This window comes from Varroa jacobsoni, unplaced genomic scaffold, assembly GCF_002532875.2.
Source record: "Varroa jacobsoni isolate VJ856 unplaced genomic scaffold, vjacob_1.0 contig00206, whole genome shotgun sequence".
Taxonomy (NCBI): Eukaryota; Metazoa; Arthropoda; class Arachnida; order Mesostigmata; family Varroidae; genus Varroa; species Varroa jacobsoni.
Window position 1 is genome coordinate 83498 of NW_019214427.1, and position 72089 is coordinate 155586.

Below are 72089 nucleotides of genomic sequence, written 5' to 3' on the forward strand. Positions count from 1 at the left end.
CAATAAACACAGACAATAAACTGGCTTGCACAAACAACAGACAGTCAAGCTGAGAAATGCTATCAGCGTGCATATACAGAGCAAAATACGTAACAACGACGATAACGTGCGCCCGATACGAATACGACAGACTAACCGAAAGCGATGATTGCCGAGGCGAAATACGAACGTTACCACAGCTATCTGTTATACACTGTCGACTGGACGTATTTTGTGCAGGATGAAAACCCCCGCGACACGCGATAGTTGGAAGCGACGACTGGCGATATACTGAGCCCCATTGTAATAGGTTACCACCCATATGCATGTAGTGACTATATGCTGATGCAGAGTTACGTCACACAATAGAAGCCAATAGTGAGTCTCTTATAAGTCAGAGAAGAATTACTACAGATGCTAGGAAAGGCGACGCCCCGAATTGGCGGGACTGTGTAGGTACGTCATCTGTTTCGTACGAGAGTAAAGGGATCAAATCATACACAAAGCGGCGTCCCTACCTCAAAAAAGCCACCACGCGTACAACTATTGTCAACTATCAAACATAGTAATGCTGCATAATAGTAGAAAAAATAATATAATAGTATTATTGTTTATAGCGTTAGTACAACAAAGTTATGCACATGGTTGCAATGGTAAAGGAAGCAGATATAAAAGCGGGACGTCGAGACGGCGGGAGGCTAGCGAAATACGAGGTTTATACGCAAAGAAATTGGGGGAAGCGAGATAAAGCGGGAAGAAATCTATGAAAGCGTGCCTATTAATAGTATGATGAACACAGAATGCACGGGCACATTCGTACCCGCATGAAAAGTATCGGATAAACGTAATGCAGATATAGTACAATAACGAATACAACCATTGCAACCGACTCACCTCACTGTTTTTATACGATCCGGACATAGAACGACGCAACAAATACCAATAACGATCTTCGGCGGCAGGCATTTTTATTCGGACGCTGGCGAGCGACCACTAACTTTACTCAAACGATCCATCCGACCATGTGCCATCATCGATTGGTACCACACCAAACACGTATATAGTTATGGACAATTATATACGTATAGGTAAACACAACTGTGTTTTAGTATATATATACATGCGTATTCGAAAATCGCCATTATGAAACGTTGTTATTATTAGTATTATAAATAAGCATTATAACTAGGCTGTGTGTTTGTCCAATGTCTGCATGGGTGCCTACAAGACGTAAGCGGCGGTCGCCGCCTATCCGATAGAAGTTGCCTCGTTTGGGCTGGCTAGTCGACAAGTATATATATATATATATATATATATGCAATTCTAACACGCTGAAATATACAACAATAATTTTCTCCTTCCATCAGCTAGGTCAGCTAGTCGTAAGGCCGAATGGAGAACTTAATCAGGTTCTTAAGTTGCGTATACTACGACTGGTATCCTCATACGTATGTAGTTTTGTAAAGTGTACCTAAATGATCCGATCAAGGAAAACCGCTTAGCCTAAATAATATGATATGCTAGAACTGTATAAGAATCAACACAACGCTAGCCCATAATTAGAAGGTCATTTTCAACGTGTTCTATATCAGCTACTAGCACTTTCTCGATACGCATTCAGGAGCTAATTTTATTGGTGATAATAAGTTCAGAAGGTGAAGCTCTCGCTTTAATGCTCGCTTCCCCGTCTAATCGATCTTCAGTGCGACAATATTATGCGATACGATCTGTGTGCACTAGACCAAGCTACCGTTTGTGATCTGGAGAGTTGTGATGTACATAAGCTTCCGGTAACAACAAATAATTATATATAGTAATGATCGTAGTCATAATATGGCGACAAAAATGATAATATTAGAGAGACATTGGAAGTCCATTACAATAGATGGTGATACGTGCACTCACTATTGCCCATTGCCGTCGTCGGGTAGACACCGACCGCAGCATGTAAAACAAAGTATAGTACTACATACACGCACACAACTAGAAGGCTAACATACATTTTTAGCTAATAGTGACAGAGAACAGTATCGTATATCCAGCAAGAACCATAACCGACGTAAAATACCGTGTCGTCAGCTCTAGATGGGTCGCAAGTCGATCAGGATACAAACGCATACTAAAACGTAGATAAAACAAAATAATAAGGCCGAAAAACGTGCGTAAATTAGGTTACGAATCGAGCGCTAAAAAACGTAGATATCACACAAGGCGGACCTTCGATTTGGTTGTCGGATGGTTTTGTTGCAAGGCGTAAGGCGAATGCTGGGCCTATAATAAGCGGCGAGTCCAACTGAACTTGTATTTCTTATTGCAAAACGAGGCCGGGAAATCATATCAGGCTCGACCACTCTAAAAATTCTTCAAAAAGACATGCGTGTAAAACTTGCGTGATAACAGTAATAGGAACAATACGAAAATAGGACACGAACAGGTTGCCCGACATCCGAGCTAGGTATTGTGGAAAGAAGCGTCTAGGCATTATTGAAAATGAAGAAGAGTTGACTGGTCCTGCCATTTGCAAACAACATTATTATTACCTGAGCATTAGCAATTTCCGCGAACCACTAGTCCTACTGGTTGCGTGCACCACGACATTTGCCGCGTGCAGTTTCCTGCGGTTCCTGTCGTTAATAACATGAGCAATTTAAATTGCCTATGTACATGCGGTAGGAACTTGCAACACACACATATATAATCTGCGTTTTGCTAGGAAGAGAGGTTTTTTTTGTAACTTTTATAGTAGATAAAGCTTACTATGGAATTAGTCCTTGTGTAAATAGTCTTCTCAGGAACTGCGGTCTCCGATATTTGAAAAGTTTAAAATTTATTTAGCATTTTTTAAATATTTGGCTTTTTTTTCGTAATTATCATCGAGCCAGAGCACGAAGATATGGGCTATCTATCTTCATTTGAAGCAAAGATAATAAATGACACTTATATGGATAATTATCCGTTATGACGGCCAACATCTGTTATAAGCAATATAAATTTGTGTACATTTTCCGGCAGCTAAAACATATTGGTAGTAGTTTTACTATTAGTCTTCTTTGATTAATATGGCCAATGGTGCATGCTTTATGAAGAAACGCCATTCGAATATCATCTCGAAGAAGCTATTCAAACATTAAATTCTGTGAAAGCATTTCGGATGAACGATTGGTAAAGTGTTGCACGCTTCAGAGTAGAAGAACTTAAAATAACTCTACTATTACGTATTACTGAAGATAGATAGCTAACCATTAGCTAGATTTTACACTAGAAAACAATAAATATGACTCCACCAATAACAGCGATAAAAATAGCTTATAGGAAATTATAAAACGTCATTCGGAAGATCCGAAGGCAACGAAACTAAAGCTTAGATATACTCCGCTATCTCTAGCGCATATTTATAGATAAACAAGCGTATGTCGCTGCTGGCCATAGCTGGATAACAACGACCAGAAACCGAAGCCATAGATTTGTAATCAAGAAACGTAAATATCCTCGCTCATATTGTTTTGCTGCTTGTCAACTATCATATGAAGTACGCTTAATAAACCATCATACCCTATTTGAGGTGAGGAAGATCGAGAATAGGTAACAATTATATTACTACGTAACAGAACATTTGTCCAGCTCAAGAGTAAGGCATTGCTATAACATCTGCAGTGGCATTCATAAATCGTGTCTTTGTTTATTATCAGACAACACACACACACGGTGGGCTCGTTTCGAATGTCGGGCTGTTTATATTGGTCGACATAATACGAAGAGAGAGAAGCCCCCCGTTACGAGTCATTGGATTATCGTCGCCAATTATAGTCATGCACCCATAGCCCAACGAAGGAGCTTGTTGATGTTGTTGTAGGTCGTAAACGGCTATTTGTAAGCTACTAGTCACTCTATATTGGGATTCTGCATAAACTGACTTGATGAGGTTTCGTCGCCGACTTTTCGAGGATTTTCTGGACACGGTTGATGTTCGTCAGATTTGCGGGATCGCCGACTGAGTAGCCGTGTCTCGCCCAGTGGCATCTAGTAATGCACCGACCAGCTAAACCGTGTACGGAAGTGGCTCAGTTCATAGGCAATAATAGGGCAGTAATCTGACAGCTGATGGCCTCTACCGCCCTTAATAGAGAAGACAGCGGAGTAAAACACAGTCAAAGCGAAGGAGTCAGGCCGCATATTATCTATTCAGAAACACACAAAGAACTAGTATACATAGAACGATAAACGGAAACGTTATGCAGTCCGATACCGCGCAACGCCATCGGCGACCGTCTTAAGTTACTGGCTGGCTCAGTGTGGCATCTAAGTTGCAGCAGTGCGATGCGAAAACGTGAGCTTATAATAAGATGCTATAGGCAACGCCAAGCCGCATTCAGCGAAGCTGTATCTATTCAGTTCAATGTCTCATTTTACTGTTCTATTTGTATCGGCTATTCGCTAGTTTTATTGTCTGGTAAAGTATATGTGAGGTGAAGTTAACTTTACAATACGATCGACTACTATATTCTCATGTCGCATTCAGTTAGGCGTGCTTATTGGTAAACAGAACCTAGTGTGTCGTTTTGTAACTTTAACAAACTTTCGTTCCTCATGTTCCTCAATTCCGTCGTTCCAAACGATTCCTCAATGTTTGTTGGTTAGAAGACGTTGTGATAAACACATAGTCAGCATTAAAGTAGCTGGATGTGGCGCCATGTTTGTTAGAGCCGACTGAAGCGCCACCTTAATCGCAAAGGTTGCGATACGTTTTGTATGGGTCGATGGGTGAAGTATACGTAATGAGTATAAGTAATGAATTATATATAGCAGTAGCGCGTGTTAGCGAAAGGAAAGAACAGGAATCAACAGATCAACGCAGGACGACAAAATCATTGTAGTTGTAACAGACAGTAGCGCTATATATAATGCGTTGGTGTATATAGAACGATGGAAAATGTAAATAAAGAAGATGATCCCCACCCCGCAAAAAAATACCGCACCATATAGCCTCGTCGAATTATAATAGATGTAGCTAAATGTATTCGATAGGTACCTGCTCTGCGCGAGTATAACTCGCTGACGGTATGGCATTTATTAGCAAGGTCCAGCGACACTTGAAGGAAGCTAGGCGACTGCATATATAGATATACAAATAACGCATCTATCAATGTAGACTACAGTTACCCATTGCTAGGTCGATAATGTTTCTCAATCGAATGTAGATTGGCCGTGAGGAAAATAGAATTTTCAAATATAAGTATATACTGAAAAATAAGAAACACGATGCTTATAGACACGCGTTCCGTTACATAAACATTGTGAATGTACTGGAAAACGACAGCTTCTCAATGCATTCACTATATATTTCAATCTATGTCCCTCTAGCTATTCTTAGAAAAGGCGAACGTTGAAGAACGTCAGGTGCCAGTTACTTTCTATTATGGACAATCACTAAATTCAATTGGACAACTTAATTATTATTATTATGATGATTTCTATTATATGGCTGGGAAGGGCTAAGTTTCGTTTGATGTTAACTACAACACGAGGACACGTGACTTAGCGCGTGTACCAAGTAGTTATTTAAAATGCTAATGCTCTATTATATACGAAGTTCAGCAGCAGTTTTCGAAGTTATGAAGATTGTCATCATTATGGCTACGTTCTAACACTGTATTCGTTTCCAGTCGTCATTGTTCGAGATCAGTTTGCCCGAGACTCGAGATTAATTTATATTCAAACGCCAGCGTTCGGTCATACCAAGTAAGCATGGATCGATATATAGCGTTAACGGTTTTATATGCATCATTATTAAGCGAGGCGAGCTAAGATTAATTTGAAGTTTTTCCTACGAAAAGTCTAGCCATTTTAAAGCACATAAACTATTATAGTGTTTTGTGTTAGGATATCATTCGACTGTTGCACTGACAAATTCAAGCGGTTCGTAAATACCTGAATAAAGGAGAGGTGCAAAGCTGTGCTTACGGCAGGAAATTTGTTTCTAGGGATCGGAGTTTGTAGAGTCAATTTAAAGCAAGCCAACTTCTTCTACGAAGCGGGTTCGAAGAAGCCCAGTTCCTCGAAGTTTAGCTCAGGATAAATCAATCCTCGTCAACGTATCCAGCGCTATCGATCACATTGTGCGGAGTCATTTTCTACTAAACGGTCTGTTAAAAAAATCCTTTTGACTTGAGAATGGGGTCGCGTTACCAAGCTTTCGTCCGTTATATTACATATAAAATAAGCAATCTATCAATGAATACTTCGATTTTAGCTTGGGCAATTTAGAAGCCGAAGTTGAATCGATAGTATCTGACTCGCAAGCGCCCCGTTTATGCAATGTCCTCGTGGAACCTACAAGTTTACCTGCAGGTATACTAGTGAATATCCGTTACCCGCTACTATAATACAATGAAGCTGTTGTAAATGCAACATCGAATTCTCTTACTTTATACAAGGTAGGATTCGAGTGTCACCTCAGATAAAAGTGAAGAACCTCAGCAAACGAGCAGAGATTCGGTCTTCCCTTAGATATCCTACAGCTACATCGGATCACCTGATAGATATCAGATAGCCTGAGCGAATTTCATACCAATATTCAACATTACACTGTGTATGTGTATGTAATAGTAGGCAACAATTTTTTTTAGCCAATAAAAATACTTCGTTTGATATGGGTTTCATTGATTTTTGTTTTGACGTAGTCTCATGCGTGGCTTAAATTATATTACATTTACTTCGTAAGCTATAAATAATACACCTACATATTACATTCACATGTTAATATCAAGTATTCATTGATCAAATCGTTAAGTATCAACGGTTGAATTGTAGCGCGTTTACCTATAGCATTTTGATAGCAGCGTTCCATTGACGAAATTATAAATTATTCCGTTCCCTCGTATTGCTGTATTAAGTATACGATGGAATAATAACTAAACATTGACTTTCCACTCATAATACTAGCGCGCGCTTTTTCTATTCACAGTGTGTCTTTCATCCACGACACAGAACACCGTAATGATCTACGTCCGTACGTATACTTTTTCGCTAGCGTACGTATTATTTATAAGCGCATTTGCATAGTTTAGATTTATTGCACTGGTTTATTATCTGATGGCTACCGTAACCGTTGGCTAGAAAAACTCGATATCGTTTCGCGATACTAATTGAATACCTTTGATTTAGCATAAGCTCACGGTCGTGACGTAGTAAAAATGTACGTACACATTTAAGAAAATACCCCTTTGTCTTCTTGTAGTAGTAATCAACCTGGCGTCAAATATTCACTCGACTCTTTTTGTTCTCGTTATTTGCCCCCGACACCGTGAAGGTAGATAGTATTAGTTTAATGAAACACACATACCGCTTAGCCTGAACTTGCAACATCCTAACATTATAGCCTATATGCTAACAATTAGAATAGATACGATGGTAATTGGTGCCGCCGTGGATTGGATGGTGCCGCTTGTGAAAAATTGCCTGTACGGCAATTTTGCTGTAGCTACCGAACTTGCAACGGGCTTCACGTAGATTCGGACCGTCTGTAGTATAAATGGCAACGTAACAGATTGCAAAATCTGTCTTTATTCTGTAACATGCATTGCATGTTATTGTGACAGAAAGGGCAATAGTCAATCAAGTTATTAAGGGATTAAAGTTAAAAACAGTTTAGTTAGGTATGGGCAGAGATTCAGAACAAATCTGTCGCCAGCATTGCCTCCTTTTATCCCATTTCATATTATATTCAACTGGTAACCCAACAAAGTATTCGGAGCCGTCTCCTTATCGATACTGTTTTAGTTACAGTACAAAATTGACGCGGAACGCGTACACGTATATCTATGTTTGTCTCACTAACTTCCAATGATTAGCAGCCACTATCTAAGGCAGGCAAAAACAAACGTGTAGGAAGGACATCGTGTTAGATGCCGCGCAGTTTTGTCCCTTCATAGATTCATTTGCTTCATATTTAAAGATTAAGCTTTCCAGTTAGCAGGCCGTTCGTAGAAAGTTTGTAGCCGTAGCAAACAGGTAGCTCATTATCTAATAGTGTATTTTTTATTAAATATTCGCCTTTTCCAGTCGTCCGAGTCAGATTTGGGCCATCCATGTTCGATGTTGTCTATTACACTTGGTGTCCTGCTGAATATTTATATTCGGTATTACTAGCTGCCCCTCTATGCCCACCTGTCTGAATGCAACGGCAGCTGAATGGTTGCGTAACTGACTGAATCTCTCTTTCTAAGCAGACGCCACACAAACAGGCATCTTTATCGAGATGAATGTAGAGGAAGATAATGGGCGAGAGTCAGTGAAAAGTCCGCATGTTATTACAACTATGATTTGTGGAGATGTCGTATTCTGGCGTGGCGTCAAGGCTTTAGTTTGGACGGCTACGTAATTCAATGTTGTTTTACGTTATTCCATGTATCAGTACAGTTCAAGCCATTAGACTAGTTTTTCCTGCTCGACTGATTGCTTAGTGATTGATTTATTTTGAGGGAGAAGCTCCGTGAGCGATGTGTTGCGTTGTGGGCGTCTTCGGGAGTTCGGCAATCGGCGTTAAACAGGGCGATTCTTTCTTGGAGCTCGCAAATTGAACTCCTCCAGTTGGGTCGGCAGCAGAAGCCTGATTGCTGCCGCTGGGCGCAGTGCTGTCACGCCTTTGACTTCCCTGTAACATTAAAGATTAACAAAAAAAAAAAAAAGGTTAGAAAAGCAAAGAACAATACAATTTATCGGACTAAACGAGCTTATTCCTGAAATAGTGCTTTTTCATAAGTATATCCGATTTGCGAAGCATATACCACACGAGGTAATTGTACGAAATAACGGTTTGTATTTATTATATACAGTACTGAATGTCATCGCTAACTAGCAATGCAGCATGACCAGAAAAGAAGAGCACGGACGCATGCAGAGATATAGGCTAGATAAGGTCAAGCTAACCTGTAAAAGAAACGATATTGGCAATACGTTAACTATAGAAGGTTTGCCGGCGGCACAAAACCTTAATAGTGCTTTCTCGGGTTTTTATACACATTTGGCCTCGGATTTAGGTTTTTAATGTATTCAGCCTATCTTTAGAAAGGAGTAAAAATTTTCATTCTACCTTGTATTAATACGTTTCTGAAATAGGTGTATCTGTTGTTTTACAAGAACTACATATTTAAAAGGATTATGTGAGCGAGGGGTTTACATACAACAAATGTCAAACACAGCCCTGTTGAAAACCATAAGCTTCAGTACATTTTCAGTAATTTACCGGTACTTCCGTATTTTTTTACGAATACGTCAAGTTCTAGGGCTTGCCCTCTTTACTTGTGGTAATCATCTCGACATTTCTATACTAAAAATTCCAAAAATATAACGCAATTTTCAGATTTTATACGATCATACATCGCAGTACTTTCAATCCGTTGTAGCATTTACCAGATGCAGAACTATGCTCTTACGAACCTTCAATTCATTATTGTTTATAATTTGTGGAAATGCTCTAACGGCTCGGATCTCTTCATGCATAGCTATACGTCGAATGCCATCGTTAAATATCCCATTATATTCTACAATTTGCTAGACTTTCTCCAAGGTCATCCATTCTGATGTTTGAAGGATCCGACATAAATAATCTCATAAGCGTCCTGATCCCCATCCAGCGAGAGCCAAACAGCAAACGAAACACTTGCGGTTGCTTGGAAATGTTTGAATCTTGCTAACACCTGCCCGCGTAACTCTCATAGTCGTGTCTTTATCTTAATCCTAATTAAAATGTTGTCCTCTATTCTGTTTTCTAACTGGTTTCTCAGTCTCTAATTCTCAGAGAACGATTCGCCATATTTATTATTCTTCTAGGCCTACTTCCGTAAATCGATTGACACAGCAAAACGGTGCAACAGTTTCACGTGGTAACTGTCATTATTCTGTGATCATCTTAGTCGGCACTTCATTGAAATTTGTGACACCTTTGAGGTACTGGGTTTAGGATACAATTCCGTATCGTGACATAAAAATGGTGAAGAATTAGATAAGGTTTCGGTAGGGCTGCATAAAGTGGCACCCTTTCAGTGTGCCCTGTGGCATTTCAATTATTTAGCTAGGCTCTATGCTTCAAATTAATACGCACAGTCAGGCATATCGTGCAATATAGATCGTGTTATTCTGTGGCGATCTTTTTCAATAGAGTCAATTTAGTTTTCGATACTGGCAACCTATTGGTCCACGAGTTAAAGTCGACTAATTCACATCTCCGCTCTATCTGTTGCCGCGCGATTCAGTGAGCCTTCGTGGGTGGACTCTTCTACCTGTAATCAGTCAACCCGTACGGTCTTCCTCGCGGACGTGACCTCCGACATGATGGGCCGGCTACTATAGCTGTCCACAAAAGCGAGACTGTTAACTCTAACACCTGCAATGGCCATCGGGCTTTCTGCCCCTTCCCGGCAGCTGCGACAGCTTTGCCCACCTGCTGCTTTAGCCGCTCCTGCTACTATCAGACGAGCAGTGTTCGTTCGATTCGTGCATTTATCAGTCTTCTCATCTGTCCATTCTCGTTCTTCCTTCGTCTGATCTTTTACATTACTGCCATGAGCTGTATGCCTGTTCTGCAGCCTTCAACGTCGATTCTGGTCGTAGTAGGATTCTGTAGTGCGCCGAGATGTATCTATGGTAGACAGAAAAGAGGGCAATTACTTTGACGGAGAAACCTCAACAACAGTAACAGCGGAAGCCTTTTTTCATTCCCAATCTCATTCTGCTTGCTCGTTCGCTGCCTAAGTCGCTCGTTGCAACTACCTATGCTTGCCGTTCTTCCTGGCTGCCTGTCGTCCTGATAGCTGTCCTATCATTTGGCTCGTCGTAATAAAACCATCAAGGTTATTCAAATGCAGGTGATCGATGGCACTGAATAGAACATCACTGACTGGTCCGCAACGCAAGCAGGACAAGGAGCGCCCACTGCCGATACTCCTCACTTACCCTCGCCTTCTAAAGACACTCGGCATGCCCCCCGCGGGCCTGCCGTGCTGCCCCGGAAGGCCGTGGCGCGTAGAATTCTACTACACAAACCATAAGATGCCACCGTTTTCGACCTCCTGCGCCGAATAGTACTGTTAGTGATATAGTGGTGGGCACAGAGAGCGTCCCTGTAGGTCGCTAGGATACTACACCCGTTCAGAGTCACGCACATGCTTGTCGATGTACGCGCACGTGTACATGTATTTAGACAACCACAAAACAAAGTGAAGCGGAGTGAGTATTTGCATGCGTAGGAAGCGACGACCCAATCAAGAGGCCCACTGTAGTACAGCCAAAGTACGTACAAATTACGCGAAAATAGCCACGTGGCTGAATCTAGCAAGTTTATCGCACAGCGTTTTTGAAACATCATCTAGTAGAACCTCAACTGATATACCTTGATAAACGTCTCTCATTAAACACGCATGCACGAGATACATTTAATATCTATAAACAAGGAATGGGGAGATATTCTTTTCTACCCTACACTCTCATTTGCCATTGTTTGAAAAAATACATCGCTATTTTTATCGTAAAAAAAGGACAGAGAACCATTTCTAGACATTCTAAATACAGCGCCGAGGTAATCTTGTTGCTAAAACTGTGCCATTTTAGTTCAAGGTGCTGTCACATTAGTTATGATATTTCTGCACCAAGAAAGTGGGAAAACTTTGAAAACCCGGTCAGGATATCTCAAAAATCTGTATAAACTAACAGACGAATAAAAACACCAATAGTAGTAAAGAATATTATTATAATTGCTAGCAGTCTACTATGCATCTTGTTTGTAAGGTGTGTATATGTATATTTTTACTCTATTCCTCTATAGCCGACGCGTTCTGCACAGCCATGTCACTTCCGCCTTCACTACTTTTGCAGAAGCCGATAATTGCTTCTCGTTACCATCCTTCTGCAATGGCCGCATCAATACGTCGTTGTAGAGAGCGTGCAAATAATGTATGCTACGGGTAGAAATCACATAATTACTGGCCTGGCGCTGGCACGGAAACGTCGCCAGGACATTGTCCAGCCAATCTGTGATCAAGATATACAAAAGCGGGAAAAGTATAAACGATAATAAAATAGATAATAACGGTAGAACCGTCGTGGCCTTGGCTGAGGCTGGATGCTCCGATTTTGTATGGGTCAAGAAGCAGTATGTTGTTTTATGAAACGAATAGCCCTGTTGTCAGGACAGTATTTAGGACTTCGTTTGCGCTGCTGTAGACACGTATGATAGCCTTGTATAAAGAATGCTGATCCGGGAAACAATAGCCACCAAACTCTATCGGACGTGTCCAGGTAGCTGCAACAACTGAAGCCAGAGCAGCGGTGCAAAGCAAATGTAGCTTTTATTAGTGATTGTCGCTGGCTTTAGGCCTTACATCCAAATGGCAGACGTAGCATGAGCTATTGTTTTTGCAGTGAAAGCTAGACCTCGCTGATCTGAAGTTTCATCTTGTTGCACCCACACATATGTCTGTACGACACTACGATAGGCTTGTAGCTACTCGGCCACTTAGAGGTTTGATGGTACTGGTATACTGCTAGAAATTACGCTGCATAGAGATTTCTAAATAATAAATGGGAAGCTTGATCAGGTTTAAGTGGTAGTTACTTTACGGCGTACGTTAATGCCCGCACAGTAACTCTTCCCTATGGTCTATATGCTTCAGGTCCAAAGCTTCGAATTTGGGCTGGCAGCCGGTAGCCGTACGCCGGCTACATTACACCTGGGTCATACTCATGTCGAATTTGACCGTAGCCACACAAATGCTAAACTGTGATTGCGTACACGATCGAATTTTGACTTCAATAGACTATCGACTTGTTTCCTCATAAAGAAAAACAAACAAACGACTCTGTTAGGCTCACATGGTTAAACTTTACGGGTAGTAATAACTAGGTAGGCAGCAACCCCACATTTGAGGTGAGAGAATCCTTCATTTGGCTGCAACGCAGAACTCGAATTTACCTAAAAATTGAATATCGTAAATTCCCATTCTGACAGGCACGAACACAAAGTATCAATTGAACAGTCAAATAGAAAAGCTGTTGTCTCAGTAAAAAGAATCGCGACATCTTTTTCGGAGCTGATTATATAATTCAGTTAAAAAACCATTGAGCAATCATCTTTGCGTTGGTACGTCGCTGTGACATGGGCATATTACTAAGTCTATGTCTGTAAATGCTCTGGCGCCGCGTCAGGCGTATAGGCCTGTGGCTGTGTACTGCTGCGACTAACTAGATCATTCATTGTGTGTGACCTACGACAATGGTCGATAATGGACTGAGTCAAGAAGATCTCTGAACTCGTTCGATTCATTGTGTTAACTCAACTTACTATAATGTCTCATTATATAGTATTATTGAATAGCAGTTACGTCAACATGCGCGAGCTAACTGAAAGCGGCCTACTGAAGCTCGTGACTTTTAACGATTAAATTGACTGTAACCACTCTTCTTCCAGTTGCCGGACTTTATTTATAATTAACATGCCAAATCGACGTTTCAGCGCCCGGCATCAATATCGTTATCGATAAGTATGGCAACATGTTACCATCGACATTTCCGCTCAACCTTAGTACTGGAATATTCACTTGAAAAAATCTGATATAACAAATTATGGCTACCATTCTTCGATACAACTAATTTCTATGTTTGTTTTTAAAACTGCAACTTAATCATGGCGATTAACTTATCTAGTAAACAGCAATAGTTCTTGCCCATGAGTATTTTTCACATCGGAACACCATTAGGACGCACGTTGATGACCCAAATACATACGACACTGTCCTGGCACCTGTTTGCAGACCGCAAAGACGACACCTAGATGAACCTTAGAATCAAGATACCCGCAACAAGTAGGCGACTTCGAATTTTTTTGACAAATCGTAGAAAAAACGAAATTCAAACATTGGATAGACAAAATATTTGGCAAAATTGTGAACCAACGAACTGGGTCGTAATGAGCAATACGGCCCCCGTAAAGCGCTTGAGGCCTCGCGGAGCTCGAACGACGTGTGTTGATATGCTTTTCGCAGTTGGGAACTCAGAAGGCACAAATAATCTTGGTAGGTTCAGTTCTCAATCACCTCATTCCGTGGTTGGCCTATCGGGCGAATGGGATGTTATCGATGAGATTCCCTTTAGTAGAAGAAATCCGAAGGGTTTTGACGTCTCCGTCTTCACGAACTCGCCAACGTCTATGTATATCAAAGCTTTCCTCGATGGCCAAGCACTGGCAAAAGGCGCGGAAAGTGGCGTACGGAGATTCGTTGCTGAAATGAGGAAATATCAGGGCACGATACCGCCTCAGGAAGCAGCAGAATTTTGTGATTTATTTAACCGCTTTATCAATGCCGTCTTAATCAGGGTTGTGACGCCGCATGTCAGCGTGCAGGTTCGCTTCTCGAATGGGTACTGCCTCAATCTCGTCTCAGAAAGGATAACGAGGATGCACGTCGACTGCAGAATTGGCGTTCCAACCGAAGCAATCGTAACCCTCCGTAGGCCGAATCAGCCGGTAGAAACTCAGAAAATCGATTTGAAGCGGCAAGTTTCCATGAACGCTTTGACAACAGCGGACGGATGGCAACGGATCACTGTGTCAGATAAAAAAGATGCACCCCTTATATACATCGATGTTCAATGGTGTGGACCTCGCAAGGTAGCCAAGGAGAATGGAACAGACCCAAAAACGCACCGGTTAACAGACCCACGAGCAGCCCGTAATGATAAATCGGACGAAAAAACTGACTCAGATAGAGTCAGTTCGTGCGAAGACGGTCCTTCGCCAAAACAGCCACCGAAAGCACCTTCAAAGAACGGTCGGCCCTATAAAAAGCAATCTAAAGATGTAACAAGGGGTGGACTGCGATTGAAACGAGGGATAAACAAAAATAATATAAACCAGATTTAGGAGCAGACTACTGAGAGAATCGTGTCGAATAAGGATCAAGTAGAGGAGAGTGACTGGTAATGAGCACGGTAAAAAGTCGTAAATACAAGCAAAATTTAAAACAACATAGTTATGAACTTCATATAGTCCGTGCGTAAACTTATAATAAATAGATCTAGGGAGTCAATGTCTGCTCTAGCATAGGCGCTCTTACCAAACACAAAAATGCAGATCACCAACTATGCTACATAGCACTGCGGCATTTTCGAAATGGTCTTTTTTGCTTGAATTATGTTTGTCGCGTAGTCGAGTTTAACGCACGATCTAACGCAGGCCAAAGTCAGGCAAACTTATTCGTAGCCAGTTTCGATCGTGAGTTCTTAAGGGGATCGGGACTTCGGCAGGAGGTTACGAATTTCTATTCTGATAGATCTCTTAACCGGTTTTATTAAAAAAAAAGGCTGAGTAAATCGGCCAAAATGAATGCGATGAACCCTGCACACAGCATTTCTCTAGCGTAGCCTGTTCTAGACCTATTTATAATAAAAAGACAAAAGTAACACCGTGCTTGTTGTTGTTCAATCGATAAAACAGTCAGACGTAATATTTCCTGAACGACTAGATAATTCGGTAAATTTTTTCAAACCTTATGGCCAAGCCGGCTCACGGCTGGTCATTTGTTTTCTATTGACGATCTTATCATGCCATGGAGGACGTGCAGCCAAACGTGCATAGGATCACAGTAACTGAAATTTGCTGAACGATTTACTAGTACAAAGTATTGTCCGCAAAATGCCGCTGCTCTAAAATCCGTGCCTCGCTAGTTTGCTTTACAAAAGCCACGAAACAAAGATTGAAGAGGTGTTGCGTGTACGATAAGCAGTTCACATCCGACGACACTACTTGCCGATGCCTGTACGTTTCCTCTGAGTAAGTCACTTTCCCGATATGTCTTCATTGTCTTCTTTGCGTCATCTTTCACCTACCTGAACGCTATGCTGGCGAACTTTGTCAATAACGATGTCCATGTTGGGAATGGAACATCGAGGAATTGTCGCGATAGAAGATCGTCTCCTTTGATAGTGTGGGAACAACGGAGGGCCATCTAGTGCTTCCTCTTGGGCCATCTGAATAATTGTTGGCTCTTCCTCGACCTTACCTAAAAAATAAAAAAACTATTAGAGTGCACTCTTCCACCTTATTATTATCAAGATTATTATTATTAAGGTTATTAGACCAGCATCCTTAGTTCTCACAGAAAAAAGGGCATGTTTTTTGTCTGCTATGTAACCTTTATGGCTCATATTGTCTTTCAACAGAAATTATCTCCTCGGCCTTAATTCATTCCATAGTTCCATAAACCAAGGCATTATATATATAAGCGAGTAAGCCGGTTACGTTAAGAGCTGGACAAGAAGTGCCTGCAATTAAAGATATGGATCCATAAAATATTTTTAACCAAAAGCGGTCACACTGGATAATGAACTATGTCCTAATCACTTCTATCAGACGGGATAAACTTATACGGTAACCTTATATATAGTTTTTTATTAACATCGATTATATACGATCAAAAACTAGCTACACGAAACTCCTTCCGGGAAATATCACACGTATCACTATATTCGATTTAGCTCGTAAACGTTTTCTATAGATCTAAATATAATAGGTAGGCTTGAGAATAGGACGAGATAGGTACACGTGAAAATCAGACTCTGCAGGCCGGTGATATTGTTGCTATGGCCTAACTATTTTTGTGCTCGTAGATGGATGTGAAAAGTCGCCGGCCTTGACAAAGATAGCCATAACTCCGCCCACAGCAGTTCACTGAGATAGTCAAGGATAGGACACGAATTAGGTACTATATTCATTGTCTTGTGCATTTACGTTGCTATCGATCAAACGTTGCCACAATTTGCTGCTACATGGAGAAATGTTTGCTGCTTCTGCTCATACTGTACGGACACGGAAGCTGACCCTATGGTTTTGTCCGGCCACCATACGCGTAGACATCCATTTACACACTACATCGTAAGGTCTAGTGTCCGAAAGACAAACTAACTCCCTATCTTACTTAAGACTATTTAGTTTATTTCTTATATGTATCGTGGTGGGGCCCTCCGTCACAAAAACCATGTTATCACGAATGATATCATTAAACTGTGTTGGACATTTGTATTTTGAACTATGTCTGTTTTTCCTCCCAACACGTACTCGTATACATGAAACACTGACAATTTCAATCGAATTATCAATCAGCCGATCGATTAAGCAATGCACGCAACTTTGATGGATGCTTCGCTACCCTCTGGTCGCGCCGAGGTGTTATGTCTGACGTTACATGAATAGGTGACTCTCGGAATCAGCGCACTGTCAGTCATTATCTCAAAATAACGTTAGTCGATCGAAAACAACTATAATGTCCTGCCATATAGATTTTCATTTATCCGAGACCAATTCCAAATCGGATCCCTAACGGCGGCTCAGGATCCAAGTCATGCTTTACTCTCCACTTACTTACATTGCCCTAACCCTAACGCTCTAAATTTTAGCTAAATTTCTGGCTGTCAAGTCGGTCAACGTATAGTTGGCTAGCAGTTAACAATTTTTATTTATTTTTGGCCATAGTCGATGATTTACATACAAGACGGAATATCAAATTGGGGTGTAAACACCGACCGTTGAAAATCATATTGCATTATTGCCTAGGAAAAAACTGAGGAACGTGGACGTTCAAACATCCCTAACTCGCTAATTTAACAAAAAATAATAATGCGTTATTAAAAACAGATGTATGATCTTGTTTTTAACCTTAAACTATTTTTAAAAGTAGATACGGCCAATGGTACTATCGTCTTGGCGTAACTTGTTTTATTTCTATAACGCACTAGTCAGTGTGGCAAAAGCCAACACGGGATAGTAAAAAACAAACTGTTCCATAGATTTTTCTTTATATTTAAAGCTGGGCTGAAATTAACAGCAACCACCCTACTTTATTTTCAGCTTTCAGTCTAAAGAGCATTTAACATATACCTATGACTACTGGACAGTATGCCAATTATATCAGTCAATGAGTTGAATAAAAGTAACGTAAAGGTTTAGAAAAACCAACTTACCTTGCAACGTACATCTTCGTACAATCATGACGAAAAGCAGAGAAAAAAACACCGCTAGCGTAGCTACAACGCCCATGATGGCTGGCTGGTAACCGTAAAGCAAACTGCCCATGGTGCAAGCCATTATTGAAAGTGTGGACAATGCAATGAGAGCTACGATCCACATCATATTGTCATCTGCCCATTTGCGTATCTTCAGCTTCGTGTTCTTTTCGAACTTGGTTTCAGTCATTGTGTTGCCAGCTGAAAGAGTAGGTACCGCTCAATCACTCTGTGTATGAACGTTTGTTTAGATCTTTGGAGTACTACACTATGGGCATAGACATCGTTTAGCATTATATCTTTACTTTTAACCGATGCCATAAATATTGCTAACAAATTGTCGTTCCGGCGAAGATCCTAATCGGTATAACGCACCAGTTTCAGAGTGTTCAGTATCAATCATTCTCAGAACACAAATCATCCAACACCATATTATATACTGTTACCGATCAGGTAGAACTGATTCCGAGCCATCATTTGGAAATTAGTTTTCAATATGACTATCAGAAAGTTTACGTGAGAATTCTACTGACACCGCTGCTGTAAGATCGTGTACCTCGATATGTTACCTTGTATATGTTTAAAATCAAGAATCATCCATCTTATTTATCGATTGTTATTGATTGATAACAAATACGAATTTGATTGAAGGATTGTCTTGCGCAAATTATGCAAAAAGAAACGCTATTTAATTTCTAGAGTGTAGTATTCTGCCCGGGAGCCTTTTAAACACCGCGATGCTGACGGACTAGGCCCTTATTAATTTCAGATCACAAACACAAAAGTCTGTATATATATATATATATATATATATATATATAGACAAAGTATATAGAAAGACTATATAGATAGATATTTTTTTGCAAAGAAGATCAGTAACCTTCCCGCTTGATCAGAATATCAAACTCTCATTCGTCATTGAGCTTCTAAGTTGACTGATTCCAACTAATTCGTTGATGGACGACGTGCTTAGAACAACAACAAAAAAAAAAAGAACTTTCTCGGATAAATTATTTTGAGGATGAGGCTATTGTAGTCGGTGAGACGATCAGTAAATGACGATTAGGGGGTAAGAGGAAACATTTTTCGAGTCGAACAGGCGGATCCGTTTAAATCCGGCCAAGGAGTATCGTTAACCTTGTCGAGTGGTAACGACTTCGCGTTTCTTTTCTGCGCTTTGCTTCACCTTAGTTTCCTCGGCGCAAGTAGATGGCGCGCTATTTGAGTAATAGGTTTACCTCCTTTCATAAGCCTTATACGTTCCACCACTAATTACCATACTACCACTCTTAGAGCTCTCTATTTGTTACTCTTCCACGCGATTGATTCGAATCTGGCTAGAGTAATAGCGTAAAAAAAGATATAGGTTCAAACATTTAAACGGTTACCTGTCTTTCTCTTTTTTAGACACCAGTTGAAAATTACCTGGCATGGTATGACACGACTATTGTTCATCGCGGCAACACACGTCTTCACTAGGACAGAAAAAGTCATGACATAGCAAGCTCGATCCCGTAAAGAAAGCACGCAAAACAAAATTACTTCAATCACGCGTCAATTATCATGACGCACAAAACCGCCCACGTATTGCTGGCACGAAACACGTCAGCGGTTTGTTAATACGAAACGCCCACGAACATCTGTTATGTCAATAATGTTTCAACCTGTTTGCTGCTATTGTGTGTTTGTTGCGTAAACGTTACATAATCAGCAGGCGACCAGTTTTATGAAGTTCGCATTGCGGGCTTTGTTATCGTCTGCCATGTGTTACATGGCCGCTAGACGAATACATAGCATGAGCCAGCCTGGTACGACAACGAGAACTGAATAAGACCGGGAGATGACCACCTAAGGTTCTAACACGTCGGTGGTTTGAACAAGATTGGGTCGGTCCTAATAATACGGGCACGTACACCTCGTCACAAGACGAAACGCTTCAAAATCGTATTGCTTGAATAGCGCGCTAAAATAGCAATTGTATGTAAGATCAGTCGCCTTTAATAGATATTCCTTCAACATGAGAATGCGCAGGAAAGGAATCATGGTGGAGCACATGAGCTCACTAGCATTAAAACAACGCATCCCGATTTGGAACCTTGTTCCAGATGAGGTTATTTTCTGGATGAACAATAGAAAACCTTAGTCTAACAAATACCGATTATTATACAAGCAAGCATCTGCATACCATCCGGGGGAGCAGCTCGAAGCACATAAGTACCGTACATGATGTGGCATCCGTTAGTGACACAAATATGGCCTTGTAGCACATTCACTGGCAAAATCAAACAACTAATAGTTGTGCGCCTAAAATTCAACCAACTCTTGCAATGTTGAAACGACATAAATAGCATTGTCAGACATGCCATTGAATCTCTGTACAACACAAGCATAGGTAGGCATGCCTTTATCGAACTGTGTAATTTTAGAATGATTACGTAGCTAGCTCGGAGCTAGCAAACGTAAAGTGCTGCTAACGTGGACACGATGCCCCCGATAAACAAACATAGCTTTAGTTTTGCCGCTTCGTCCGAAAGCCAACATAGTGACAAGCCAACGCTGGTCAGCAGCTGTAAGATTGGTCTCTCCATATAGTCACGGCAGAGCTTAACACTGTTTCACAAAGACGCGCGAAATAGCGCTTCCATTTATTGTGACAACCGCAAACAAACTTTCACGAGACGTGACATACGTGAGGGCATTTTACAACGATACTATGCACGGACAATCGTTATTAACGGCTCCGGGCGTATCCACCGAGTACTCAACAATTAATATCTAAATAGAGGTAATGATGCATTGTAAAACTTTCGTGAGTGGGTTTTTTTCTAAATGCACTATTCCGTTTTCCTAACTTTTACTTCGATCTCTCTAGGGTCTGTTACTGCAACAAAATTTTTTCATTAATTGGGTCACATCCTTCTCCCAGGATGGCACATACCTCAATCAGTTATTATCACAACTGATTTTACATCAGTGAGTAATTAAGGGGAGTAACACACAGTTTCTGTAAAAACCATACACTGACTTCTGGGTTTCCCTTATAACTATTCGCGTAACAGACCTAGCACTGTCTTTTCATAAAACTTGAATTGCGTTAAAATGAAAAGACGAGGGTTCAATGTGGGGCCTTTATCAGCGATTGCTGACTGAACGACGGGTCTGCAGACATAATGCTTCCTCTACGTGCAACTACTTTGATTGTTCGCTTACTAGTAGGTCGCAATAGAACAACATTTAATCTATTACTATTACAGCGATAATGTCACTAGCGCGTTACACACGAGATCGACAGTTGGGTCGGTTTTTTTTAGGACAGGCCGTAATGCTGGCAAGAAAATGCACTAGCAGCACCGTTAATTCTACTCCGCAAGCAGTAAGACACACGACAAAAGTCGAGATCAACATATCGACCATCTGAAGAGGGACTCCGACAGAACAGGCGTCATATGATGTTCAGCACTGGCTAGTATTGTCCTCTATTCAGTGTTCGATGTATATGCCCATAGCGTCCGCACAGGGTAGCAGCCACGTAAAGCGGCAGCCAGCATTGCTAAGCATTCCAGCATCCTAAGCAGCCAGCATATCCACTATTGAACACAAGGTTCAATAGGATCTGAACTGTGGAACCTTCGGAAGGTCTACAGGGCTCGCGCAGGCCAAACAGCTGTCGCTCATCCGGTATAGCTAATTCAAGTAACCCTGTTCTCATTACGGTATCGAGTCGATACAATGTAGCCCGACGTTCTTGTAGCTTAGGATCGTTCGACCTAGGTGTGAAGATCCGGGTGACGTGTATCCACGCACGAACCGAGTGGAGATTATTACATGGACTACTTTCATGGATTATGCATTAGAAGGTTTTAGATATCATTTTGTCTAAGGAAAAGTACATTTAAATACACGTTTTGCGTAGAGGATTATGTTCGTCTTACATATTCAACGTGCGAAAACCATAAATATTCTGTCTTTTACATTTGAAGCCACTATTGCATTAAAAAAAAGAAAAGAATATACCCTATCCAGCCAACCTCAGTCAGAACGTTTTGAGCAACGAATGGAGAAGTAGAGCTGTTTCAACATAGTGCCATAAGTCGTTCTTGTGTTTAGTATATATGTTTACACAAGAAAAAAATTAATTGGCACCTGGTAAGTTCAACTAAGCCAGCAATTAAAATGTTCCCTATTCGGTTTCTTTTAAAATAGGCAGTTCTGAACGGTTTCGCTAGACGACCCATCATTAACGATCCGCCATCGTACACTAACACTTTTTATATGATACTTGTTTTCGCTTCTGTTAAAAAAATAAGTATTTGATGTATATTACAGCTCTCGTTTTTGGGGTCTGACTCATCCAGGGAGTGCTAGTCCTCTGTGGTGCTTCGTATTCCCCCTTTCACTCTCGTGTGCGTTTTGCCAAGCACATAAATATCATACACGGCGTTCTCCAACAATATAAAATCCATTCATATGAAAAATTTGAGATATCGTTCAGGCTCATGTGATGTTTTAGTAATTTCCACACCCTTGTTGCGATATTCCTCTTTTTCGTAGTTATGTTTGTTTCTGGCACTATTTCTAGAAACAGTTATTTCGTCTAGTTTTTGATATGTCAAATTTTACAGAAAAATTCACTACATTAAAAGCAGCGTCGGGCTCAGTAATATCGTCAGAGTGACCAAACGCCTTTTCGATGGTGGCAGTCTGACGAATGTTATTGTTTTCGTCAAGCGTCCGGTACCGTCCCTAAGCGTTGTTTCTAACTTGAAGCGATCCTACTGGCCGCGTTGCTATCTTGATGGTGACAGGAAGGCAGTAGTCAAACACCTACTGGTTTGACATACGCACGTAATCATTTACGCGTATTTCTTGTATTATCTGTTGAAAGTACTGATAGAAAGCGTCATCTGATGTAGCGAAACAACGGAAAAAATGGTCAGCCCGGCATCCTATTGAATGATGTATGTATGTATTTTTTGGTGGATAACAAATAAGTCTACAGGAACCTCAAGCTATATCCCAAACAACTAAAATCAGTGATTAATAATGATCAATCTATTGGTACCAAGGTTTTTTTAACTTATACAAATCTTCGTTATATTTATCTCGGCTAACTGTCATTCATGGAAGGCAACTGCTTTATAATTACACATGTTGCGTAGTAGATGTTTAGACAATTTCCAAGTTACTCAAGTTAGAGGTCAAGCCTATGCCTCTAAATGTTCCCTGGCTTCTGATGTCAGCAGGTCTCCCCCATACAACAGTTTGGACGCAGCTGTGTTATAGATGCCAACAAAAAAGCCAGAAGGTTTCTCGGTAATAAACCCTTGACTATGCCATTGAAACTTTGCCTATGTAGTACATTCACTGTGTTATGAGCAACGACGTTTTGAAATCTGTCCTCCTTTTTCCTGTATCTTGTACAGGAGCAAACGGCGCGTGAAGTCTATGAAATTAAATAGACCTTGAACAGGGGTCGTCCAACAGGGAATTATAGTCGCGTTGCAGATGGCATCGATGCAGAAACGTGACTATAAAAACAAAACCGCTGAAAGATATCAAATCGACGTCAACGATCATAATCTTGCTTACTGCCGCTATGTTTACGTGTCCAAAACGTGCCGCCCTTTCGTCACTGATGATGATGTGGCTTTTGTTTGGCTTCGCCGTTCTCTTTCTTGCATCGTTACTATCGGTAAGCACCTAGCAAACACTTGCTTATCGTCCTGCAGACAGAAAAAACCAGGATCAATTTGCCACTATATCGCAGAGGTCGGCGCTTCTATTGTAGAAGGCGAAAGGCCACTGTGTGTATGGACACAAAGGTCAAAACACATTCTGTCGGCCTCGTTGGTCCGAGGCTGGTTTGTGGCATTGTTCGAGCCAGTAGAAATAATATGCTATCCGTTTCGTACTAGTAGTCGATGGTTGCGGCTTGCACTTGTATGTTTGCTTTTTTGTTGAATAACTGCGGGCAGATTGACAAACAGTTGTGGAGAACCCGGCACGGTGTTTAAAAAGTAGTATGCCTTGATAGACATACACATTATAGCTTGCTTTCGCGCCATTGATATTCTATATAATAGTGCAGAATCTCTGAGCTGGCAAACGCTGCTGATGTATGCATTGTGTGCTTTTTTTTTGCTGCCTGCTCGTACCTAAATCTTATTAAAAAGATGCGCGGTAATGCCAATCTAGTTCCACCTTACACTCATCTCTACGAAACTCAGATGTACAATTGGACATGATCAATTGACGGGCTTAACTAGTATCACGACAATTCAAGAAGCTTCAGCATTCAGATGCCGAATTAAACTGCAGGTTAAAATAAAATGCATGGACGGGACGCTACACTATAGTGAAAAGTACTTCGTATGATCAAATTTTCTGCAATAGAAGGCTCTACACGGTTTTTGTATACAGTTTATTAGAAGGGGAGTAAATCTTATTAGAAGTTTCGTTTTTCTATAGATCCAGAAAAAAAAACTACTACTATATAATAAGAACTAATAGATACTACTATAGAATAAGAACTAGTTTTAGCAGATTACATAAGCAGTACGGCTAACGTATGGCGATCGAATGATGCTTAAGGGTGATGTTTCTGTTACTCTTTGCATGCTCATTTTTGGTGCTATATATGGATTTTTTTTTCAATCCAATCAAATGTATATTTTCGCTTGAGAAATAGATAAATTAATGCACTTTCAATTAATTTAGCTTTTTTTTTAATTTGAATTAACATTTGTAGGTCCATGTCATTTCTATCCTTAAACGTAAAATACGAGTTCTTAGTTATGGCCTTTCTATCTAGGCTCAAATGTCTGCTGGATAGAGTTGGAAAAGTTTTGATCTTACCATTTAGCACAAATGTGTATTCTGGATTATTAATGATTGAAATAACGACAAATACTGCAACGTGTATATGGCCACTTTGACAAGTACAATTGCGAAAAATTCATAAGTAATAACTCAAATTAATTATACCATAAAATACACATTATATCTACTTTTCAGGTAAAAGCTCAATATCTGATAATTCAGGCTAGACTGAATTGAAATAACGACTGACTTCGGTAAAGCTTCGTAGCAAACGTTCCAGCACAATTTAGATACTCTTTTGACAAATCGTAACAACGAGACAGGAAAAGTAATCAACATTGAGTTTCTTATGTGACACTTTCCCATTGGGGTACATGTCCTATTATGTTACTGTGATCTTAATTAAAAAAAAATTGATTTAGTTGCAGTGCCGAAGTGCAGGCCTCAAGACTCCGGGAGTGGGTTAACAATTTGCACAATTCATATTATACATGAAGAAACTATTGCAAAACAGTCATTCTGTCTCTGAAACAACCTAAGCATCTTTATACAAGGTATAAAACCAAATGGGTCTTTATAGTTTATTCTTGAACACCGACTCATTTCTAACTGAAACTGCTTCATCGACATGAGGCAATCATGCAACTATTACTTAATGTATTTTTAAAACTATACATAGCACGTTCCTACAGTTCAACTTCCCACAGCTAGCGTACTCACATGAGTCCATTGTCAAGTTTGTTGTATGCTATATTGCTAATTAGACCTTTTCTCAGGCAGTTCTTATTATTGTGCACTAGACACAAGCGAGTCTATCTGACAGATTTGTCACAGCAACGTATAGACAAGGCCCGGCAGCTCTCCATAAATCTAGTCCGTTTTTTGTACAGCGTTTACACTCAAAGCCTTTCACCTCAATCTTGGCGCCGATTATCTAGTCAAGTCTAGTTTCGCAGGGGCGTTAGTTCAGCTAGACATTGTGCGCCGGAAATTTTTGACAGTCTATGCTCACCAACTTGTCGTTTCGTCCAAGGAGACCCCCACTTGTGGATGGGCCAATATTTTACTGCTCGAACTCGTGCCATTCGCATGAGATTACCGGGACGGCCGGTTAGGCTTGTTAAGCAGAGCTAAGTGAAGCAAAGTAAAATGCGGAAAAGAAAAGCATGCCCCAGATGGTCGTTCTTTCTTTCTTCGGCTTCATGCCGTACGTTCTTTCTAATAATTTCGCCGCGACGGATAATCTTAACGATCATAAAAATCACGGCCGTAGAAGATATTCAGCCCGCGAAACTATGAATACTCAGCTCCGCTACTATGGCAGTACCGTTGAAAGAAAGAAGGATGGCGATTGCCTCGGCGAATAGTTTGTTTGTTTGTCATAGATGGCCCTCTCTGCCTCAACCCTACCTTGCAATATACCGTCTATAAACTTTGGAACCGACCACCAGGATGATCGCAAGTTACTGTTCGAATCTTCGACCATGGTAAATAGTATCAGCTGAAAATACCCATGTAACACCCTAGCACAACTCGCAGTTGTGAAACAGTATTCGTATCTGTAATATCCTGAAAGATGACGGTAAGGCAAGGCTGACGACTAGTGTAAACATTGAATTTCTGCGGGAAAAAACATTTTCAAGCCGACGTTGCAAACCATCGAGTTGATACGTTCTACGATCCGGCAGTACGTCTAACAGTACGCTCGACTGTTGGTGACCTATTACAAGTGATTAAGGGAAGACAATATAATGAAATGTAACTATACTCTGCGTATACTTTAGTAGAGTGGATAGACGTTTTACAAGCATGTTCACTATTACAAATTCAGTACACTCCATCACACTCAGTCGTTTAGTCGCTAATTGCAACCCAGCTGTTCCAGACTTCCCTTTTGTAATGCATGTAAAGGATGATGGAGTAGTAATAACATGTGTTGCTTTCTAAATGATTTAGAACGACGTGCGGAATGGGAACGTAATCGTCTGGGTTTGAAATCGGGCCTAGACATACGCCATTTTGTGTTGAGAGCTAACCATCTCCTACCAATGCATTCATCACAATACCAAAATTGAGAATATTTTGATTTAAGAAAGAAACAAGTCGTGCGGGTACCGTGTGGTAGTTGAAGGCCGCTCCCTATAAATTAGGAAAAGAAAGTTAGCGAACAGCTTGAACCTGACGTGTGAAAAGCATATTATATATGAATGCTTTTTTTTTTGGGATTATATATCTATAAGCTTGAACATTTCCTAATTAAGTGACCGTATATTAATAGTCCTATATATAGACAGAACGCAATCTTATACGGAGCACTAAAAAACACTGCTTCGCTACATCAGAAAATGTACATACTGTTCAGGCATAGTTTGTAATTGTGGTTGTGTTTGCTTTCAAAAATGATAAGAATAATAATGGCGTACACTCGTATAGAATTAAGGGCTATCTAAGATATTAGAAACGATCCTGTTTGCTAAAATGATAAAACATTGAGTCGAGGTGTTTGCAATTCATTTCTTGATATATCTTTTGCAGATGTTGGCGGGCCTCCTGAATTCATATCTACGTTGATTCGAACAAATCAAAGAAAGGTCAAATTTTAAAAATCTGCTTTTCCTAACACAAGATTTATTAGTGTAACGTTCTGTAAGGCATCGTGTATGAAGCATTGCATTGGTCACCTAGGACCAGATATTTGCTTCGTGGAAATAAAGGTATTACTCTTCAGTCATCATTTGCGTGAATTTTCCGAAAGACAATCGTAGTCCTCTCAGAAGACATTTCAATACGTAAGCGCTTTCGTGATAAGATCTGAATGCTGTTCGATGAGACTACTAATATTTAACGGAAATCCTTTTAGTGCACAAGCAGAGCTTTCAGAAACCAGCAGTGTTCCGTCACAGACTAAATGTCGAGATCAAAAGTACGTCTTTCCAAATACTTAACAAACCGTGCTCCATACATGATTTTACGTGAACGGTAGTGTGTAAAGCTGCATACATAGATACGTTTGAAGAGTTGGAAATAGGCCGCTATTGAGCAAAATGCTCTTGCTAGAATGTACAAATTATTCCAGAACAATTGATTTAAAAAAGAGAACATTAGGAGGAAAGACTTCATCAAGGAAGTAAGGACAGCATGATGTAGCTTGCGCACTCGTTGATAATATAAACTTTTAATTTGAAAAAGTTCTGACTAGAGATCTTGAGATGAAAACCAAAATTTTAACAAAGTGATAGATTTTTCTGGTTGACAGTTTTTGTGCGCCTTGTTATTGACTAGACTTTTGTCGTTCAAGTTTGCTATCTAGGGGGGCGAATGTGTGTCCACATGGTTCATTGCCATGTGGGCGTTACCATTAGCTAAGAAACTTATTGTATCTACAAAATAATGTTAGATATACTGTCGCTTAACCATCGAGTAAACACCATAACCCCCAAGCTACAACCCATTACGTGTCTGATTCTGCTATTGTAGTTATTGCTTCTCCGAAGCCGTTTACCCCGCAACGGAACGTTGTTCTGTAAGTTCCCGTTAAGAATGTGTACGCCGGAGTGAAAAGCCTTTCGAATGCTGTTAAAGTGCAAGCTTTAATTCTGATCTGGCTATCTATTTTCTTCCAGTTTTACATTTTCGTAAAAATATTTTTCAATCTTTTGAATCTCGTGCGCAAGATATAAATTTATGATCATCGGTCACTATTGGCACCACAAATTCGTAATTGCGTGTGTCGTTGGAGTTAGCCTTCGCATGCTTCAGTCGATGACCAGAGTTTTCGACATGCTACTAATAGCGGCCTATTCACTATTAGGCGGACGGAGGACGGGATTCAACGGCTTTTTCTTGTGTGCTTGATGATATGTTCCCAGCCATTCCACACAGTGTGTAGAATAGATTTCGAATAGCGACGAGAGTTTTTTTTTTGTTTCTGTTCTGTAGACAAATTATGAATTCCATGGCAAAAAAAGAAAGCGACCAGCTAATAATAATTCAGCCCCGTCGCTATTTCGATATCGTTATTCGAGTCGGAAGCGCATCTCGTTATCAAACCCAGCAACGTGCGAGCCGTTACGCGCATGGAAGCCCCGTCGATCGCAAGTGAGACGCGCGCGGTCACGCGACAAGTCCAACAGCTTAAACGACGATTCTGTTCCTGCTAGCATCGATCCTACGGGACACCGCATACTCACTAACGTAAAATATGACAGCAAGACAGCGGTTATTAATGACATCAGGCTCAAAGGGATAATAAAAAACTGAAAGCTCCACCATTACCTTGTGAGATCAAGTACGTAACTGAGGTACTATGAGATATCAAAAGACTCACCAGTAAGGTCATCGCCTCTTTTCAAATTAATATCGCCGTTGGGCATTACCGTTAATGAAACCCGTTGCCCACCAATCGACCCGGCTTCCGCCCCTGGAATGGCGGATGACTGTACTGAAGCGCCGATAAGACTTGCATTTCTACCTGCACTGCCACAGCTGCTACTGGCGCTGCTAGTGGCGCTACCGCTTCCATTGCTGCTGCTGCTGGCCCCCACGGCCCCAGAGGCGGATGGATTCTCTGCTGTGATCTGGCCTCCCACGCTGCCGCCGCCCCCGCCAGCAAGTCCAACTGCGGCGGATCCTGGTCTCTTAGACACAACATGGACATTTACCGCCCCATCGGTACTTTGCTTTACACGTACACCGCCAATCACCCACACTATAGTACCGACATTCGTTGTGTAGTTACGCGATAGCGAAATCAGCGACTCACACTCGGCGAAATCTAGCGAAACAGCCGAACCACGTAGATAACAGCTCTGTTAGTTAGCACCGGTTGGCCATGTGGATAATATTCAAGCTAGCAGACATTCCTCGATGTTCATTACTATAACGACAGGCAAAAATGCTCTGCGCCATTCAGTGCGCCATTGCCGCGAAACGGAGCTTTAGGTCACATACAATGATTTCAGGACTAACCGGCTTGCAGAAAAAATCACCCGGGCCTGTTGATAAGCTTTTCCTATGATTCGCCAACTCGTCTTTCATTTTTTTGATAATCTGCTGATAGTTAGTTAGTTAATGTGTGTTTTTTGTAACGTTAAAGAACGTACAGCTTCCTACTTCGTTATAGACTAGATTTTTTATAAAAAAATTGATAGAGTCCTATAACCAGCTTTGATCACACCCACCGAAACAGTTAGCTGATTGTAAACTGAAAATGTAAGCCTATAACACGTAAAACTCGCTGTGCCAGCTCCTATTCCAGGAGGAAAATGACGATTTAAATCTTAAAAGTACTAGTGGGCATATGAAATCCGCTCTTACCTTCATCGGATGGCGTGTAGTTGGCCCCGCTATAGAAATATCGTTTAGTTGTCTCATTGTTAAGTATAACAAACGACTCTGTCGTTGACTTCACGCCAGAGCTGTCAACTAGGTAAACGAGCCCGTGATTTATTGTCGTAAATAAACAACTGAAAAGAAAGCAGCGAGATTTTATTTGCCATATACGAAACAGATGTATGACGACATGTGATGATACATATTTTCGCAGACAGAGGCCACTGGAAGTCGCCAGGTCTTACAATTCAATCAAACATTACAAATTTGCACTATACGTAAATTCGTATTGGTTCGCCAAAATGTAGGATGATGGCGCTGGTATAGGTAAACACATACCCTCTCTTAGTGATTTTTGCAAATACATCGGCGCGCATGACCTGTTCAAGAGCTAGAGAGACCACATCAGTACAGTATTCCATTTTGGCAACGCAAGGATGTTCAGCGTATAAAGCATTGTTGGCTGCGGATGAAGCTATGCCCGCAGTTGCTCCACTGCGGCGATGTACCACACGAACGGCGCCAGAGGGGTGCAGCTGTACCATTATGTCGTGTTGAAGGAATAAAGATACGACGCCGTCCGAACCAATCACCGGCGAAAATAGCGATGGATGATCAAGGGGTACGGCCTCTATCGGCACGATACCGGGACTCCTAAAATTTCAGAATCAATCATAATAGTAGCGCTGCTAAACTTCTAGATTGCGGCATAACATAATAAATGGCCGTCGAACTATGCTACCATTTTGTTTTCGGACTCTTGATCGAAGGCTTAACTAAAAATCGTCATGATGTGATTTGACCACGTGTCCCAATTGTTTTCTTAGGTGGCATAGGTTCGACGAAGAAGAAATATAGCAAACATTGATTATATACGGCATAGCACCGACACCTCGAGTTTGTTCACTGGCCTGGTTCAGGCATCTTCGTACCGAAAGAAATTTTGATAAAGCTTTCGTATTTGTAGCAGTTTAGAAACTACAAATGTCTCACGTATATTATTGATTAATATATATACGTTCGTCAAACGGTTTGAGCGTGCAATAAACAACAGATGTAGTATACGGGCGCTGAATCTTTGGTATGATTGCCGTTCACCGTTAGATAGCCGCTCCTTTGACGATTTGAAAGAATAGTGTTTAGTGCATTTGGTCTTTGTTGCCGGGGTACATGCGTGACGTGCGTGTCTGGCTCGATGATAGATCTGTTGCGTTAGAAGCAACTGCGGCGCTCACGTTGACGATGATGTGCATCCAAAGTATTATTGTCTAAAGGGTCCAATCATCATATCGCTATTGGTATTGATTAAACGAACCTAAGATCTACAGTAGAGACGCACTGGTCATTCTGGATTGTATCAGGCCAATGACTACATCAAATATAATAACGGTAATATTGTCTTCGACATACCTAAATTCATGACGGTGATTATCTCCGCCTGCCATTAGGCCATACAGATCGTTCTGTCTCCTGCGCTGGTTCTTCTCCGAATGATGATGTTTATCCAATAAAGGGTTTTTTTCAACATCCCGATCATGCTTCCGACGACTGCAGTGTGCCATGGCTAATCTGACTAGGTGTTATACTTAGGTTCGCGGTGTCCCGTGGATTGTCCCTTCTGCTTCGTTGATTCAAGTAGGTTTTGAAGGTCTTTGTTTCAGGTCGACCGGCGACCTTTTGACGAATCGATACAATTTGACGCACCTGATGCCACCGCAGCTGATGTGGAGCACAGGCAATTGCTAATAGCTTCGTTTTCCACAATGGACTATACATTAGGGAGAAGGCATTCGTTCGACCAGAAACCGGAATCAAAACATCATTAAGATAATAACAGTACAACCACTAACTTTAGACGGACAGACGCGGAGGACAACGCGTCCGTTCCGCGAGTCGAGTCCAACGAATGTAATGGTGGTCAAATAGCGATTGGAAAATTCCGGTATGGACCCGTTTGAACAGTTCGTTCTAATTATGTAAAGCACTGCTATGTTGTGACCGGACTTCTAGGGCCGATGCAATAGATAAACGTATTATTATCACGTATACTCATGATGACGATGTTTAGCTCATTGCTGATCTTCAGGTGCAATGGGGAACATAAGTTAGTCAACGTTTTACATTAAAATTTCTAGTTTAAGTTTTCTTAATCATCATTGCTAATAAATAAACTTGTTACCTTGTCTTTAAGAGGTTGGGGTCACACAAAATGCATTGTGTGGGCCAGATTTCACAACTGAGGTATTCGTCTGGTATTAAAACCTGAATCTCGTGCTCTTCAGCCTTCATTCGGCTTCGTAGTTTGTTTAATATAATTTCGAAATACCGTTCGTTTACATTAGCTTGTTCGAACCACGTAAGACGCCATTGACCGAGGTAGTTGGTGATGACATTGCAGTTATCTTTTTTGTATTCAATAAAATGTTTGTGGTACCAAGCTGCACCATTAGATAGGATTCAGAAATATACTATTATTTGTTATCACTCAAGCTTTTAAGCCATTGCGACAGTCTAAATCCAAATAAAGGAGAGCAATTAAAATATATCTTTATGTGTAAACCAGAAGTTAATCGAATATGACAGATCTAGCAAGTTTAAAAGGTCGCCTTTAACAGTCCTTGTTGATTTTCTGAAATCGAAAATAGAGACATGAAAACAAACAAAGCTTCAAGGTAAACTTGTTAGTAGATGGACTCATCAATACATTCGTTCACCTTTGATATAACGTAGGTTTTACCGTTGAGAGCGTAATGGATCTTAAATTTCGCGGGCTTGCTCTCTTATCCATCCTGCAATAGCCGCACCGCGTACAAGAGGCTTATCCTTCGCTGCTGTTGTTTTGGGAGGTTAGAAGGATGGAAATAGAAAAAGCTGTTATTCGATGCTGCGTCATTGATTACTTTGCCCGAGAAAAACAGGAACTTACAGCTACGGGACCCGTGGCGTGCGGAAGCGTACGTCAAAGTAGTTTATGCAATTGAGTGGTAGAGGTCTTGATTCCAGTAATGAGTGATGTTACCGATAGTTATTTCTACCTTTCCTGACCAAAAATACAGTCCAATCAATGGGATCTCTAGCGTCGCGTCGGCGTATTCGGAAAGGCACAGAAAGAACGAGGAGTGATGATAACAATAATTGCGATAATCCCAAATGCGAGACTGAGTCGTTAAGCCATAGACAGGTATTCAGCGTGAGGCTAAAAAGAGCCACTTAGGATCAGCAGAAAATGCTGTGCATTGGTAGGAATCTAAACAAGGTCTTCTACTGTAGCTGCTTAAATCTGGCGAAACTGTCACTGCAACCTTTTCGGCGAGTAAAAAAAACCGCGCGTTGATCTGGCGAAAAGCAGTGCGAAACGCGACGGCTTGCGACCTCACGTGATGAACGTGACCAGGAATACAATGCACAACATAGATTGATAAATTCTGTAACTCCCGGTTGCTTATGGTCCAGATGTGTCAGTTGCGCCCGTCCATACCCATACACTACTCTTGGTATGTAAGCAGTTGAAAACGAAAACAAAAGGCCAAGGGCTGGTTAATGGTTGAATGGCCTTCAAAAATGATGACCTTTTTTTACAGCAAAATCCATATATTTACCAAACGATGGGCCAAAATCATGGAAAACGTAGGCTGCTATTTGCATCGACTTTCGGTTTTTCTTACGGTAATTGCTGCGTAATAGAATGAGCTGAAAAAACTGGGTTATCAATCGGCTCATATTATATGAATACGCTTTATAAGATGTCTGAGAAACTACAACTTGGAATTACATCATTAGGTACGCTAAAGGAATTGTCTTTCCTTTCAGTACGTAAGAACCCCTCCCTGGTCAATCGCACAAAGAATTGACGACGTCAATACGTAAGCAAGTACATTAGATGTATGAAAAAAAAAGATCGGGGAAGCAGATATAAAGCAGCACCGGATCTACATGAATCTCTAGTGGTGACTTTTTGAGAAGATTACTGACTTATTTGATGTGAACTTGATATCATGGAAAAGGTACGCGACCATCGCGACAGACGGATAGATGAGGACTGACAAAGAACAAGCAAAAAAATGGCAACGGGAAAAGATCGCGTCAGACGTCGAGGGTTGGAAAAGGAGAATAGAAGCAGGGGAAGCGGCAGCGGCAAATCGGCTTTGCATACCTACGTCCTGTTACCTCCCTCCATCCTCTCTCTCCTTCGCTCGCTCTCTTTCTCTCACTCGCTATACCCCCACCTTCTATTCGGCAGCGTTGTCAACGACTGGCTCACGTAGACTGGTTGGAGGGCTGGCCAACCTCTCGCCGTTGCCGGAGCGGTTGCAGCCGAGGCAGGGCAATGTCTACGAGACATCACTATTATAGCCTCTCTTGCATAAAACAGGTATGTCTACTGAGTTGGCGTGCGACACAGCAGACATTATTGAATCTTCTTTTGCAGTTAAAAATACGTCTCTCCAACAGGGCGTTAAACGAAACGAATAAGAGATTCAAAAGCGCAGCCAAAACTTCCCGAAGCAAACAACGAATGACGATGCTGATGCTAGTGTATACGATGCATAGGATAGTATATAGCATACGCGTTTATAACATGCAGGCAAAACGAAAAAAATGCCTGAAGTGAGGATATACATAGGTATTATGTTCTTCGCACAGGTTGAATGCTTGAGTATGTTTTGCATTCTGTTCGTAGGCCGCTTTAAAAAAACTATATCCAGCTGTACGACGACAGTACGGGTCAGAATTGAAAATGGCTAAAATAGAGAATCTCAGCCGCTAGCTCATATAAACAAATCTCTATACCGAACGTCTCGAGGGAATTTCTATCACATCACGCGGAAGATAGATAAATATTTAATAATATGTATTTGTTTCCCCTAGCGAATTTCAGCATGAAGCTGGAATGTTTTGCTTCGTCTTGCAGCCGCTATAACCAACTTCTAGGTGGTCTAAGTTCGAAATTTGGCATAAGTGCACGCTACTCCGTGCTAAGAACCGTCCAGCTGAAGCTGTCGAACGGCACTAGTGGAGTCAAAATTCAAAACATTTACTTAGAATTTTCCCCCTAAAGAACCTATAGAGTATTGGAATTGACGTAGTCACGTAAATTTAACGTCTACTTCCTGAAGACGAATGTTACTGGGCTCGTATACAGGACTCTCGATGTTAAGGTTAATATAAATATATTAGAATTCAAAGGAAACTATTCATGTCGTCAAAGTGATCGTCATGTACCACAGAAAACGTTTGCCTTAGGATAGCTAAAATCATTCCACGGAAATCTGTACATGTTGTTCAGTTTGATTTAAAGTTATGTTTAGTGCTTTTAAATAACTTTGAACTGATCGTACTTTACTAATTTGTCCTTGCAGTTCTGCTAATGGTTAGCAAAGTGACCAATACAGGGTTGCTGCATCATATCATGAGGTGTATCCTCTAGCCATTTTACCATGAGGATTGCGCGGTTCTAGCTACATCTGATTAGTTAAGTTCGTATGGGCGAGGTCATTTTTTGCTCCACAGTGTTCAACTTACCTCTATCATTTGTCATACGCGGGACGGCTTTAAGGACGAAATGATTCGCGCAGTGGGGTACGCGTTCCGCAAATGGTGAATTCTACTTTTTGCTGCTTTGGTTGGAAAGCAGCGGTATTTCTTTTACCGAGGGCCAAATCGTTCAGCTGCGATGACGCGCGGGACTGCGAGCGATATCCACCCAAACCTTGGGCATGACTTTTTACTCTTTTTCCTTGGCTCTCCTTTCGAGCCGGCTCCTTTTAAGTAGAAGTCTTCCGTCCCCAAAATCCTTCACGCTAATGGACTCTCGAGAAGAAATTGACTTGCGGAACTGGGACGCAATCGGCAGAAAAGTTGAGAACATTTTCTACTGCTCGCTTCTTCTTCTTCCTCTTTTGGCAAAAAAGTCAAATCTCGACCTGAATTTCTTCGAGTAGTTGAGAGAAATGGTTTCGCAGATAGATAGTCGTCAGTGTGAACATCATCGACGACAGAAGGAAGCGAGTGGTAAGGGAGGCAAGACTCGCTCCTGAATGTCGGTCGCACTTGGGACTAGCAAAAAGAGCATATCGACGCCAATCTCATTTAATAGCTTGGCTTTTGGTGCACGGCTGTTGTGTAGCTATGTAGAACCGTGTACGGTTGGTCCTCCGGCGCTGAGGAACCCCAGAAAGATTCCGTGAACACAGAAGGTGAGCATGAGGGGCAGACACTGAGAGAGTGACAACGGCTGCGGGATGAAGAAAAAAGTAGACATGAAAAACCTAACCTTAAAGAAGATGTAGTTCAATGGGGAGCCTCTGATGAGAAATTCATGATGGGAAGAGGTGATGATTGTTGAGGTAGCAGGGGTTCACTTCAGTACGCGTAAACTAGAGTTGTTTCACATCTGCCAACGCTATAAAGGGAGAAGGGTTATATTAGCCCATTTGTCGACCAAATTTGATTGCTCCGACGAAGTTTTGGTCGACTATCATATTCTCGTAATCAGGTTAATTTTTGAGATGTTCTGGGCCACGGTTAGTGGAGGAGCACCTCTCTAACAAATCTAGGAACCGAATCGTTGCGGGGCAAAGCGCTTTTGCAGGAACGAAAGCAGTCCTTCAATAATAATTTTTTTTTTTGTTGAAGCTTGTACCGGGCGAACTGCTACAAGATTTCTTTGGATAGTTTGTTTCTAACACCTGCTCAAATTAAACTATTATGTGTAGCGGCATACTATCTATTGAGGCTATTCGTATCGCGTAATTTAATGATTGTTTTGCTTCGAAGCTGGAGTGAGCTCGTTAATTATAATGTTTCCATTGTGTAATGTAACCTTTAGACACATAATAAAGATTTTATGCCCCAACGTTAATTTGCATCTGCCCATATCGTGACTCTGTCCATAGTCGTCTAGAATCGTTTCACGCATTATTTTTTTTCTACGCTAAGACTAAATACTCTCTATTTTCGCCTACATGCCTCTTCATCCACTTTTCTCCACCAAAAGTATAAACGTCGAAATATAGATTACTTACAACGCCGTTAGCGTGATGTTTTTACAGGCTTTGTTGCCAGTAGTGTCAGTTGTGATCGTTTAAGGCAAAACACGATGGTCGATGGTGAACGATTAATTCGTGTGATCCGTACGGCGTCGGTCTTCATTTTTTGTAGTAGTAGTGCCCAGTTGCTTCCAGCCGATGCTTCTCCCGTCATTGTAATTGGCATAGCCAGCTATGCCATGATCTAGCCTATAGCCTGCGTGGCCTTTTTCGTAACCAGAATCGTACCCGTAACCTCCGTAACCAAGTTTTCCACTAGAATTCGTGCCCACTAAAACGGAATCCTCTATAGCCGCTATATAATCCATTGTCCCCATGGCCGCCGTGAGATAAATACTAGCTATAGAATCCGTAGTGGAGGTAACTGTAGAATTATTTGTGATAGTAAACGAGATACCTATAAAGCGGGTAATAATAACTGGCCAAGTACTTTTTGTAGTCGAAGCTATGGTATCCACTACCCTGATGGAGCCCGCGCTTTTTATATGCGTGGCCATAACCGAACCCGTAGAAACTGGCTGTAACTGCGTCGACCGAAAGCGTAACAAAGAGTGAGGCCGTAACAACGTCTCGATATACCGACACGGTGATTATCCTAAAGAAACGATTGATCCATAGCTCTGAAATACATAACAAATATCATAATTGAACAAATTATGACTTGTAGCTATTAATGGTACATATTTATCCTAGAAATGTTGTTTAGGTACATTATGATCTAAGCTAAAAATCAGACTGCTATATTATAATGGGTGCTTTTGTAAATTGTGGTCTCGCCTATAACACTCGGGGGATATGATTTACTTAGGCCACTTGCTTCTGCTTAAGTAGCAAACATTACAAGCGCGATGAACGGAGTCCTGGACATGTTGCACGTAGCATGTGTAGTGTAGTAACGTATACTTTCGACTGCTTGGTTAAACCATATCGCGGCCTTTATGATGGCGCTCTGCGAGATGAAAATGAAAACATTACCGTTGCCTGCACTACTCTCACGCAGGTTACTTGATTTGCCTATCGCCTCTGTCCCGTTATCATCTGACGCATCCGTATCTCTGAATGAGCGACAGATCGACGCTGGGGCAACACATGCTAAAATAACAATGCTCGAGTCCTGCTGAACAATGCTGCACGGTTAACGCGCAGGAGATGTTCTCGCGCCAATGCTCAGGTTATGAACTCTTCTCACGTATTTGATTCGTAATACGGATCGGGGTGGGGTAGATGTTATCGGCAGAATGGCATCACGATCATCAATGCTTTACTAGTACCAGGTGCCTCTAACAGACAATGTTAGGCACACCGTTATTAGAAAGAAAAGTTTATTGTCGACCTCGCCTTCACCGTTCTGTCGCCGGTCGCTAAGAGCAATGCTTAAGTCTTTCTACGAGTGTTTAATGCTTATTTAAAGCAGGGTAAACGGGGGGATGGGACAACAAAGGATTCGGATCATATATTTCTGGCTCTATTTAGAGCTCGAATGACTAATATTGAGTTAAGCAGGACTACGTGTATACCGGCTGGGCAGGTAAGGCGTAGCGAGGTCGAATAAAGATCGGACTGTTGTTTCTATATGCGATCACACAATAAAAATAAGTTAAGTACGTTTTCATTTAACTGTCATTTTTCGTTACTATGATTTAACATAAACGTTTTGATTGGGATATTCAGTCGTGTAATTATCTGTAATAAAACCAAAATATACTCGCCCCTGTCCTAGTATTTTGAAGGACTAGAAATTGGTCTAATTTCTTCTCTAAATTCTTATTATATTTCGACTGGGTGGTCAAGCGTTTTTACTGCTTGCGACTTTATTGGGGGCTGATCTGTTATATATGCCCCAAAACAATGTATACACAGTTAAGTTATTGTGACTATTTTAGTTGGGAAAATAATTTACGTCAGATTTTTTTCTGCTCAATACAACGGGATGTTGATTCATGAGCTTAAACAAACGTTTTGTTTACGTCATACATTCCTGTTCAACTGCGGCTTTCAGAGCTGTCGATTTGCTGGCATAGTCTTCACCTTTAGGTATTATCACGGGGAAAAGTCTATTGGCGTCAGGTCTGGGGAGCGTCCAGAACATTTCACAGGGCCTTTTAGTCCAACCTATCCGTCCAGAAAAGTCTCATGAAGATAGGCTCTTATATCGTAATGATGGTATGCAGGTCCTGTTTTAAATAGAATCCACTATACCCACAGAAGGCCTCCCGTCGAATGTTTAGTGAAGCAGATTCTTGCAGTAAATCTAAGTGATCTCTGTACTGTCTGTTGGAAAGATAACGATTTCATTCTTGATTTTTTTTCTAAAAAACTATGGTAACATAAGCTCCCACGTATGATATGGTCTTATAGTTGTCCAATTAACTTGTGTAATAGTGTCGATTGGTTGTGCCGACAGATTCAGATGAAGCTATATCGCTCCGAAAAATATTTCCTAAAAACTTGTCATCCTATTCACAATTTTCCCAGTAGCATTTGCGAGATGGTTTTCTTCCGTCCGGATCAGCGTTACTGACAGCATAAGTACCGTTAGTCTCATTTTTTTTTTAATTTGCAATGTCTTCAAATGCAATGGATACTTGATTTGAATCTACTTTGTACAATATTGTATTTGCTTTTTCTTTAAATTTATTTTTTAAATTTAAAAATTTTTGATTATTTTAATTTAAAGAAGAATTTCAGTTTTCTTTGTGAAAAGAAATTGATCTATTTTGTTTTTATTTTCAATTCAAAAAGAAAAAGCATTCGGAAGGTTAAACACCTTTGGGCACCTTTTATATCGATATATTTTATGTCATCCTTCAGAAAATCTGTTTGCATTTGATGATAAGATCAGAAATTACTCGAGGAGAGCGTTTATGTTGGTTTTTTGTCGGATCTTTGAACGGCACAAAAATAGATATTTCGGTCGCAGCCTTCATAGCAGCAAGCATATTCTTCAGAAAGGTGACCTACCGTTGAGTACTACCACCCTATAGGGAAACAAAGTGTGCTTGCGAAAAATCCTATTATTTATATTTGAAAAAGCATTTCAGAGAGCCACAATCCAATTTGTGCATCGTTGCAACCCAAAAAAGTTGAATTTTATCATTATATACGTTTCTTTGCAAGACTCAATATACTTTTTGCACTGTTCAGGACACCTGGTCAAGAGCCATTAAGTATTTAGCCGCGAACGCCCCAGGGCGGTTCTAGCGGTATCCAATATACAAAATTTCACTGCAAAACGCGAACATATATTGTCATTGGGAAGAAGCTGATTGCTTCAGTCTTCACGAGTTTTTATCATTTATGTTTATAGTTTGAGCAAATTCGATCTCTATTCGATAATATTTGATAAGTTTTAGCCTAAAGTTTCGCCGATATAGTCCAAAATTAGATCGAACAATTACTTGCTATATCACACAGATCGTGTAATCGCTGGCTGGATTGGGAGCAGCAACCTCTGGACATGTTACATGTACTTCCATATTTTTTTACAGCGTAATCACAATCTCGCAAGCTTCATCAAGTTAGCTTTTGCAAAGTATCATAGAGCTTTTTAGAGAATATCCCTAAGTTGGAAATGAACGTAAATCTTATTTTGAATGAGGTGCCTGCGGAATTGCATTGAAATCGTTCAATTACATCTTGGTCAAACGTTCCATTAAAATAGCTTCCAAGCGCAAAAAACTAGAAGTTCGGCCAGGGTGCCATTTGGCAACTATGTCCAGTGCTGTTTAAAGGAGCATATTCTACCATTTACCAGCAGGTCAAAAATACATGAAGATTATATCGGGAGTAAATTTTAGGCTAATGTCTATGATTTCATAGATATAAAAAACAATTATTTCCCAAAGATACTATATAACGGCAGGAAACAACGATCAACGTAAGATCGTCGCGGGAATCTACGACATATGGCATCGTTTGTATGGAACAAAAATATATTTGCGCTTGGCGATCCTATGGATCCGGTCCCAAGGAGTAGATTGCTTTTGTACCATATACAAATACTAGTAGCGTTTAAGAAGGTGATATTATCGCATAGGCGCAAATTTTTCACTGAACAATAATCACTTCATCAAACGACCGAAATGTTTGGCACCGGTTAGCGTTGTGTGAGGCTACATGGATAGGATACATTTTCATCAGTCTCACTAAAAAACATTGCTCATTCCCTCAGCGATTGTGTACTAATTGCAGACCGGACAGGGGGGTTTATTTACCACGAGGAGAAACTGCTCGTCACACTAAGCCAATCAAAAATTCAAAGAAAAAAAATTAAAGAACATTTTTAATTTTCGATGCAGTGACTCATGTGTATCTACTGTATACGTTGCCATATGTAATATAGCCATGCTGATCGAATAGCCTATAACTCAAAACATTACTTGTAGACGAGAGTTTTAAGGATTCTGTATTTTCTCTATTATATAATTATTCGTGCTTACAAATGGTTCGGTATTACTGATACCTGGCTAAATGTACCCAGCACCTATTTCTCCCATTACCTAAATCAGCCTTAGACGCCAATATCTTTGCATAGCTAAGCATTTTTTAGCATCATAGCGTTATTGTATCGTTGCAAATAGAACTTCTGTCAGCAATAACTATTTTAAAGATGATTTTTTTTTACAAAACATTGTTTAATTATCTGGGTGTGGGTAGCAATATAATAACAGGACAATAGGATCAACAGCATCGGCCCTCGCAATTTTTCGTCAGAATCTGAGTATTCTTAGCCTTCTAAGATAGTGCCGCCTTGATAATTATCTAGAAATCAACACTTGCGAAGAATTCCTGACATGTTCGGCTGTCACTTTTGCTCGATAATCTGCATTTAATACAAATTCTTCTGGATGGGCACGCCGTTCTTTTCCTGCGACCTAAACGCAAACAGAAGTGTCCAAATCGCACTTGACCGTCTATTCTACGACTTAATTACGGACTTGGGGCAAGCGGAGGCAAACGACGGCTGCAGTCGTTGTCGGGGCAATTAAATGCAACAGTAGGTAAAAAAGCATGCAGAGGGCGAAAGCCAGTCGCTATCCAAGCGCATCTTATGCGTTCGGTAATGATTGTTGCTAGCACAGAAATAACTAGTTGACCAGATGACGCCAGATATTCTGTGCATATAGGCCACATCAGGTCAAGCAAAGGCGGAAAAAGCAGTCGCCGTAATGTAGAAGGCAATTAATAAAAGTTGACGTCGGCTGGGGCCGAAATGGGCTTTTTTTTTTCTAGATACCCGAAATAGTGGATGGCAAGTGCGTTACGTCGAACATAAGGGGATCTGAATGCGTCCGCGCTGACCCTCTTAAGTCTAAGTTTATAGTTTCAACGCAGACATTATTTAGCCGAACCTATAATACCGTTAGGCGCTCCGAAGCTGTTCAACTGTTAAATGAAATCTGCCAGCGCTACCATTAGTCTCGCATTGTTATAGAAAAACATTTTATCGGGCATTTTTTTGAGGAAGTTTCACAGTCAATAGATAGGAATTGTAGGTCTTTGCAATCGGGCTACAGATGCCACGAAGTGCTTATGTAAAGAAGGATATAATGTATCTTTAGATAAATTGGCCTGTTATCTCCCATAACACGACTCTTTGTTCGAAATGGATGAATAATGTTGAGCCAGATATCGAAGTATTGTATAAGATGTCGTTCATTCATATCTACCGCGTAAGCAGACGGTATCAACAAAAGTCAAAGAGCTAACCGAAAGATACGTTGTTCTCGAAGTATTATTAGTAGCTAGGATATTTTATTACCCTGAATCATACAGTTGTTCGTTGCTAACACACAACATTAACGTTAGTAAAGTATGTTTATCGCCACCGCAGGGCAAACGTTATACCTATGTACCCCCTAAGAACGGGCTTACTAATTCTTTAATATTGTAAATGTATTAACATGAGAGGCGTATACTTGTTATTATTACAGTGGGTGGATGTTCAATTTGAATTGCCACACAGATGAGCTATTTAAACGTGTTACATCCTTAAAACAAATAGAGTCAATATTTGTGAGTTTACCTGACATTAAACTATATAAATAATACATATTATCAAGAAATATAAACATTTAGACGGGGTGAAAGGATGAGCAGCGTTCGCAGCACAAAAACTAACCACGTTATAAGCGTACCTTCTGTTTTTCTGAGATCGTTTCCTCTGTTCCAGGGGTGGCAACTGTAATGCGCATCGATCCTGGATCAGTAACTGCGATTGCGTTTCAACCAGCGGATAGAAGAAGCTATACATATTCACATCTACGTGTCGACTTTACGTTTCGAAACCGTACATCAAGAGGCTTGTTGACCTGTCAGGCGTCACTCGTACCTTTCTATTCCTGTCTCCTTATAGTAACGAAATCCAGGTTAAATAATATTCTCATTAACTGAAGGAGTTTGTCGTCTTGCAAACACGAATATCGCTGGGTTGTCATTGCCCAGACGCTCACAGCCCACCTCGCCCGAATTCACAGCCCATTCGATACGAAATCGCGAACAGGATTGTTTTTGTGCAGGCGTCTCGTTCAATCGTATCAATGCGTGGTTTCTGTAAGTACTATACCATTTTTGTTTTTTCCTATTTGTTTAGTTGAGCTGTGTCCAAGCGCAGTGGGGCAGTAGGGGGTGCCAACGACAGTTTCCGAGATACAAACAATTGCCCCTACAGTAAACACAGCAAAATCAGCTAACTTTGATGCCCATCCAGTTGTTTCACAGGCAGAATTAGCTGGGATAAAATGGATCGTATTGGCTTAACATATATGTTCACACCCCGTACACGTACAATACCTACACGTATCATTAATGCATTGTTGTCTGACTTTTAGATATTCCTTCGAATGTTTTTGGGCTCAAAGTGCTCGGGAGAAGTATCACGAAATTTATAATATCTAACGCTATTTGTTGCCGGAAGGTTTAGGTGTAGTTCTCTGAAACATGATCTCTGATCAAGAGTTCTCTGAAAACATCTGTTGGCGTTGGTTTATTCCAACAAGAATAGCTCCTCCATCTTCAAGGATCGGTCCAAGTTTCCATTTTCCGCTGCTTTTTGATAGAAATTGAGAAACGAAGAAGATTGATAGAAATGAACGATTTGTGTATTAGACAATTCCTCGGAAAATTTATTTAGTAAGAAGCATCAATGGATAAAGTTCAGACTGAAATAACACTGTTATAATGTTATTTTGTTTGCATATTACGCAGAGAGATTCACTGAACAACAGCGAAAAGTGTTGTTATTAGTTTGTCTTGGCAATGCGTCCTCGCTTAGAAAACTTCCAGCACCCAATATATCCAACAAGCGTTCCGTTAATTGGCTCTGTCCAGCGTTCCGTTAATTGGCTCTGTCCATGGAAAATTTTAAAGGCTTATAGTTCCATCTACAAAGTCAATGGCAAAGTGTATAACTGCCTATTTATGCCGACCTTCAACACCTGCATACCGATTCAACTGTTCGCTGAATTTTGCATTAGTGGTCTGAATGTCAGAGAAAGGAAGCCGTTCCGCGCTTGGATTTCGGGCATTAAACGAAGGCTGAGATATGCTTTTTGGGCAGCTTTTCTGAGCCGGCTGAAAGGTAGACGATCTTTTATGACCAATCTGTGACGGGCTTGATGAGCCTGAATTACGTTCCCGTCTAGTAAATCATGGAACCCATTGCTTTTTCTGTCACATAAGAAAAATTGTCGTGAAAGTGTTATTTACATGGGTAAATCAACGAGTTCTCCTAATAGGTCGGTGTAAGGCGGAGGCTGGTGAGGGTCGGGCCGCTCATCTCAACATGTTCTAACACTACACAGGCCACGGCCAATGAAACGGCCGGAACACAGTATCAACAGATGAGATACAATTATACGGAATTGTAGACAATACAAGAAGAGATGTTATCGTTACTCAGCTGATTGGCAGGATATACAGTAATCCAGCTGGTAGATGAAAAGAAAATTCGATGGAACTGCACGTTGGCGGTCGACTTTGTTGTACATGCAAGGTAACTTAAGGTGAACGATAGGCGTGGCTATAGTATTTACCATAAACCTATTTCTTTTCTTTAGCTAATAACGTTGCTTAGACACGAACCGAGAATAATGGTAGCAGAAAAATCACAGGTCATATCATCGAACTTATCCAGTGCCTGAAATCAATGAAAGCGTTTAAAAATCGTCCGTGTCAACTCACTGCTTTTTTGGATCTCTTAATTAACCCAACTACACTTCATTACCTTCTCCTTGCAAGATCTTGTAAATGCGACGAGCTATTTATCTTCTATAAGGCCTACAAACAAAATAAGTTGCACACGACCATATATAGTAGTTGTAAAAATCATTACAAATACTTCGCATAGCCATATCTGGCTATCTGCTATACGGATTCTTTTAATTTAGCTAATCAGCCAACAATCCAGACAAGTTATGATTTAAACTTAAGCGTCGCTAAATGCAGCGCTCGAATAAGTTACGTCTAAAGGCACTACAATTAGAAAATTGCTTTGATTGATCAATAATAGTGACCTACAAATCGTAATTTTTTCGATTGGACGCTCGTCATGCTAACATCAATTAGTGAAAAGAAAACTTTTACTAAAGTTAGCCCGGACATGTCCTGACATTTGCCACCGTTCAATGATTTTCTATAACGAATCATTAAGCTAGATTCGATAAAATTGGGAATTTTACATTAAATACTGCTTATACGATTGGTGTTTATTTTATGATACGAAAGGTATTTATTTTTAGCCAAATAGAGAGCTCGGCCTTGAAGCTACAAACTAATGGCCTAAAGAACAAAAGGTTTCTTTGTCTCCAATGGATTCTATCGATATGAATAAAACATTTAAGCCGCTTGTAGCCGAGGCGCACGAAATCTAGAAACGAACCCGCTTTTGCCTAAAGCAAAATCAATTCTAAATACTAGCGTCGTCCGTTAGAAACTGATCTCATAATATCTTTGGCTATTTTCGTATCGAAATTTCGTTCTTGCCATGCTAGAGTCTCTTTCAATATGACCTAAATTTGATCAAACCAAACCTAGGACCTTTTACGGATTATTTTTCGCTCATATTTTTCTAATCATGCGTCTTTTTTTTTTTTTTTCTTATATCATGCTTAATTTTGGTTCGCCTATCGCAGGGCGATCTACCTGTGCCGAAGCAGGCCATCGATCACTGACAAGCTATGAACAGTTCGAATGTACGTGTAGACGCCATTTGTCTGCCTGTGTATCCGTCCGTTTTTTCGTCTGTACGACGGACTGACTAATCGAGGCGGTCGAATAGACCTTCGCGGAGACCCGCGCGTTCGCTTTGTTTATTCGTCAGACTTCTGGCCGGGTACCCAATTCAAAGGGTAATATCTTCTCGGATTACCCCCTTGGGGTAGTACCGTTAGTGGGGTAAGGCGAGAATTCGCTAAAAAGATGCATGTTGACGAGCAGAAAGCTCAGATGTACATTTTGCGTAACAGCGTTAGATAGAACTCAACACACGATGAGAGCAATATGCTGAAGGTGTGGAATATGAAATATGATTGAGGCTATGAGAACCGCTATAGTATTACCTAGAAGCCAGCTGGGATACCGGCTGCGATCTATAATGCTTTTACAGAGGAAGTGGAGACGGCCTTATCGTTGCAATATGTTGTATTGTTACGGTGCGATATGATAATGTCGCGTAAAATGTGCTTCAGTGTGTGGTTAATAAAATTTTTCTTAAGGTTCTACACGTTGATATTTACATGTAGATCCTTTTTTCTTGTACAGAAACTATATAACAGAAGAAGAAACTGAGGCATCATTGATGTACAGATGATTAGAATTATTACATACGCTTCTGGTGGACGCCGACGACGAGACATTATGTATATTTTTCCCTTGCATCGCGATTATTTCTAATTTTGAGGCAGTAGAGTCTTTAGATGATCTATAAGATGTGCAGCTATATTTTACAACTATATATTCTATCTTACGTCCTTTAAAACCTTATTGCACAACCGTAACGACATGTTGCCTTTGATTACTGACTGGCCAGAAAGGAAGAAGGTCAGTGATCTAAGAAGAATACATTGGAAAGTTTGTTGGCCTACCTGAAGAGTCGCGAAAAGCCCGTTGTACTTGTTTGTTTTTTGCGACTGTCCATACATGTTAAAAAAACACGAATTAACGATCGCGCTTATATAGCCGCGGGCCCGTATTTGATCATGAATTCAAACCAATATAATAAACAAAATATGATATTTGATAGATTACTACTCGGCCACATTCATCCCGTGGCCGGGATTCTCTAGCGCTTAATGGGTTTAACTTCCTGCTCCTGTCCTCGTACACGTGTTGAACGGGGTTCCACTGATTTTAAAGCCGACTAAGAGGCCGTGCATGTTCTCAGGGTGCCTTGCACGATTTCGCAAGAACGAACCCACACGACGAGCCTCTTACCGACCTGTCGTATATCTTGTTGTCGCGGTGGTACCTTTCTAGCAATATTTATGTTCACTTTTTTTCCAGCCGCGTGTTCGTAGATCCGTTATCGATGGAGTAAAAAGAAATGTACTTCCATGGGTTAGGGCAGGCCTTTCTTTCGCGAGCCGGTACCAACTCGGCTTGCCCTAACCCAAGTTTTTCTGTTCAAAACGTGTTATGTGATCAAACATCTAAGTTTTCTGTGCACTTCAATGACCCTAACGATGAGAGTAAAAAATACCAAGGCTTCTAGTGGCCGCAGAACTACAAATCGCAATCTCCTCCACCCTGAGCGGTAAAATATGCCTTGCTCGAGGTTACGTAACACAGCGATCGCTACTATCCACCGATGGCTCGCCAGTTGATGCTCTTCGAACTCGGCATCATTATAAAGATTAGAGGAGATCGAGCTGCTGAACTGGCTTGAGGTTTGACATGAACTTCCGTCATCGAGCTCACGTAACGCGGGACTAGCAGTTCGCTAGGGCCGCCCCCATCAGTGAGCGACAGACTCCTCCGGCATGAACTCTCGAACTACGCAGACTAACTCAAAATATGAAATCATCTTCACCACGATGAGAAAGCAAGCATATGGTATTTCTTTTGTCATTCTTCGAATGTTGCCCAAGCAAATTCTAAACTTGTGCTTTATATCCAAATACCCTAGCAAAATCTGCTTGGCGCTCACGAACTGGCTGAACGTTTCGTTGGCCTCCTTGTAGCGCCAATAAAGCCTTTCCGACGAACCTGCCTTCTCCGGAGATAAGCGTACGTAGAACCTTACCTTGCAACTTTCTCACGTCTGCTCTACACCGATCTTGAAATCAAACCGAGGCTAGACCGCCCCTTATATGTGTTTATGCGCCCGCCTCTAGGCCTGGTCCGGTAGTCATTTCCGTTCCGCTACGAGCCGCTCGTGTTCCTGAGTCCGTAACTTAGCCTTCCCACCATCGGGGGGGGGGCATAGAAAGACTTCCAGTTAGCAACGCGTTCAAGCAACTCTCCCGCTATTTCCGCCATATCCCGCCCTTGACCGTGTTTATGTTCTTACATGTCATATCTCCGTGTAGCCGTGTTAGAGAGATCCATATGCTTCTCGTAGCAGCTCTGAACAATTATTTCGCCACACACTATGTAGGGCCATCGTTTAGGGTACGACTGATAAAAGCTGTTGATCCAAGAGTTCAACACGCTTGCTTTGCCAAACGGCGGACGGTTATCCGTTTCACTTAAGCCCACGTTGAAGCTATTCGCGCGCAAAACGTAATTTCTCTTAATGAAATGCCGACAATTAAATCTTAGAGAGGATTCTGCGCCGACTTCGGCTCTCATCGATTTGTGTCACAAGCGACAATTCTCTATTGAGTAAAACAGAAAGGGTAAGGCTCAGTTTAAGGCTAGATAAGTGGGCGGAAAATAAAGAGCAGCACATTTGAAAAAACTATTACGTTGCTAATGATGAAACACATTATATTTAATTATCTATAATCAAGTCGAAGACATCTTTGCTGACAGAGGAACGCTTCATGCACGTTAGCATTTCATATGAACAATATTTATTCGAGTATTTGTGTCGTTGTTGATCGAGGTATATAGAAGCGAACATGTCGTCTTATAAATGATTTCTTATGACGCGCAGAAATTACTAATGAAACGAGGAACACTAGCTTTTCACGTCTCAAACGGATTTGAATTTTATAATTTTTGGGGTATACGGAACCTTATTAGGTATGATTTTTAGATGAACCCCAGTAGATATTTAGGAATGTAAATATGGGCTATAACTGCCCATTAGATTTACCATGGTCAACCAATGGTTCTGAAATTTCGTAGATAATTGTTGCTGACCGAATCGCTGCTAGATCGAATGGGGCTACACGCAAGGGGCTCGAGATATTCACTGTACCTGGAACTGATATGCCTCATTTATTTCGCGTTCTTCTTTATTACACGTCGCTTATTTACGTATGTACATATTTGAATGATAGATTGTTTTTCGGTAGAAGGACAACAAGTCGTTACCTGCCACGCTGTCACCATGACGCTGAGCAGCTTTAAGCGTTGTAGCAATAGCGTGGCACGCAGAGATATCTAGCTGGTATGATGCTGGGTATCTATCAGCCGACTATAGCTACCGGTGGATACTTTAATCATTACGTACAGCGAATTGACGGACGGGCATTGTCACCTAAAAGGAACAGGAACAATTTCAGCTGACCTTTTTGCCTATTACCTCCTTTGAGTCGGCGTGCGGACAAGACGCGATTGACGCTTTTATAACAATATGTCGGTGCACTGATGTACGCTAATCGCATATGATGGATGTTGGATTTTGCCAGCTCTTCAATAGAAGAATCGTTCGAAGAATCACACTGTGATAGAATGCTGCAGAGATCGATACCCGAACAATTTATGACGTAAGAAAACGCAAGTAACTATGAAATTAGTTGTACAGAGCTCGCTAAGTTATTTGACGTAATAGCATGTCTGTGCATCGATCGGCAGGTGTTGTTTCATTTCTGTTATAAAGTAAATAGTAATGAGAAGTCTGTGTGTTAACTGTTGACTCGAAGCAGCTAAACCAGCAAACGACGGGTCTTAAACAACCTGTTTTTCTGTTAGTAGGCAACACACCGTCACACTGGCCTGTTTTTGCTATTATTCCTTTATGCTTTAGTCTTCTTCTGGGCAATTCCATCCCTCCGTGATTTTTACCATTCCAGCCAGAAAATTATCATCTGAGTCTAAATGGAAACAACAAAGTTAGAGTAAAACGTTCTCTCTTAACTCTCAAACTGTAAAAAGAAGAACGGATCATAACTATTCTCGCTGCTCGTACCGAACCGAGCAATTATATTTGATTTAATTGCAGGTGGTTACGGCAAAAGCCTTCGTGAGCAAAAAGCTGTACATAGAAACCGCAGAATATCTTATCTATTATTGTTAACGTTTCGTTCAGAGTCAGAATCGTGGACGTGTGTTGCCGTCGCCTTACGTCGAAAAATGCCGGTGACGCCTTACGCTTACGTTATTTTTCGATTTCTGTAATAGTTTAGATAAATACGTCCGTATAATTTCTGTGATAGCTTATTACAGGGTTATTTAAGTAATGTTTGTTTCCAATAGACACACAAACCCTAACGCTTTATTGACAAGCAGCTTGTATTTACTTCGATAAACAGATGATCTTGAGCCTTTGGTCATTATAAGTCGTCCTAAAAATCTTAGTATATAACACCCCTTTAGCAGAAAACGTCATTCATTACAGATAGTCGTATTTACTTCGGGACGCTTGGTAGCTAGATGAGCAAAAGTGCCGACGTTATTACAGAGTCGGTAAATACTTCAGTGGCCACCGCGCTCTTCGAGTGTTCACCATCTCATACGAAGAGCCCTATAACAAAATGAGGTGGACGTATTTCTGCTAATCAAACTTTGACTTATTTTTAACCGAATGTTTGCCTGTGGTAAATTATATAGCGTACGCGTATTACTAAATGCCAAGTTTCTTGCCAGTCTATATTATGGCACAATTTCAAGCTATAATCTGGAGTGCGTTGCATTTACGAATGTAGAAAATTACCATATTTGTTCTTTACTAGTGATAATTTATTATTGTTCTCAAACTGTATCATAGATCGTATATTACTGTTTGATGTTTCTTTTGTCTCGTTCTACTTCGTTACGTCGTTACCGGTCGAATACGCTTTCGTCCGAACCTAGGTGCAAATGTAGTACCGGTAAAGCTCGTCAACGAACCTGCAGTATCGTATCGCGTTCGCCCGCTAAGACTGTCTCCTATATCAAGAAACCTGTCGTGACCTACTATAAAATCAAAATCGTTTCCTCGCATTGGGAAATGGGCTAAGAGCAACCTGCACGGAGAAGACCTATTGCCCTGTGCCAGTGCTTGAATTCGTTTGAAACATTTGAGCTCTGTAGTCCGTGTCGCTGAGCGGTCGTGTTATGGATAGGGGCTTTCGAATTAGAGGATAACCTGATGTGAAAGAACTCTGTGTACTGCACATAAAGACCATGCTTTAGCAGTGTAAGGCATCAATTAGTCGATTTAATTAATTAATTAAGTGATCTAACTGAATGTATATTTTTTTTTTTTATTATAGAATACGAGGACCTGCATACGTTTCGGGGATGTAAGTAGTTATTTGTACTACCGTAGCACGGTTCGTTATAGTTTAGCTGCCATTATAACAATAAACCATCTGTCTTCACCATTTCTGTGTTAATGGATATAGCTTATTTTGGAGCTAATGGAAGTCAGCAGGCAACTATATAGGATGGATCAAAAGTCAAAAGCACGAGCTGAATTTAAAGAAGACAAGCGAAAAGCTTGACTTCGTGGATTACCGCAAACTGAGCAATAACTAAAAAAAAATATTTAGATCAAAATAGTGTGAATGAAAATTTCGCAAGAAAACCATCGTCTAACTTTGGCTTTATTAGAAGAGGACAATCCATTTTAGTTAACAATTTAGCATCTAAATAGGCGGGCAAAAGAATCAAGCGTGACCATCCTTTCGACCAGTCGGCTGAATTATCTTTTATCTCGTGAAAGGCAACCCATAATTGTACTCCGGCTCATATGGAACAGCAGTTAAAGACCCGCCTTCCGCGTCGCACGCAGTTGGCAAGAGAATTGTTTAGAAAGAAGAAGCAACGCTAACTGATAAGTGAGGGCGGATAGGAGCGAAGATAAACGACACAGACTAATGTTGGCAACAGGCTAGAGCGTAAGTCGGATGCTCCGCCCGCTATAAACCCTTATTACTCACTTCCCATGCGTTTGTTATTATTCGGTGGGGGGGTCTGACTGAGCCGGGGGCTTATTGAAAGCCATCATTATAGCCCTGCAAAGTGGCAGTGCTCTTCGAACTACTGCGTACTGTGGCCGTGCTGTAGTCTAACTGACCCTACCGTAAACGTTGTGTTGGGAGCGGTGTAATGCTGGCGCTGCGCTGTGGCGGCCCCTTGCTGTCGTACGTTCCCCGAACGTCCATAATGGCCGCTAGCCCCCACCCTGGCTTCAATAGCCTGTTCTCGAGCTATTCTGAGAGAGTTTTCGAGCGGACACTGCATCGAACGACCGACCGACGGGCGAAGTGAACAGTCAGCAAGCTAGTGAACGCGTGCGGTTCGCTAGCTACCCTGAAGGGCGACAGGGGGTGGTCGCACGGTAATATTCATTTGAATATTAAAATGAGATCAGTCGCCTACGACTAGCGAACGACCAAGTCTAACGGGGGTCCAGCAATGCACGCGCGCAAGAGGAAAGAGAGTAGGAAAAGAGACCAGGAATAGGAGAGAAACGATACCCCATAACCGAAGTTCCTCGGCGAGCCCCTAAAGACAGCACCACCAATCGCGACCAGCTCCATACTCATGAGGACGTAAGGCGTCACGCACACTACTACGCGGAGCGTCTGCGTGGATCATCACGCGCTACAGAAGGACCCGCAGCTGACCAGAAGTGACTGGGAGGAGCCATGCATACCCATGGTTAGGAGCTGGCTGTCCAGGAGCTACCGTACTCCATTGCTGCATCCGGTCCGGCGGATCTTGACAAGAATTAGTCTAACGGTCTAACTCGCTTCTTCCTCCCTCCGCCCCATGATCAGTCGTGTCACTCCAACAGAGCAACCTAAAAGCTAAGTTTAGGAACTTTTCAGTATCTCGAGCGACAAAGCTGAAGTCTTCTTGTAAGTGGAGCTGCTTGTTGTTGTCGTTGTTATAGTGACCAGTCATTCTCTAAACGGCTGGTCGAATAATATCGACAGATTTGGATGCCCCTGTGCGTTCACATAGCTGCTTGCACGCACTGACAGAATCGTTCAGTTTATCTAGAATATTTTGTTTATAATGCTTCCCTTATTTATACTGAGCGAACTTGGAGGAATTTACGGAACTTACGAACTTGGAGGATAGTATGATGCAGCGCTTGCAATTATCATAAAGTGTCGCATAAAGATCCCGTTTCCTAATAGCATTATTCTCACCAGACGTATCCTTATGATGATACGAAGTCCTTACCTTAAATTTGCATTTTGTAAAAATGTTATCGGCCATATGCGTTGGCAAAAAATGATGTGCTGTTACTATTCTATGGTAGTTATAATAATGGTTAAGGAAGGAGCGGAAATGCGACGAAGTAGACAGCTTTGGGTTTCTTTGGCTATTCAATGTACGCAAACAACGGAAGTGACACTCACTATGTTCTTATCTGTAGATAGCTTCTACTTGAAGGCGCCGGCTTCTATTCAGATGATGTAGCACTTCAGAGCATATACACATATCTATTACAGTTGCTGCTTGAACGGCTACCCTTCTAATAGTCAATAGGCCAATGAGCTTTTTATCATTCAGATAGTTGATAATAACAAACGTCTAGAAACTTCATCCTTAAATTAAAAGGAGGATGCAGTTTTACATATGTACTATGTAAAAAAAAGGCTCTTTTTGTATGGACGAGCATAGAAAGGGCTTGCTTGTTATAATTTGATAACACTCTAGACTTATAGTTCTAAACACTTAGTTGCTTGTACAGTAACAGGTTTAAAACCGTCTATATAAGCCATAAATGTTTACGCGTCAGGGTTCTACAATGTGGACAGTCTAAGAAAGGTTCGACAATTAATAGAACAAGTTATCAAACCAATCAAAAAACTACGGTATATTAACATCAATTGTTGTGCTAGAGTTTTATTTACAATATAATAATGGGCGACACGATCTAAGAGATTAAAGCCATGAAACAGGTAGTAAATTTAACTTTGCCGTTGCCGACAGCAGCTGCATTCAGTATCTAATAGGTAGGTGATATCGCAAAGCCTTTGACGGCCCTGTCCTACGTCTGTAAACAGAAAATGGGAAATATGTCTGCAAACGAAACAGTGTATTTGAAACGTTCAAAGTTTCTCCGTTTCAACTATACTTATGATATTATTCTTTTTACCACGCGAAGGACACAGAAAGCCTTTGCGGCGGCGCAATAGAGGTTATCAAAATACACTTTTTTCTATAAAAGCCGCTTCTACCTTGTGAGTCATCTTGAGTTGACATCAGCATAGCACATACTGAAGGAGTGGAGATCATTCGATAAACTGAAGGGAATATATGTACAACTCAAATTTAAACTATCCTAATCCAGTCTATTGTATAACGTTACCTTCAGTTAGAATTGATAACTTTTTAAATGGAGCTGGTCTGCTCGTCGTCCTCTAACCTTTTACATGCCCTGCCGCGAGTCGGAAACATAGTTCTCGGAATAAGGAGATCACTGCTTCCAAGAAGCGTTCGTGCTTTTTCCTGAAGGGCAGTTATTCCATCTTTTACCAGGGCCCTTCGCACCGTACTGATGTGAATAGTCTGAAGAATAAAGAAATTCTTCATCCTATTGACGTTCTATTTATTTGATGGGAGCTAACAGTGCGAATAGGCACGTTAGCTCATGTGGCCTTTTTCTTTTTGGTTCGAGGGCACCCTGAGGGACGGTGCCTCGCCGCAGACATTGCAGTTGAATCAGCTTACGGTAGTTCTCGCGGGCAGAGGCTCGTCTGACCGATCGCCTACTAACACCCGAAAGTGGAGCGGTGCTTGTTGGGGGATGGAGGTCTCCGATGCTTAGTGAACCAACTCCCACAAAACCAGTTTTTCTCTCCCCGTCCTGCGACCCCGCACCCGTATGCGTGTCCGTCATGTATGTAGGTCCTTCTCTAGAAGGGGAGATAGAGGGGGCCGGCAACGATCCTTCTCGGCCGGTTCAACTCTAACGAAAAGAAACGAGTTATGCTCATTTGTGAACTGCGACGTCGACTACTCCTACCATTACGACCACCACTACTACAGGCTGTGAGTGCACATCCAACAAGGGGGAGGTGTGGTATTCTCTCCCTCATAATATTCTCCCTTATAATACCTGAGTAAAGCACGACTTGGGCCGGGGCCGAATTTTTTTCGAGTACTCTGCGACACAGGAAGGAGAATAACGGGAGCTTGCCGAACTAGTATAAGAACTCTGATAGGGGGGAAACGGTACGGATTGTGGGGTGTATTCTTTCGCCCCAGGGGGTAAGTTTGCCCGATTGGCTAGCAGCAGCAGCACATTGAAAGAAGATCACAGCCAGCAAAGATTTCGAGGAAGCTTTTAGACTACAACATATCTCTCTCTATAACGATCGCCCGTCCTTCTTCTCCCTCCCCTAGCCGCGGTTTCGACTGGTGATGAGCCCGCATCGTCCCGATGTGCGACCGCAGAGGGGGATCTCGACAGAGTCTACTCTTCAAAGGGATCTCATTGATATGGGCCGCAAATGGGATTGAAACTAAATTGGTTGGAATGGATATTAGACGTTGACCGGCTCTGTAGGGAAAAGCGTGCTAATAGGAAGGACTAGCACTAGCTGAAGGAGAACCACTGGTTCGAGAGAGATTACCAGAAGTTATCCATACTAGACTAAATGTATCAGGAGAAAGCCTAAGCGAAAAAGTTCAGAGTGTTCCCATAAAACTGAAATTTATGAATACGACACATCCGATTTGTTTTACTTGGGCTCTCATCTGATGTACTTTTTCGGGCGGGTTAAATTCCTCAAGAACATGTTTTGTTTTCGGGATAGATCTAAAAGTAGTCCCATTTCCAAACCATATTACCCAGAAGCAGAGACTGATTCATCTTTCCTCTACGAAACTGTTTAAGCCACATCTGTAGATTTTAGGAGGTTCATCTTCTGCAAATCGATTGTTGTACCCAGATCTAATCAAATTTCATTGGAAAGACTTTCATGAAATAATAAATCAGAACGGCAAACAGGACAGAACAGATATGTATTTTTTTTTTTGTGCACTCCTATACCCACTGTAGCTCATAGAGTGAACTCTGAGTAACTTTAAATTGAACCTAATGATTTGACCCAAATGAAATACCTTTTTCTTATGCGTTCCTAAAAGTGTCAGCGGCCCCGTGTGCGAAAACCGTATACAGTAGAAACACATTATAGTAAAACATGTATGTTTTGTTATTAATTATCCACGAATAAATTGCTTAGTAATTATTGCTTGTGTTAAAGGAATCATTTAGATAAGCTTGATATCAATTGGGTGTCACTTGTCAGTAATTTTTATCATTAATTAAAACCAAACTGTGTACACAACCTGTGTATTTATCATTCGTATTATTCCAGCTAGCTTTTTATCAATTACGTGTACTTGATCGCGTGCCGCCGTCATCGTGTCTTGTACAGCCTAAACACATTATACGCCTTCTGCCGGTTTACACAATGACCCTATAGACCACCCGCTGAAGCCCGTCATTTACCGATTCAACCACTACGGAACCATTACAGATTTGCAAGTTAGTCGGTCGGATAACATGATCATTGCCAAAGAGGGCCAATCTTCTTAGTTAACTGATTTACCTTTTCCACCTTGTAATTCGGCCAATGAGGTTTTGCCTATCGCCTAGTCTTGTAGGTCATATGTCTACTTCCCCTCCTGCTCCTACGACTACGCGGAAACGTTGAAAGATGTTTGTAGGCTCTTGGCTAACAGGCAGAATCGCGAGGTAGTCTCCTATGACCTTCTGTCGTCGTCTGGTTCCCAGCGTTACGATCGAGTCAAGCCTATATAGAATAAACGAGAAATGACGAAGAAGAAGAGGCCATCTAGCGGATCGCCATTGCTGGGGCCATCAACAGGAGCAATAGAAGCATGCGGTGAGTCAACCAGCAGGCATGTCCTTTGAACTCTGCTGCAACGACTTTTTAGGACTACTTCGCATTCGAGCACTGGGTTTTAGCCCTCCGTTGCAGTTTACCGCCACTCCGAGTTCCCAACTCGCGTAATATAGGTCGCAGTAACGCAAACTTGCCCTCCTTTAACAGGCTGCAACCAAAGTAGACGATGCTCAGACAGACATATACGAAGCTCACACAACACGGCCATTGGCGTCCGCCCACTGCTCTGTTCAAGACTCGAAATGCAATTCGTCTGAGTCTATCACGCACACGATGAATGTGTTTATCCGACTGGTTCCACAACGAACGTCATGTCTGCGTGACTTCTTTCAATACCTGTTTATTCCAAAGCCAGAGACTGTAATAGTGTAGAACCACTAGCTCTGTATTGCGGTCAGGAACAGCCGATAAATTTAGCGCAGGACCTCAGATGTTGTCCACCGCAGCGCTAATATTTTGCCCCAATCCGCGTCTGTCTGTCACCGGTCTTCGTTCCGCAGGGGACACGATGTTTTATCTAATACTGTCTGAACAAGTCTTACAATTTTCATTGTTTGTCAACTTCACATTAGCCCTCGCTCGCAACAGTTGGCAGACAGCAGAAAGCCAAACGTTAATCCTCATAGTCTACAGTAAAATTTAGGGTAATATATAGTAACTCCAGATCCTGTAACCGAAATAGCTCAACTAAATCAATTGACTCGTTGGGGATTTACTGTGAATAATGCCGTCTTTGACGCAAATCGATATCAACGGAACGTGATGGCTTGTGCTCGACTCTACGACACGGTATACACACATAAAAGACCATATGTCCCATCTAGCACGACACACGATAGTCTGAACATGGACTAATGAGAGCCAGAGACGGATATTCTATGCGGATTGTTGTATATATTATTTATAATAAATAGATCTATATAACGTGGTGCAATCTAACAAACATCCCTCTTTTCCCCGTTGTGAGTCCTGATTCTTCCTGACTGCTTGTTATTGTTTTGTAACAGAAATCTTCCACTGGCAATATTTAATATAGTAGAATAATTTCCTTAATACAGCGTGCACCAGGGACATAGGTACTCGTGAACGCGAACTACGCTGATCATATGACATGCATCCAAATTAGATAGTTAGTCACAGGTAAGTCTTCGCATAAAATCTTAATTACTTAACAGCAAAGCTTTGAAGAAAGAAAAGAACCTTTTCACGCTATTTTTTTTGCTTTTATCTTCTTCCGGCATCACTCAGCTGATATTGTTCAAAAGCAGTTGTAGTGAAGTAAATATTTATATGGAGTTCTAAAAATATCACTTTGGGTACCGTAACCTGTTTACCCTTCAGGTGAAAATAAATATTCACCTCTGGGTGATAGCTCAGTATATACTACACTTTACTAATAGCTGATTTTGCCAGCTTCTGTAAGGAACATTTCCCTCGCTCATAAGAAGTTTCAGTACGAAGAGCCTTAGGCAGTGCAGGACGAAAGATCCGATAAAACAGAGAAGTCACTTTCTGATTATTTGGAAGTGAATCGACAACTTTTTCCGAATCAAGTGGGCGCTATGAGAAGCAAGTATAACAAGCACGAATGTAAGTTTGGCGCGCTAGGGCACCTTATTGGCCACATCAAGTTAGTTTTTCGTGTAAAATTGTTGTTGGCGAGGGGCAAATGATTCCTCTGTTTTGATCCCCAAGCGCGATGCACTACGGTTGAACCAGCCAAACGCTGTACAAGGTAAGACATTCAAAGAAAAAGAAAGAAACTATTCGTATACGTGCTACGATATAAAACAAGTGTTATACTTTTAGTTTTTACAGTCCCATGAAACGAGCAATGGGTACGCCTCGGAGTGATTTTACTGTATGGCAACATTAATAGATATGAAAAAACCATCTTCTTGTCGTATCTGAAAGATTTTCCGCGACGCGGCTTGCTCAGCAAATTTTTTTCTTTCAAAGCATCACATATTTAAGCTGGCGAAACATGTCGGTGAAACAGATCTTTGGCAAGCTTTACATTCAAATAGCCCAAAATTCTACCGAAAATGTATTCATGAACTGCCTAATGAATGACAGAGAGTTATAGATCATAACAGCATTAGTTAAATAAAAATTATATGCAAAACAAACTGTTTCCTTAACTAGGTAACTTATCTTAACTATCTAACTTATGTAATCTTAACCAGTTAAAGTAGATGTAAAGTTCAACATATCACATATTACGGGGTTGCAAGGGCGCATATTGCGTTAAGAATGACGTCCTGTAATACCTTTGTTGGCTTGGTACGTTTCCTTTTGCGAGAATTCAGAAATTCTGATTAATCAGTCGATGGCCGCTTGGTGGCAATTTATTAATAGCTCTCCAAGTGATTAACATAGCATCATTTTTTGTAGCGTCGCCCGACCCAGCTCCAATTACCCCAATTCTTTGCATTAGAGCTTCCAGACCACTGACTGTTGTAGTCGCTTTTCATTCTGCTGTTTTGTTATCAGTTTTTATCGGTTAGTATGCATCTAACTGACAAAATAAATAAGGTAAGTAAGTACTCGGCCCCGCTACTCTTTTTTCTTGGCTATCGGTCCATTGTTTTACAAAGTTTCCCCACAGTACTCCCTTCGTTGATTTTTCTGCTTGCTTGCTCTTTGTTCAGGAGCGTGCTAGCTTCCTAACTTTCGCAGGCGTTGGGTAACCGCAGGTCCATCAATTTGATAACATCACGATCAGCAACATCATCTTTATCGTCATCGTATTCCTCTTTAGGCAGCCTCTTCCCTCATTGCTTCGAAATATCTGCCGATAGAACACCAGTGTGTGCTTGATGTTCAACCGCACCTCAATTCAACCCCCAACAACCAGCACCTCACCTGCGTTTCCTTCACCTCTAAGCCAGACGGCAGGGTAGCCATCGAAACTACTAGCATGAATACTGAGTCGTCCCTGACGGTAAGCAGCCAGTGAACGAGTATTCATTGAAGAATCACCATCGACCCTGGACCGTGAGTCAGCTAGTCCCAAGAATCAGGAACTAGAGAATCGGGATAGACTTGATTAGGGAGACCCGATCTCGGTTCGGCCACAGCGACAGCGATGAAGAACTCTTATTAGTAATAGTGGATAAGCAGTCAGCATCAGAACAGTTTGATGAGTTTGGCAACAAATTCTTGAGTTCGCAGAGAAGATGAGGACTGGAGGCAGGAGAACGAAGAGTGTATGGAAGTGACACTGGAGGTCACACCCACTTCACCAAGCGGGTAGGCAAAACGGCCCAAACAGAGCCGATTGGTAGAAATGATGGTAGCGCCATCTGCTGGTCTAGCGAAGCTGCCGAGTTCAGTATCAGAGAAGGCGTGCAAGAATGATAAGATTTGGTATTTGGTGGTGATAAGCGATAAGCGTCTTTCATGGGTCTGGGCTCGGTCCGGTGGCCAACTAGATCGTGCTGCTAGGGACGTCCCGCGATCATCTTTAACTGCACTGTGCTAGAATCCATCAGCCCCCTTCGAGGCTGCCACTTACGATCAGTGCTTACTAACTCTATAACGTTATGTAATACTACGAGTGCATCATACGAGTGTTCTCTCTGACCTAGTATTCTTGTACCTAGGTAGAGGTCCACAGCCTTCGACCGTTCTAATGGCATGCAAAACGAGCCAGGAAAGACAAGCAAAAGCCGAAGAAGATGGGTGGCCTAATCATTCGAGTTTTGGGTTGGGTTGGGTTTCATCGAGCAGGTGGCACGTGGAGCACTATAGCGTGCTCCGTTTGAGTGATCGCTATGAATGGAGATCCAGAGATCCGAAGTAGTCGGAGGTTGAGAGCAACATTGAAGCGGGAAAAGGTAGCTTTGTTTCGTGGTACTGGAAAGGGGGTTAGGATAGTGCCTTTTGTCGCGGTAAATATGACAAACGGAACCATTTTGATGATGGCGCTGCAACGACGCGCGGCTTGTTGCAGATAAAGTAGAAATGGCAAACGAAAGTGGATATACATTCACATTCAACGTGTATGAACAGGTGAGAAAGAACCGTATGGAAGAAGATACCTGGTCCTTGGATCGCTCGATGATGATGACGCCCGCTTGCAATAGATGGCAAATCCGATTGGCAAGCGAAAAAGCTCCGCTTAGAGGGAGAAAAGCGGTAGGGAATGAAAACGAAGAAGCATATTTATGAGTGCAAATGCACTTGCAGAACAAAAATGGGTCGCTTATGCTATCTTGTCGTTTCTATCAGACAGAACTAAATAACCCTTCCGAGCTGGATAAAGTGGGAAGCGCTTGTCACAGATTCCTAGTATTTGATCAGATGCAAGATTCATTGAAATATAGTACTTTGAAAATTGGGCATGTATGTTTTTTATGGCAGAACAAAATGTCATCTGCGACCCTTGTGGCATATTTTCAAGACAGAACAAACATGCATTATTATTACAAACGTTTTGAATCGTAAGACAAAATGCCCATCAAGCTGTAGGCGAGTCCATTAAATATACGAAAGCCATATAACTTATGCGTTTTTTTTTTACCTAGTCACATACGTAGTTATTAGATATGGTGAGAATCAAGGCTGTTGTTACCATGGTGGAACCTTTGTATAAATCCGCATTACGTGATTGTATCTACAAACATCGTTGTTTTTTTCAGGCGATTATATCTTTGTACGTAAGCGATTTTGAAGTGCACCCCCACAACGAGTTTCTTAATCAATCCATAAATCGTACGGAGCTTCAGGAAATGGATGTATGTCGTATGCTATATTTCTCCAGATTCTGAAGCAGAATGAAAGAGATGGCTGCCATCTTTATGTTTGCGTGACTGATTGATCCGCCAGGAACTAAAGCTAATATATTTATTCAATCACTCCAAGTTATTGATTGATATTTGGCCAACACCGAACAACTGTAAATGCCTCACAGCTGGTTCGGCGCCTAGATAAATCCGAGAGAAACATCTTTCTTTTTATGCAGAAAACTACGGTTTAACTCAGGAGAATCTAAGGGCCTATAGGCAGTAGAGATCCTGGAAGCCGACCGATTACGACGAGGTCCACTACTTACCGACCCCTGAACCTACGTCGGGCTTAAAATCGCAGCTTGTTCGCCGCACCATGGGACCGTGCGACGGCAACGAGCGAGTAAAATATTTTAGCAGGATACTCAATAGATTTTTACTCTACGTAAAGTTTGCAGTCAACGAGCCAGTAGCACGGCAACGAGCACTATAGACAATCATTGCGACCATAGTCGTACGTCTATGGATCAATCCGTTGGGTTATCTATCCTAACAGTTCTCTAAAGTGACGTTACGACCGAGAAAAATAACTTAGAAAAGACATATAAATCTTATGCCGGCATCGGGTAAAGCCCGTTTCATCTTTCTTACCGCAGTATTCAATGTATGCATGATTCAGCAAGCCATCTTATCAAACACAAGCTCAACAGAAAAACACAATCTTGTTAACAAATGTCAAAAATACACAAAATATATTTCTTCAAATGCCCATCGATTTCTGATTTTAGTCGCTGCCACAGAGAAGCAATATAAGCTGAGTTTCAGTAATTTTATGGTTCTTAAGTAAGGCTAGACATTCTAAAATCTCTAAACGTTTAGATATATCTATATTTTTAAATACTCTTTCATAACTTTCCTTGCTTAGACGTTGTTGACTGTCATCTCACTATGTCATGATATGGACATGCTTCTAGCATGTGGCGGTGATCAAATATTAACGGCCAATAAATCGTCCATTGTCAGACACTCATTCAGCAGTTCCTGTTCAGCTAGTTCGAGCTACGTCCTATGCGACGTCCCCATCGAGGTATGACTATATAAGCCTGTCTGCACAGGTATGTATGTATGCTGAGATGGCGTGCAAAGCGGCCAGGAAGCGCTGGACAGTTAGGCGACGACGATGCTGGTGGGGTTTGTATGTTTCTGCTTTCGTTCGCTCACTGCTACTTCTTTCTCCTAATGCGAAGAGAGAAGTCGTTCTCTAAATGACTGCCGTGAAAATTGGCTCGATTATACGTGCGCTTGCCAGGCCGGCAGTCGTACGATGGATCGAAGTCGTTGTCGACAACAACGACGACAATGATGATTGTCGTCGTTTTAAGGGCCGCGCTACCCGACGGTCCGGGAAGGTCTTCCGATCAGCGGTGTTCCAACGGGCTAGCAAATAAACGGACAGTTGATTCTACCCTATACGGCGGTGATTCAAGTGACTCTTCTAGTTTTCTTTCTTTTTTTACTTTTATTCGATTGTTCAATGTTTCTTTAACTTCCTGCTCTCTTAGCGTCTGACTAACAATATCGCGCAACGCTTAAGCCAGGCGAAATATTGTAGACAGACCACGCTTCCTTAAACCGGCAGGTTGACGAACCAAATGATAACCTGAAGATAATAATAACGATGATGATTACGTAGACAAGGTAGCTACGTCACGCAGAAGGCAGATAGCCTTCGTATTTGATTTAGTAGATCTGTGTATGTCAGCGAGCTTTACCGCCTTCACAGTGCCTCCTCGTAGACTCCTTTCTGGCGAACACCGCGGCCGTTGCCAGCTGCAGTGGTCAAATCGTCCTAGGACTGTACGATAGCGGGGTGTCCGATGTCCCTTGAAAGCTCTCTACCAACGATCGACATGTCTATCTATCCGGCTACCCCATATGTGTGTGTGTGTACGAGCGTTTTTCGAACATGGCGAGAAAGCGAAAAACGATACGCTGAGCGATCTAAACGACGATAAAGTACTACTACGTGCGTCTCCTTAATAACTCCGCCCAGCTCTTAACGAGCTGCGATTAGTTGTCTGCCAGGTGGAGGGTTCTGCTAAGAACCGGCGAATTCTGCCAACGCTCGCCCGCTTTTTATCGTGACTTCTTAGTTTTGCTTTCTTTTTATCATTCATCCTAGCTCTTTTTCCCTGCTTTTCTCTGGTCCGCCGGGAGTTCCTGGACATGGCTAAGGAGGAGAAGGACCCGGAGACGAGGAGCCTGCCTCGTAGACTGCAACGCAAAATGGAATTAAGAAGCAGAAAGATCTGCTGCTGCCCAGGTTTCTTTATAGCTTTGGCAACACCGTCGAGAACAGAGGTTGAATTGGTGTGGCGGCTAAACGTCCCTCGCGACAACGGCGAAGGCCAACGAGAACAACGCCAATGTTACAATGGTGGCGCTATCACTATTGCTGTTCTCTTTGACGGGAAGCTTATATTCCTCCAAAAGTGGGGCAGCAACTGGGGCGCAAGTTAATGGGTTCGTGACCGAGCACGCCACGTCATTTTGTCATTTGACTGCCATGCGACCACTCGATGGCATGTCTGTCGTCCCATCATCTAGTAGGAAAAGTATATAAGAAAGGAGAGCAAAAACTGGGTGAGCTCATCGTCCACGCCTGATGAAGGCACGATACACACACACGCACACACTCATATGCGCATGTACATACGCATTCGAATGCGTATACTGACAAGACGGCCGCTTAAAGGCCTAAAATACCTCACAGAACTTGGAGGTTTCAAGGACTGCAGTGAGCTCTGCGTAGGCTAATCTTGCGCCTTCTCGCCTCGTTTCTGTCGCTAAGTGCTTCTTGCCACTAAGAGTCCCTGTTATAGAATATTTGTAGCTTACCTACAGTGTTAATGCTGCTCGAAAAATACATATGTGCTTTACATATGAGCGGTCATCCGTTAGAAGTTTTCACGACTTTGAGTGCGTCGCCTTACAATGAGCTCAAAACATATTCTAAAGAATTGAAATTTATTTAGCGAAAATACATGCGGAAGAAATCACTTTAATTGATCACTATATACGGTACATCTGTTTCTAATAACAAGCTTTGGTTTCTATGGCAAGAAAAAACATATACAAACAAGATACTGAATGTTATGAAACAGCTTTGATTAATTCAGATACAGTTGTGAAAAGTGGGTATCTTAGTGTTTTTATGATACGATTATACTGATAATGAATATCTAGAAAATACTGCTAAACATTATCTCGTACATTTGCTGTCCGGTGACAGTCCTACTGCATCGAAAAAATATAATGGTTTCTTTACATGATTTTTCGCTGACTTTACTCCCTAGAATGTTATTAAAATGTCTATAGGTTTCAACAGGCAATTCCTATTCTTCAGTTTCCTATTCAAAGTTTCTTGTTTAATTGAATCGCTCGAAGAAGTTAGAACAGTTAAATTCAGCACAGACAAAGTGTCTATTGGCTACTGATGATTTAATACGTTAAGTAGCATTGAGATTATCAACAAAGTTCTATTACTGTAGTTATCTTACTTATGCATATAAGGGAAGGAACTTGATAAGGATAAACTGAAATTGCATGCTTGTTTTTTTGTGTACATGTCGCCAAACTGCTTGTTTCTATCAATGTATATTTATAAATAAATTCAGTTAATTTTATATACTATGAACATGAACATAAAGAAGATAGAGGCATGAAGATAGAGGCAAACACACGTTTACCTCATTGAAAACATCAAAACAAATTTTTTAGGCCAAGGATGGTTATCAGTAATCCGTTGACATTTGCGTTATCTTTACTATCAGCTTTTATCATTAAGTTCATTAAAATAATACCTCCCATTTTTACCGTAAAATGCCGAGACTTAGACGATATGCCGCAGCTATAATGCTCATCAAGACCCTCCCATCGTTATCAGGCTGGCCCACCAAGTGGCTTCACTGACACACACGTAAGATTCATCAATAGACAAAACATTTTGCTAGTAGAAACTTATCACACAGGTTCAGGAGCGGACAAATCAAAAAACGGGTGTATATTTGGGCTAAATGTTTTTTCATATATGATGTCAGTGCCTTCTCTTTTGATATCCGCCAGTAACAAAGGTAGGGTGATACGATTAGAGTCAGCCACAAAAGCGCTCGTGCTGGGTGTTTCATGACAATTTAATTCTGTTTTGCCTGATAGGTCACAGGCCTCGAATATATGATGAGCCATCGGTCCTTCCGCCACTGTCGTAGAATTGCTGTTGTCGTCCAGGGTGGAGTTCATTAGTGCACTTGAAAGTTTTACGGTCACCTATTGCTCGCTCATTCAGCCACATCTGAGTTCAGCGTATGGCGGTGGGGAGGGAGTGGGGGATCGATGACCCTCTTCTCTTCTCAACCGACAGCTGATCGCTGTTTTGCGGTCGTTCGTCGTTCTTCACAGAACGATACTTTTTTTACGACTCAATAAGTGGAACTTTTGTTTAACATAACGAAGGTTAACTGTCGTGCCACCACTCGACGATCTTTCCAGTTACCACCCTACCCATATACAGTTTTCAAGCTGAGAAGTATCTAAATAGGTACGACAAACTGTGTGAACCAGGATATAAAACTTTTTCCAGGACAACGAAACCATGGCAGGCAGCTAGGCAAAATGACATCATGCTTGTAAAAATATTTAATGTAACTATTTGTCAATTCTACGCATTTACATGGGGTATTTCAGGGTTCCATTGTTACATGCACACCTTATATACCACGGACGTTATAAATCAATACGTCTTTATACGGATCACACGTCGTACGGATATATGATTTTGTAAAATGCACTTTCTTGTGTGGACGTATCTGAAACATTTAGATTTGCATTGATTGTCTACTGTGTATTTCCTTCATCGTTGTTAGCATATTCACCCAACAATGGTATACGTATCTTAAGCCATTATTAAATCTAATTTTCCTTCTGTTTGTCAATGTCAACTGTCAGACGCTAGGCCAAAGCTGAGTTTCACCCCTTAAGCCTACCACATAAACTTTATGTGGTAGCCTTAAGAGAGACTTTTTCATCACACTACGAGACACCTTATATAAAATTTGAAAGCGATCGACAAAACGCAATGGGTATAAAAACAAATTGACAATCCTGATATCGATATGGAATACGAGCAGTTCCTGTTATATGTTATTGAACTTAGCTGTCACACCTTCCAGTTCCAGGTTCGATTTCAACCGCTAGCCACAAAGTCGTAGGCGGCGGATCAAAATGGCGGGTTGCTTCGCACCACTCACGAACCATGTGTAATAATAATAATAATCATTCATGTAACAACTGTGATTGATCGGGGTGTTGACGTTTGCGTAATAGTATAAATGAATATAATTCCATCTAGTAACTGCGATGTTTGTTTGTCACGGAAAGCTGTTAGTCCGTTGATCGTTGACGCTCACTCAGGCTACAAGCCTACTGTTTCAAAAATCTCCTGCTTTCCTTCCCTAATATAATAGGCTTGAATTTATTTTGAAGCCACTCATTTACAAGATGTCGAAAAGGCAAGATCAGCTGTATTTGTGTATGTAATTTAGTTCAGAATGTATACGCGGCATCCTGTGGTGGCATTCATAAATCTCGTCATTGTTACTGTTGCCATGGATTGTCTCGCCATCCCCGTCAGCTATTCACAGTTAATCCGCGTATGATAGTAGAGAGCCAACCACTCAGGATAACACTGGCGGTTCTTGTTGTCTTGCGCCTCTAAGGAGTCTCGAGTCCTAATAGGCTTATTCTTAGCGACGGAACGTTCTCTTCGCACTCGTTGTCGTTTTCGGTTTCGATCTCTTCAGTACAGCAGCCATCAGAGGCGAGGGCGACAACCATCGACATAGGCGAGGCAGCAAGCTAAAGAAAGCAAAGGCATAACGAGTAAGCAGGAACAGGGCGTCGGGAGAAACACAAACTACGACAACCCCCGGCTAGGTAACGGAATCGGATTGCGGTTTCACCCCCCTTGTCTCCCAGCCCCCCGTCCTTCGCGGCAAGTCGACACCTCTAGCAGCTTTTACTTGCCATGAAGATTCAACTAATGTACACTGAGTGAAGAGTTGACCGTAACTGAATTTGGCAGCTAGCACTTATCAGAGGCTATGAGAGGATGATGCAAATTTAAGTTTGTTCGACAGCATCCCGATGAACTTCCGCTGTCGCACACTGCACCCGCGTCTAACATAAAACTTAGCGACGGACGCAATTAACTAAACGTATTTGCTTCGAGTTTTTTTTCAGCCTCTAATAACGGCACCTTACTCTAAAGGTGCCGTTATTAGAGGCTAAAAAATGCCGCTGCAACGTTTGTACAGCGTCGCTTTGCTGAAGCCACTCTTAATTTCTATCCGGTCCCCCGTTTCTCTGTGTTATGTGCAGCGTTGTATTTCTAGGCGCAGTTCTAGGCTGCAAAATCGAGAAGGAAGAGGTAGAGATAAACTAGAAGGGAAAGTGCGAATTGAGGAACAACCCCTCGCGAGCAAGGCAGTGCTCCAAAACAACTTGGCGAGAAACGTAGTTAGAATGTTTCAGTAACGCAGTGCAGGCTACTGCTGCGATGCGTTACAGTAGCAGGTAACAGCAAGGCAAGCGTATGAAACTCTAAGTATATGGTCCTGGGCCAACGCGACGTTGAGGCGGAATGCGCGCCAAGAAAGCCCTTTGCATCAGCCTATCACAATAAGATTCCCGCCCTTAGGGCAGCTCGTCGTACGTGTGTTTGCGTGTGTGAAGCAGCGTGTCGTCAGAGACGGCTCTCTGTCTTTTGTTTTCCTCTGCTCGGTCTGGTTCATGTGCCCCCATTAGAATTGCCTTGGTATTCGAAAAGGGGGCGACACTAGGGATCCGCACAAAGAGGCTAAGTAAAAGGGGAGAAAACCCTAAATGTGTTGGGGTAGCCTGACACAGGATGAAGGCGATGAGAGCAACAAAAACGGAACATAGACCAAAGGAGGCAAAACAGGGTTGGCCTCTCAGTATGGGGGTAAGCTAACACACACGACCGACCACTAAAGCAGCGGCAAGAGCAGCCGCATGTAGTACTACGTTTACTAACGGGAGTTCTCACTTGCACATTGCAACAATTCGGTGGGCTCCTTTCTGGGCGCTCGCGCTATCGGGAAGCTGCTTTGAGGCGGGCGGGTAGAATGCAGGGCAGCGGCACATGGGGTTGGGCATTCCATTATTACCATTTGTCTTTGTAGTGGGCCTTGCTTCGAAGGCCTGCCTTGGGCGTCGTTGCTGCTTGAGGATGTTCACTGTCCTATTTCTCCTATAGGCCGAAGGCCGAGATGTTCAGCTACCGACAAATCCAGCCACAAAGAGGACACAAGGAGCAAAAAGGGGGCGGAGTAACGACATTTTCCCTAAAGAGCCGGTGTGGCAGCAGAACTACTAGGCTGTTCAGGCCGGAGTGCTGAATGCTGCAAGTGCGAATGGCCAAACGAAAGTAAAGGGCACTCCAGTAAAGGTATGTTAGACCGGCAAGGAATCTGTGGCGAGATCATGCTAAACCGGTAGTAGCTTTGTGGGCCGATAGCCGTTAGGAGTATTTGGGATGGCGCCGATGGTACCGCGGAGTGACTGAAACAGAGTGGACAGCGCTCATTCGCGAAGTGTCGCTTTGCTTCACCATAATTAGCTATTATATACGTTTCTGGTTATTTATTCGCAGTGGTTTAGATTATGCTCTTCACTTTTAAAAGCTTAACGCTTTTTAAAAACAGGTCGTATTGCCAACGTGTTGTGACCCAGTTGACACTGACACAAGTACTTTCGTCAGATTAGTATTAAAATTCATTTTTTTACCATTAAAAATTGATACTTTCAGCTGAAATCCCTTGGAAATTCGTTTGCGTTTGATGAGTATAACTTTAAGTTAATCTATAGTCTCATTTCAACATATAGCCGCTTATATATATATATATATAAAACGGAATTATCTTGTCGGAAAGTTATCGTCGGGATTATTGAAATAAGTGCTAACTGCAATCATGGAGCAGCAAATTGACGTCAATGTATAATATGGTGGATACTTAATTCATAAAAAACCTGAAGTAGAAATAATTGTCGTTTAATAGTTACACGGGAGCCTTTTTAGCTGCTCTCGTTCAAAATATTGATCAAACTCTATGGTTTTTGCGAATAATTTGGCTTGACGTAACAGTGTTTTGGCTTTATTCCAATAAACTCGATTGACCTGACAGGGACTAAAGGCTTGTGGGTTGATGTTCTAATATAGGTTTCCTTGCAGGTTAGGTTCTCAGGAATGATTCTCTCTAAATATATCTGATTACGTAGAAGTATTTATAGTAGGCCATACAAGCGCCATTGACGCCTGGCTCCGTTAATCTCAAACTATTTTCACCGAACGGTTTAGGCTGAAAATTAGATACACAATCTATGTACTATTATGGTGTCAAAATGACGGAAAAGTTATGTTAGCGAACTTCGGTCCCTATAATAACTTCAAAACTTACATTTTTAAAGTATCCTAACATGAATGCTGCATTTCTCATTAGCATGTTTAGAACACTATAGTCTTGAATTTACTGGAATATGTCAAGTCGATCAGAAAGTCATTATATAGCCTTTTATATAGTTTATATAGTTTCTTTTTTTTTTTTTTTTTTCACTTTTAGGACTTGAATATTTTATTCAGCCTAAGTGTGTACCTTTCCATTCAACCAAATCGTGCGATCGGACGGCTGCATACAGGATACGGCCCTTCTCACTGAGAGGTACGCACCTGAGATAGCGCGATTTTGTAGAAAGTTGATGACTAGCGCGCGGTAGCGTTTTTTGACACTGATCTTAGCTATTTGAGACTAAAAATCTTTATCTCAACCAAAAACCACGGATGGCAGCATAAAGCGGATAGTGATAGGCTGCTGGCCCTGTTACGTAGGAAGTTTGCCATAATATGTTTAATAAATCTCTACAGAAAAAAAAAGAGTTAAATGCTAGTTTTGATTTATTTAGAATATAAGCGATTCAGAACAAGGGACATACAAATACTTTTACTAATGTATTCTTTAAACCAAGACGTTCGTGTATAGCTCAAACGGTGCAGGAAAGCCGTCGAAACCATATACATACTTTTACACACGCGGCTATGGTCTTTTTTTTTAGCAGAAAGCACGATTCAGTGAGGGGAAAAAACATGATTTCTCACAGACTGTCTTGATAGTTCTGAAATCAGTTAAAAACAAGCCATGCTTAACAAGATACATTTGGGTTTCGGAAGATGATAAAAATGGTCGGAAGCAAAATTTCTGAAACCGAATGATAGAAAAAGATACTGTTGCTCTCCCTCTGTAACCATTTATTACTGAAAGTTCCAAAAATGTCTCATCTTCTATCTATAAATCGCTCTTTTCAAACTTTTTTCATTTTCGATCAACCTTCTACAAGCGGATCTTACTCGGTTTTTGCTATCGTAAATAATAATTACCCCTAAATGAGCTCTTATCTGTTCAACTCGCGGTTTTCGAATCTAGCAATGTTTCCAAATATGAAATATCGAGCCCATTTCTTGAAGAGTGTTATGTCGAGTCTGGAACTCCAACCCAATATTCCTTGTTCAGACAAATCGCTGGCAACATACTCAGAGAGCAGAAACGCACTGATCAAAATACAGGTCATCTACAATGCGAAAGCGAGGCCGGCGTATTTTGTACGAAATGGATCAACCTATAGTCCAACCGCAACAATCTATAAAACCTCCTGGTATTCAGTGATGTGAACCAAATATATATCTTATGACAACTTAAATTATGATGTTATGAGTATATGGACTAGCTTGGTAGTCTTCGTTTAGGCAGCATTCACCACTGTTTGAATAACATCTGTTTGTCACGATAGTCATAGGG

The 72089-nt window shown here is 41.5% G+C and overlaps 2 protein-coding genes across 8 annotated transcripts; both read right to left on the bottom strand.

The window, feature by feature from the left end:
* Positions 1-7038: 7038 nt before the first annotated feature.
* LOC111270928 (uncharacterized) lies at positions 7039-25991 on the bottom strand. Of its 6 annotated transcripts, none has more exons than XM_022851411.2 (4): positions 25862-25991; positions 17989-18231; positions 15859-16031; positions 7039-8632 (listed from the first exon to the last, which is right to left on the bottom strand). In XM_022851411.2, exons 1-4 carry the CDS (start codon positions 25938-25940, stop codon positions 8450-8452), a joined length of 678 nt encoding a protein of 225 aa, XP_022707146.1. In that variant the 5' UTR covers positions 25941-25991; the 3' UTR covers positions 7039-8449. The 6 variants fall into 6 exon arrangements, with proteins under 6 accessions (XP_022707146.1, XP_022707147.1, XP_086828821.1 ...); XM_022851412.2 differs by lacking the exon at positions 25862-25991 and adding an exon at positions 25570-25855; XM_086972695.1 differs by lacking the exon at positions 25862-25991 and adding an exon at positions 21312-21481.
* A 2429-nt stretch (positions 25992-28420) lies between these two features.
* On the bottom strand, positions 28421-37319 carry fest (wurstfest). Of its 2 annotated transcripts, XM_086972696.1 has the most exons (7): positions 37206-37319; positions 35704-36415; positions 31591-32809; positions 30520-30834; positions 30166-30314; positions 29177-29623; positions 28421-29038 (listed from the first exon to the last, which is right to left on the bottom strand). In XM_086972696.1, the coding sequence occupies exons 3-7, from the start codon at positions 31740-31742 to the stop codon at positions 28866-28868; spliced, it is 1236 nt and encodes a 411-aa protein (XP_086828822.1). In that variant the 5' UTR covers positions 31743-32809; positions 35704-36415; positions 37206-37319; the 3' UTR covers positions 28421-28865. The 2 variants fall into 2 exon arrangements, with proteins under 2 accessions (XP_086828822.1, XP_086828823.1); XM_086972697.1 differs by lacking the exons at positions 35704-36415; positions 37206-37319 and having other exon boundaries at positions 31591-33089.
* Between the last annotated feature and the right edge of the window lie 34770 nt (positions 37320-72089).

Excerpts from the sequence above, each read along its gene's own strand:
- LOC111270928 (XM_022851410.2), bottom strand. The coding sequence starts at position 20,420 with ATGCTTGTGTTGTACAGAGATTCAATGGCATGTCTGACAATGCTATTT. Across the intron at positions 16,032-17,988 it reads ACGAAGATGTACGTTGCAAG|GTAAGGTCGAGGAAGAGCCA; the intron begins GTAAGTTGGTTT and ends TTTATTTTTTAG. Across the intron at positions 8,633-15,858 it reads TTCGCCAGCATAGCGTTCAG|GGAAGTCAAAGGCGTGACAG; the intron begins GTAGGTGAAAGA and ends TTAATGTTACAG.
- fest (XM_086972696.1), bottom strand. The coding sequence starts at position 31,742 with ATGGCACACTGCAGTCGTCGGAAGCATGATCGGGATGTTGAAAAAAAC. Across the intron at positions 30,315-30,519 it reads GCAAAAATCACTAAGAGAGG|TTGTTTATTTACGACAATAA; the intron begins GTATGTGTTTAC and ends CTTTCTTTTCAG. Across the intron at positions 29,624-30,165 it reads CTACACGCCATCCGATGAAG|ATTTCGCCGAGTGTGAGTCG; the intron begins GTAAGAGCGGAT and ends CTGTTTCGCTAG.